Here is a 72,089-nt window from a genome sequence, read left to right on the forward strand (position 1 = left end):
CGATGAATCGGCCTATGCCTGATCAGGTGTCTACAGCACCCTAGTTCGGATTGAATACTAACTAGGGACTGCGCCTACATTTCTATTGTCAAACTCCTATGGCTAAGTGAGAGTGCTACAGCCACATAGTCCCATTGCCTGGTTCGTTGCGCTAAACACCTCCTTCAAGGACCAAACTATTGGACCAAGAGTGTTTAGATTTATCCCAAACACCTCTGTACTACCTACGTGGGGGCTGAAGCCGACGACTGGCCAACTCTCAGATTTAACAAAACGACCGCACAAGAGGTAAAATTTTCAAACAACAAACATTATATTACATAAAGACTTTGTTTTACAATATAGGAAGGGATAACATGAATGACTTCATTCCAAGAAAATGACTTTTGAACATTGGCCCTCTACAATGCGGGATCCCTTCAGGACATCCTCAAAATACCGCTCGGGCATGCGGTGCTCCTTGCCTGCGGGCGATCCCTCGGTGGCGAGCTTGACGGCGTCCATATTCGCCCAGTGCACCTTGACACAGGCGAATGCCATCCGCGCATCTTCAATGTAGACCGACCTCTTGATGGCATCAAGCCGAGGTCAGGCATTGACCGGCCGCTTCACGAGCCCAAAGTAGCTGCTGGGTATGGCTTCGGTAGGCCATAGATGGATTATCAAATCCTTCATGGCCAGTTCGGCCACCCTATGCAGTTCGGTCAGCTGTTTCAGCTGATCGCTAAGGGGCACCGGATGCTCTGGCGCAAGGTATTGCGACCAGAACAGCTTCTCCATCAAGCTCCCCTCTTCGGCTCAGAAGAATTCCGCAGCGTCGGTAGCACTGCATGGCAGATCCGCAAACGTCCCTAGAGAACTCCAAGTCCGAGTTAGTAAGAGGAACCTTTTCTTCACGTAGTTGCTCTGCATAATAATGGCCTTACCCGCCGTGATTTTTCTGGCCTCCTGGATTTCCTGGAGGGCGCCCTGGGCTTCAACCCGGGCATCGTGTGCACTTCAGCGGGCCTTGGCAAGTTCGGACTCTTGATCCGCAACATTGCGCTCCAAGGACTCGCATTTCTTCACGGCGTCCTAGTGCTCCTCCTGGACCTCACCAACCCTAGCCTCGTGTTTCTCGCAAGCGTCTTGTTCTTTTGCCGCTCTCTCCTGGGATTCGTCCAACGCCTTCTTGAGGGTCTCCAGCTCGGTCGTCGCTGCTCCAAGATATCATAGCACTATGGTCAACACAAATCATTCATAATTCCTGAACCTAAACAAGGTCATCGCATACCTTGATGGTCCTCCAGCTGTTTCTTCACACGGCCGAGCTCTTCCTCAGTCTGCTCCAAACTCTGCTTCAGTCTGGAGACCTCAGCAGCATGAGAGGTCGTAGCCAGCAAAGACGCCTGCTTATTCACATAGACACGTATGGTTAGTCTCCTACAAAAATTACTTGATCCTCTGTCCGGCTTTTCTTTTTGAACACCGAACAATGTATCAGGGGCTACTATCTATACTACGTCATTCCTTTTGCATAAATTGCGTTTCAGACCTCAAAGCCTGTCAGAAGGCTTGTGCAGGCTTCGGTCAGCCCGCTCTTCGTGGACTGAATCCTCTCAACCACCGTACCCATGAGGGTACGATATTCCTCAATAATAGAAGCGCTTCACAGCGCTTCTAGTAGAGTATCCGGTGCCCCTCGATGGATGGAGGTCACCGGTGGAATCGATGCACCTCCTTCTTTTGAAGGAGGCTACTTTCTGGATTCCGGAGCCGTATAGGTCTCCGAATTGTATTCGGCTGGGGGCCGGATTGGATATGACCCCCATCGCCAGTCTCCATGGGGATTTGCTCCCCCATGTGTCCGGCGACCAAGGGTTCACCTTCTGGCGCCGCCCTGATGGCTCCTGCGTCTCTCCCTGGCCTGGGGAGGTCCTTCGGCACAGTACCTCAGTGTTATCCATGGCCTTGGGAGAAGAGGCCGCCGGAAGGGACCCGTTGTCCATCACCTTCGGATCTAGCGAATTCCCCGAAGATGAGGATCGCTCGAGGTCGGAATGAGCCGGATTGTAGCACATGATACAACATGTTAAAACCATGAAGTAAAGGAGCCGGATATGTGCGCTCGTCTTTGAGTACTCACGATTCTGCCAGGGGCTTGTCCCTGGGGCGCCACTTGGAGCTGCTGTCGATGTCCCATGCGGAGTTGTCCACGAGGGAAATCTTCCCCTTCTTGGACGCCTCTTCCTCCAGATGTGTGGAGGCCGCCTTTTCTTCATTCCCCCCTCCAAGGGAGAATTGGTCTCCTCCTCCTCCTTGTCGTCCAAGGTGAGGGAGGAATGGGTCTCGGCGTCTTCGGACGTCACGTCCGAAGTGCCCTTACGGCGGAGACCACTACTGGTCTCCATGGCCTTCTTCTTGGCCTTCTTCTCCGGCGCTTGGTAGGGCGCCGGAACCAGCATCTTCGTCAGAAGAGGGATTGCTGGGTTTTCGGGCAGTGGAACCGGACACTGGATCCGCTCCGCCTTCTTTGTCCAACCCAGAAAAAATGAATGCGGAAGCATAGACGTCTTCCTTGAGTATGCAAGTAAAGGATACACCCTGAAAAACTTACCGCACTGGTGGGATGGGCTAGGTCGTGCCCGCAGTCCTCGGTCGTCGCCGGCCACGTCTCGTTGGCCTTAAAGAGCACCCTCCAGATGTCTTCATGCGTAGTGCCGAAGAACTGTTGCAAGGTCTGGTGCTTGGCCGGATCGAACTCGCACAAACGGAAATTCCGGCTTTGGCATGGAAGGATCCGGCGAGCAAGCATCACCTGGATCACATTGACAAGCTTGACGTTCTTGTCCACCATGCTCCTGATGCGTGTCTGAATCGATGTCAGCTCGTCCGACGAAGACCAGTCCAGCCCTTCTCTATCCAGGAGGTGAGCCGCATCAGGGAGCCGGAATGGAATTCAGGAGCCGCGGCCCAGGTGGCGTCGCGAGGATCTGTGACATAGAATCATTGCTGTTGCCACCCTTTGACGGTCTGCACGAAGGTACCTTTGGGCCATGTGACATTTGGCAGCTTGCTCACCATGGCGCCTCCGCACTCTGCGTGTTGACCGCCCATCACCTTCGGCTTCACCACAATCAGAAGTGGCATGGGATGCGGAGGAAGGTCTCGCACACGACAATGAATGTCGAGATGTTGAGGAAGGAACTGGGGGCCATATCGTGGAAATCCAGCCCGTAGTAGAACATGACTCCGCGGACGAATGGGTGGAGAGGCAATCCCAATCTGCGGACGAAGTGGGGGATGAATACCACCCTCTCATTGGGCTCCGGGTTGGTGATGAGCTGCCCCGTTGCTGGAAGCCGGTGGGCGATTTCCTTGGCCAAGTACCCGGCCTCTCGGAGCTTGGTGATGTCCTTCTCCTTGACGGAGCAAACCATCCACTTGCCTTGTGCTCCAGATCCGGACATGGCTGGAATGCTTTTTTGAGGTGGAAAGGATGGAAGCTTGGGCGCTGGAGCTCGAGAATGGATGGGCGGAGAGAAGGAAGGCATGGGTGAAAGAGGTGAATCCTTAACCCTTTATAGAGGCAGTGAATATCAAGCGTCTCCCCACTCGCCTTAAAACTCTCCTATTCTCCAAGGGTCGTGGAGGTGGCGTGGTTGGATTACCCACGCCCGTATTGATGAGAATCCTTCAATAAGGGGACACGATCTCTGCTTTGACAAGACGTGCCAATAAAACCGCATCTTGAAACATGGAGCGGGAGGCTAAAAATGGTTCGAAATAATGACTGGGCAGTGACGTGATGTCATGCTACAAAAGTTATCAGTGGATTGGATTCGTAAAATATTATACCCTCTGTGTGTGTGTGTGTGATACTCGTTTTGCAGAACCGGACACGTTTTCTGCGTTCTAAAGTTGTTTTGGAGTATTCGGAGGAGGAACCCGCCTTGCAATGCCGAAGACAATCTGCGCGCGGACACATCTTCTTTGAAGCCTGGTTCAGGGGCTAATGAGGGAGTCCTGGATTAAGGGGTCCTTGGGCATCCGGGCTATGTAACATGGGCCGGACTGATGGGCTATGAAGATACAAGACAGAAGAATTCCTCCCGTGTCCGGATGGAACTCTCCTTTGTGTGTATGGCAAGCTTCCCATTCGGATATGTAGATTCCTTCCTTTGTAAACCGACTCTGTATAACCCTAGTCCCCTCCGATGTCTATATAAACCGGAGGGTTTAGTCCATAGAAAAAAGATCATAATCATACAGGCTAGGCTTCTAAGGTTTAGCCACAACGATCTTGTGGTAGATGAACTCTTGTAATCCTCATATTCATCAATATCAATCAAGCAGGACGTAGGGTATTACCTCCATCCAGAGGGCCTGAACCTGGGTAAACACCGTGTCCCTTCTCTCCTGTTACCATCGACCCTAGTTGCACAGTTTGGGACCCCCTACTCGAGATCCACCGGTTTTGACACTGAAAGTGTGTGAGCCTCACTCCAGGTTGCAAACATTAAAAAATCTGCATGCATTCATACATAAAAAACCATGTGAAGTTCAACTAGTAATTGTGCTAGAGTTCTGGTTGGTATGTATCTAGTTGTGTGCAAAAAATAAAAAATACATGTGATCACATGAAGGTCAGGTTGGTATGCACTAGTGGTTGAACCATTCAAACTCATGCAGGTTAGGTTGTTTAACTATAGACAGTATTTCCCCTTGGCAAACAAGAAGTTCAATATGTGAAGAGTGCTCAGTTCAGGTATAAAAAAATCAAATAGTGTAGAATAAAGAATGTGAGATAAGTTCTGTGAAGAGTGCTATGTTCAGGTACATAAGTATGGGCAGATGCTCAGCTTAGTTTAGAGTGTGATACCTATCATAATGAACAACACTTGTATATGAGAAGTTCAGGCTGTGAACAATGCTTAGTTCAGGTACACGGGTATAGGCGGATGTAACTTGTGTGCTAACACATTATTTTTATTATGCTAACAAGATGAGAGGCGCAGAAAGAAGCTTAGAAGTTCCTAGCAGCAAGTGCACAATCCTAAGCCTGTACGCGTTCCACCGACACCTTAATGGGTCAAACCTCAAATGCACCAATAGCATTACCAACCTGCTCCACACAAAATTTGTATGACACCTGAAACACATGCAGACTTCCAAGATGCTGGGTCACAGCCCTATCCGTTGAGATGTTGAGGAAGGAACTGGGGGCCATATCATGGAAATCCAGCCCGTAGTAGAACATGACTTCGCGGACGAATGGGTGGAGAGGCAATCCTAATCTGCGGACGAAGTGGGGGATGAATACCACCCTCTCATGGGGCTCCAGGGTGGTGATGAGCTGCCCCGTTGCTGGAAGCCGGTGGGCGATTTCCTTGGCCAAGTACCCGGCCTCTCGGAGCTTGGTGATGTCCTTCTCCTTAACGGAGGAAACCATCCACTTGCCTTGTGCTCCAGATCTGGACATGGCTGGAATGCTATTTTGAGGTGGAAAGGATGGAAGCTTGGGCGCTGGAGCTCGAGAATGGATGGGCGGAGAGAAGGAAGGCGTGGGTGAAAGAGGTGAATCCTGAACCCTTTATAGAGGCAGTGAATATCAAGCGCCTCCCCACTCGCCTTAAAACTCGCCTATTCCCCAAGGGTCGTGGAGGCGACGTGGTTGGATTACCCACGCCCGTATTGATGAGAATCCCGCAATAAGGGGACACGATCTCTACTTTGACAAGACATGACAATCAAATCGCATCTTGAAACATGGAGCGGGAGGCTAAAAACGGTTTGAAATAATGACTGGGCAGTGACGTGATGTCACGCTACAAAAGTTATCAGTGGATTGGATTTGTAAAATACTATACTCTCTGCATGTGTGTGTGTGATACTCGTTTTGTAGAACCGGACACGTTTTCTGTGTTCTAAAGTTGTTTTGGAGTATTCGGAGGAGGAACCCGCCTTGCAATTCTGAAGACAATCTGCGCGCGGACACATCTTCATTGAAGCCTGGTTCAGGGGCTACTGAGGGAGTCCTGGATTATGGGGTCCTCGGGCATCTGGGCTATGTAACATGGACCGGACTGATGGGCTATGAAGATACAAGACAGAAGAATTCCTCCCGTGTCCAGATGGGACTCTCCTTTGTGTGTATGGCAAGCTTGCTGTTCAGATATGTAGATTCCTTCCTTTGTAAACCGACTCTGTATAACCCTAGTCCCCTCTGATGTCTATATAAACCGGAGGGTTTAGTCCATAGAAAAAAGATCATAATCATACAGGCTAGGCTTCTAGGGTTTAGCCACAACGATCTTGTGGTAGATGAACTCTTGTAATCCTCATATTCATCAATATCAATCAAGCAGGACGTAGGGTATTACCTCCATCCAGAGGGCCCGAAGCTGGGTAAACACCGTGTCCCTTGTCTCCTGTTACCATCGACCCTAGTTGCACAGTTCGGGACCCCCTACTCGAGATCTGCCAGTTTTGACACCGAAAGTGTGTGAGCCTCACTCCAGGCTGCAAACATTAAAAAATCTGCATGCATTCATACATAAAAAACCATGTGAAGTTCAACTAGTAATTGTGCTAGAGTTCTGGTTGGTATGTATCTAGTTGTGTGCAAAAAATAAAAATACATGTGATCACATGAAGGTCAGGTTGGTATGCACTAGTGGTTGAACCATTCAAACTCATGAAGGTTAGGTTTTTTAACTGTAGACAGTATTTCCCCTTGGCAAACAAGAAGTTCAATATGTGAAGAGTGCTCAGTTCAGGTATAAAAAAATCAAATAGTGTAGAATAAAGAATGTGAGATAAGTTCTATGAAGAGTGCTATGTTCAGGTACATAAGTATGGGCAGATGCTCAGCTTAGTTTAGAGTGTGATACCTATCATAATGAATAACACTTTTATATGAGAAGTTCAGGCTGTGAACAATGCTCAGTTCGGCTACACGGGTATAGGCAGATGTAACTTATGTGCTAACACATTATTTTTATCATGCTAACAAGATGAGAGACGCAGAAAGAAGCTTAGAAATTCCTAGCAGCAAGTGCGCAATCCTAAGCCTTTACGCGTTCCACCGCCACCTCAATGGGTCAAACCTCAAACGCACCAATAGCATTACCAACCTGCTCCACACAAAAATTGTATGACACCAGAAACACATGCAGACTTCCAAGATGCTGGGTCACAGCCCTATCCGTTGAGATGTTGAGGAAGGAACTGGGGGCCATATCGTGGAAATCCAGCCCGTAGTAGAACATGACTCCGCGGACGAATGGGTGGAGAGGCAATCCCAATCTGCGAACGAAGTGGGGGATGAATACCACCCTCTCATGGGGCTCCGGGGTGGTGATGAGCTGCCCTGTTGCTGGAAGCCGGTGGGCGATTTCCTTGGCCAAGTAGCCGGCCTCTCAGAGCTTGGTGATGTCCTTCTCCTTGACGGAGGAAACCATCCACTTGCCTTCTGCTCCAGATCCAGACATGGCTGGAATGATTTTTTTAGGTGGAAAGGATGGAAGCTTGGGCGCTGGAGCTCGAGAATGGACGGGCAGAGAGAAGGAAGGCGTGGGTGAAAGAGGTGAATCCTTAACCCTTTATAGAGGCAGTGAATATCAAGCGCCTCCCCACTCGCCTTAAAACTCGCCTATTCCCCAAGGGTCATGGAGGCGGCATGGTTGGACTACCCACGCCCGTATTGATGAGAATCCCGCAATAAGGGGACACGATCTCTGCTTTGACAAGACGTGCCAATAAAACCGCAACTTGAAACATGGAGCGGAGGCTAAAAATGGTTCGAAATAATGACTGGGCAGTGACGTGATGTCACGCTACAAAAGTTATCAGTGGACTGGATTCGTAAAATACTATACTCTCTGCGTGTGTGTGTGTGTGTGTGTGTGATACTCGTTTTGCAGAACCGGACACGTTTGCTGTGTTCTAAAGTTGTTTTGGAATATTCGGAGGAGGAACCCGCCTTGCAATGCCGAAGACAATCTGCGCGTGGACACATCTTAATTGAAGCCTTGTTCAGGGGCTATTGAGGGAGTCCTGGATTAAGGGGTCCTCGGGCATCCGGGCTATGTAACGTGGGCCGGACTGATGGGCTATGTAGATACAAGACAGAAGAATTCCTCCCGTGTCCGGATGGGACTCTCCTTTGTGTGTATGGCAAGCTTGCCGTTCGGATATGTAGATTCCTTCCTTTGTAAACCGACTCTGTATAACCCTAGTCCCCTCCGATGTATATATAAACCGGAGGGTTTAGTCCATAGAAAAAAGATCATAATCATACAGGCTAGGCTTCTAGGGTTTAGCCACAACGATCTTGTGGTAGATGAACTCTTGTAATCCTCATATTCATCAATATCAACCAAGCAGGACGTAGGGTATTACCGCCATCTAGAGGGCCCGAACCTGGGTAAACACCGTGTCCCTTGTCTCCTGTTAGCATCGACCCTAGTTGCACAATTCGGGACCCCCTACTCGAGATCCACCGGTTTTGACACCGAAAGTGTGTGAGCCTCACTCTAGGCTGCAAACATTAAAAAATCTGCATGCATTCATACATAAAAAACCATGTGAAGTTCAACTAGTAATTGTGCTAGAGTTCTGGTTGGTATGTATCTAGTTGTGTGCAAAAAATAAAAAATACATGTGATCACATGAAGGTCAGGTTGGTATGCACTAGTTGTTGAACCATTCAAACTCATGAAGGTTAGGTTTTTTAACTGTAGACAATATTTCCCCTTGGCAAACAAGAAGTTCATTATGTGAAGAGTGCTCAGTTCAGGTATAAAAAAATCAAATAGTGTAGAATAAAGAATGTGAGATAAGTTCTGTGAAGAGTGCTATGTTCAGGTACATAAGTATGGGCAGATGCTCAGCTTAGTTTAGAGTGTGATACCTATCATAATGAACAACTCTTTTATATGAGAAGTTCAGGCTGTGAACAATGCTCAGTTCAGCTACACAGGTATAGGCAGATGTAACTTGTGTGCTAACACATTATTTTTATTATGCTAACAAGATGAGAGACGCAGAAAGAAGCTTAGAAGTTCCTAGCAGCAAGTGCACAATCCTAAGCCTGTACGCATTCCACCGCCACCTCAATGGGTCAAGCCTCAAACGCACCAATAGCATTACCAACCTGCTCCACACAAAAATTGTATGACACCCGAAACACATGCAGACTTCCAAGATGCTGGGTCACAGCCCTATCCGCACCACTTTGTGCCTCCACCTAATTGGGTGACGCTGGAAACCCACGGATTCTTTGTATCCACCAGCATACTTCCAAGTACACCGATGGAGGACACGGTTCCAGATATGAACAAAATTTAGGTATTTATATATGCATCTTGTATGATCTACAATTTTTCTGCTACCTCCAGTATAATAAGTTTATAAACTGCATTTTAACGTGCCATTTGGATTATTTTTCCTTATTCTGCAGATGCCGGATCTCCTGGATTATATAATACCAAGACTAAAGATGCGATTCCAGAATGTAGAGAAATAAAGGGAATTTTACAATAGATACGCTAGACACGCTGGTTTTGGAATCAAGAAGACGGGAGGGAATGACAATCACATGTATTTTGTTTGCGCATTCCAAGGGAAACACATAACTTCTGTTTCAGAGGCTGACAGGAAGCGAAACAAAACATCACAGAGGACATGCTGCAATGCAAGAATGAGGGTGAAGGTGTAGGAGGATAACACATGTGTGGTAGTGGACATTGAGTACAATCATAATCACCACCTCATGCAAACTGATGACATGCTAGTATTCTTGCACTCACACAAGAATTATGACCCCACTATTTTGGAGTACGTAAAGCTCCTGCAGTACCATGATGTCAAGCATACAACAATCATGTCCATGCTATCCGAAAATGAAGATGGAAGCTACTTGCTAAGCATTACTGGACGAGACCTACTAAACCAGTAAGTATTCAAAAATGCACAAACTGCAATGTACATAGCATCCTAAGTCACCACCCTTTACTAGCAAAAAATAACAAATGCATGTTTGCATATAATTTGCAGGAAAGCCATGAATGCAAGGAAAGATGATTTGGATGTTGTATTGAAAGTTGTATCTTTCTTTAAAGACATGAAGGCAATCAATGATGAGTTAATCTATGATATACAAGTAGACACTGACAAATCAGTTAAAAAAATTCTGGTCCAATGCAAGCTGTCGAGGAGCGTATCAAGACTTTGGCGATTGCGTAACATTCGACACAACTTACAAGACCAACAAATTTCATATGCCTGTGGGAGTGTTTGTTGGAACAAACCAGCATTTGCAGTCAATGATATTTGTTGTTGCCCTGATCAGAGACAAAGATGCAAATTCACTCAAGTGGCTGTTTGATACATTTGTACGGTGCTTGAACAACAAACACCCAACTTGCATTCTAACAGGTAAATTCAAAAAAACTCTACAAGTTTCATCACCTTTTCAGTCTCTGTGTCTATACTGAGTACACTGGTTTTATCTGAAAATAATGTAAACCAAGCAGTTCAACCACTGTTAGCACATAAGTCCAACAGAATCAGTACAAGAAGCAAAATTATATGTCACATGTTTAGAAAAAATAGTTCTGGATGTGAAGTTGAAATACAGGAATCATAGAAGTTCAAGGACACTGTTGTAAGAAAAATATATGTAACATGTTCACAAAAATATAGTTATGTATGTGAAGTTCAAGCACTGGTACCACAGAAGTTCAACAATGCTGCTATAAGAAAAAATTGTGTTACATTATTAGATAGTCCTACTACTACCTGTGAAGTTCAAGTAGTTGTATCACATAAGTTCAACAACACTGCTGTCAGGAAAATATATGTGACATTATTAGACAATCCTACTACTACCTGTGAAGTTCAAGTACTTGTACAACATAAGTTCAACAACAGTGGAAGAAGCAAGTTTCATTTTTTTAATTCATGCAGACCAGTGCCCGTCGATAGCGAAAGCTATACCACAATCATTCCCAAACACCGTCGAGAAGCTATGCTATTGGCACATCGTGAAGAATTTAAAGGAATGACTCGCATTGTTGTACAAAAAGTATAAAACATTCAAAGAGTATTTCACAGCTATCTTAGACTGGCCACTAATGCCAACAGAGTTTGAAGCTGCCTGGGCTGCACTAGTGCACAAGTACAACCTACAGAACGACCAAATGATGATGCAGATGTGGAGTGATAGGAAAATGTGGATATCAACATATTACAAGAACATTTTCTATGCTACAATGACTTCTACACAACGAAGCGAGAGCATGAATCACGTGCTCAAGAGAGGGTTTGTCAAGGGGAACCAGAACCTACACAAGTTTGCTAGGCGGGTAAATGCTTGCATACAAACTCGGATGGAGAAGGAGAACGAGCAAACAATGACCAACATGGTATTAAGAAAAAAAACAACCCCATCATATTTTGACTTCCCTCAACATGTGCACTTTGTAATTAAAAAATGAAACCCATGACTCTGCTTCGTCTACTATCTTATTTTGTGACATGTGCAGAGCAATCCTGTGACAAAAACAACTTACGGCTACGAGGAAGACATGTCTATCAAGTACACAAGAGCCGTGTACAGCTATTTCGTGCAAAGCCTACAGCAGAGCCCACTAAGTACCTTGTGTACTACCACAACAAGGTTGGCCATGATGATGAAGAAAGAGTTTCCTGGTCAAAGCATGAATTCCAGGTTGTAGCTGACCCAGAGAATGAAATATATGAGTGCGAATGCAAGCTTTGGACACACATAGGTGAGCCGGAAAACAATTAAATAGCTAAACTTGTAGTATCATATCAAATATATGAAACTCATTGCAGGCTCACAGATTATGTATTCTGCATTCATCACAAAATGTAGGTCTATTCTGCCTTGACATCATGAACATACTAGGCTACCTGAAGCCTGACAAATTTCCAGGCAAGTATATCCTCAAACGATACACAAAGAATGCAAAATTACAACCAACATTTGATACAAGGGACTACAACACAACTGCATTGGATGGCTGCTCAAGACTATCCAAGCAAGACATCTTGGTGCAACTAAATTTTATGGTTAACAAGAAAGCAATAAGATGTGACCAGCAATATGATAGAGCCTTCTATGTTCTCAAGAGGCTTGTGGAAGAACTTGATGCAATACATTCAGCAAATCAAGAGGATGCTGACGAAAGGATGGCTGAAGAGGATGCTGAAATCAAAGATGACCTTCATTATTATGAAGCTGAAATGCTCCAGACCGCTGCTCAAACCAACCAATGCAAGCAGGATGTTGACCAATTAATGTAGCAGCGGCAGCAAGAGGTGATGAAACTGTCGCTGTACTCTGAAACAAAGGGTAGGAAGAAACTTTCTGCAGCAAAGAAAAGAGACCAGATGGCTCAAATAAGGGCACCATCTGCAGATAGAGTCATCGTGCTGGCTGAGAATGGACTGCCACTTGGACACATGCAATGTAGTGTGTGCAAAAAGGTTGCACGACACAAGAAAAATGAAAGGATGATGAGGCAAGAACAAGGACAAAACATACTTCAACATCACCAAAAGCTTCAACAAGCTCATCACCTCATATGTAGAGCAGAACTTCTTGGAGAGGAAACCACAATCACTATTCACTTGCTTTGGAACATCAATAAAAGTTGGCCTCTTTGCAATAGTCACACAGTTTGGCTACTTGCTCGCTTTGTACCCAGCCCTGTCGTACATCTCCTCCAGCAACATAACAAATCTCTTGATCTGCCAGAAATGACAAATAAGATGAAAATAAAAAACATCTTAAACAAAATAGTTAAGTTCACATACATAAAGCGACAATTGCATAAAATCTAGTGAAACGATGCAAGATGTTCAACTGTCAAATGATAGTGACTTCAAGCACACAAATTTCAAGCAGTATTACCAAACAGAGACAAAAAATATTTTGTCAACACAAGGTAGAATAAACTTCATGTCAAAAAGAGAATATGACGGAAGGTTCAGGCTAGAAACACTCACAATATTTTGGCAGTCTTCATGGAAACTTATTCACGAAAGTCCCTTATCAGAGTAAAGAAGTGAATCAAGGATGTCAATGCTCCCATGATATCTATTCAGCACATACACACTATAGTGCGCTATTTTGTCAATTGTCTTGAAAAGTATGAAAAAAACCTGCCAAGATTGAAGAAATGGTGAACACAAACTATAAAGCATAAGTATTGAACAACCGAGATGAACAAAAACTTCTTGACAAACTCAGCAAAAGGATGTACATAAAATTAAAAAAGCAAGAGTTATGAAAACCTAACCAGCTTTGCGTTAAGAAGGTCTACTTCCTTGAGAACAAACATTGGTAGGAGTTTTGTCGATTTTTTGCATCAAATTTTGGAACTGGTGCAGCGAAAAAATCATACTCTAGGCAGTACTGCATTCACAAAACAGAATTCAAACACCTCCCAATGTCACTACACCAAAACTAGAGCAAAAAAGGGAGATATGGTTACAAGAAGAAAAACCTGTATGAAGTTGGGACTCAGTACAACCCTGTCAGCACAAGAGAAGATCTTAGAGGTCTCCGGCTTATCCTTCCACAAGTTTATGAGATATCCATTACTCTCCTTCCATCTGCTGCCCTTCACCGAAAAGAGGATAAAGGACACGTCCTGTGAGGTCAATCACATTCCCACGGATGGTAAACATGCAGTAGCTTGTGCTGCAGATTTAAAGTATGGGAAAATATTAGAAGCGCAACTCCAAGACAAGGAGAACGAAAAGAAGTTCAGATACTATAACATCAGAAGCTCACCGAAAAGTAGCATGTCTGGTACCGACAAAAATAAGAAGAAATACTCACTCGGAATACTTCTTCAAACCATCTTCACTAAGCACATACTGTTTCAACCTCCGGGCCTCGGATAGATGAGGGTCACTACATTTATTTAGGGGAACGATAGTAGAACACCGCTTGATAGGCAATCTTGCTGCTCTCTTCGAGGAAGTTATGTTGCCAGACTCAACTGCCGGTTTCCTCCTGGTGATTACAACAATCTTCCCACCTCTCCCAACAACAGTACCAATAGCAGATTTACCCTTCTTCGGGTAAGCAAGCTTCCCAAAAACATCATCTGACGAAATCACCTCTGCTTCGACTGCACCAACCTTCCTAGAGCAAGGGGTATTTGGAGCAGCACAAATATCGATAGCATGCTTCCCCAACTTGGAAGGAATAAGGGTTCGAGAGCTATCATCTTCTTTGGGAGTTGTACTCATCGATTCCTCCCTAGGCAGGTATTCCTATGCCCCAAGGAATGGGTAGTGGTAATCGGTCAAGTCCAATTGCTCCACTGTCAAGAAAAGAAAAAAAGACCATTAAATATAACTGAAATTCAGGTACAACACAATGTACAACCCAACAAATATAGATGACATGGTTACTACTGAAGTTGACCTAAAAAATGTGTTGCATCTAAAAACTAATCAAGTTCAAGCACAACCCAAGGCACAATTCAAGATAAACGGATGAAATGGAAAACATTCGACTATAGCTAACAAAAGCATAAAAGGTATCTTCTCTGAAGTTCAAGTAGAAAAAATGATGTTGTCGAAGTAAGCATTGAACGGAAAAAATAGTGAAACAAAATACACAAGCAAAATAAATAGATAAAATGAAGTTCATGTAGAATAAAAGATGCAGTCCAAGCAAGCAATCCAAGTTTCAAGAGTTACATGTATAGTAGCTGAGCAGACCATGGAAGTCTGTGTCAAACAAGTTAGAAGATGCAATTGAGTACAACCATGTCTTCTTGATATCCATGATATCATCATGGGAATAGTTTGTAAGAACCCCTTCATGAAATGAATTAACATTCGTAAGGATGAAGAATCCGCAGTTGATACTGTCATGAAACAAAAAAAGAACAGTGTTAAAACAAAAAGAAAGCCAAAGAATAAAATACGTTGCAGCTTACGTACAATTACAATTAAACAGAAGTGATAGAGAGAAAAGTGAAACTCATATTTGTTAGTCTGCTGGGGGACATAAATCCAATCCAAAGGGAAATGGTCAATAGAAAGAGGGCTGAAGGGTGTCTCCTTGTCATTTTTTGCATTGTTCCAAAGCTTCTTGATGTTATCGGTCATCCGCCGAAACAAGCGTACCACACAGTGATCATTGGGTCCATAGTAGGATTCAAGAAGCTGGAACCTTGAATTCTTCAAGTCAAGAAATATCGAAACCCAATGACCAACACCATCCAAGTGAGCAGGCATTTCAGGTAGGTCAAAAGTGGGGAAAACAACCTGAAGCAAGATAAACACACAAATCATTAAAAACTAAAAATTAATATCAATGGTACAAGAAAAAGTAAAACAAATATAAATAGAGTGGATCACAGTGGAAACTAATACAGAGACAAAGAACAAGTTATTGCTTACAGAATCATGCGCATCCATGCTATCTGGACTAGTCGCCAAGAAGTACTTCCTCACACGGGAATCAAACTGACCTATGAAAATCTTGTCCTAAAATAATGCAGACAACAACAACATACGAAATACAATGAGACCAAGAAGCTTTAACTAATAAGGTAAAGAACAAAACACAAAAGAAATTATTATAGGGTTGACTTACACAAACCCAATACGGCAGGATGAGTTTATCTGATACCTGGTATTTGGCACGTAGACAATACAGTGCAACCTCAGCTACATTAGATCGAAGCATTCCGTGAGGAGAAAAAGATATTGCGATATCTTGAACAGTAGCTTCACACTCATTTTTTTGGAACATAATCTTTGATAAAAAACAAGCAATCGAAAGTAAAAGAAGTTCAGCATCAGGAACTCAAGAAGTTCATCACATATAAAAGCATAGATGTTCAGCTACATCACAACAGATAGTACAAAAATGTAGATGTTCAGCACCAGAGAAGTAAAAGAAGTTCCACAAGACAGAGTAAAGAAGTTCAGGTATAAAACCACAGGTAGTTCATAAGGTAGATGGGTATAAATTCTAACCAGCTGCACTCACCTCTTAGAACGATCATTCTTAAGCCTAGTTACACTAAAATAAAAGTCACCAACCTTCTTTCGGATGACAGCAGGTTCACTATCTGCTCAGCGAAAGAATAGAAATTAAGAGCAACATATAAACACATAGATCACGACAGGTGCAACAAACAAACACAAGAACATCTCAGCTACTACACCATAATGATAAAACCACAGGATTATAAACATCACAACCCATGTGTTACAAACCTTCCCCCACGTAAAGACAGGTTCACTTCACTTTATTTACAAACCACACAACAAAGCAGAAACCAGAAGTTCAAATTGCACCACACAAACAGTACACGGGGATATCATGGACTAAAACCAACAACAAAAGGGATGGGGATGGGGAAAGAAACTACAAAAAATACACTTCCGTGATGATACGTGTTTGTCACAGTAGGTCACGTTTTCTATCATGCATGTACATCCATGACAAATTTATGACAGAACCAAGATAGTCATACCTGTGCTGTCGTAGAAGTGTTCCATGACATTGCCAAAATTATAATCACGGAAGTGTCCACTTCCATGACGATAAATCGCGCGTCACAGAAGTTCTTTCGTTAGGAGTGACCGACACGTGGCATCCACTGTAACGGAATGCCGTTAAGCTATCGGGTCGGATTTTGGATCGATAACCCCTTAACAGCCACGAACAATGCCGATTTTCCACGTGTAAAATTCTCATTGCCTGACGGATTCACGCGTCAGCTCCGCGTTGGCACAGGTGTCACTCATCCAACGATCGAGATGGGCCTATGATATGTTGACACGTGGACCGGCCCAAAAGTGGCCCACAAAGTTTAAATGGGCCGTCCCAACCGAAGGCCCATAAGATTTAGTGAACCATAATGGACCGGCCCAGCTAAAGGCCCACAAAATTTAGCGGACCATAATGGGCCGGCCCAGCTAAAGGCCCACAAAATTTAGCGGACCATAATGGGCCGGCCCAGCTAAAGGCCCACTCGATTTTGTAGACCATAATGGGCCGGCCCAGCTAAAGGCCCACAAGATTTTGTGGACCACAATGGGCCGGCCCAGCTAAAGGCCCACAAGATTCTACAGACCATAATGGGCCGGCCCAGCTAAAGGCCCAACATTTTCTGTCAAATCGGCCCGTCAACGGCCTATCCTAAACATGTCATCAACACGGCCCATGGTCACTTCTGGCCCGTTAACAGTCCGCTAAGTAATTGGGCCGAATTACGGCCCAGTCTATTTCCGGCCTGTTAAAGGTACGGCTTCATTTGGGCCCATTTACAGACCATCAAAACTTTCGGCCCATAAACGACCGTGAAGGATTTGGGTCATATTCAGCGATGTCTGACATTCGACCTGTTAGAGGCCCACTATAGTTTTGGGCCACTTTCGGCCTGTTGTCATTTTCGTCCTGTTAACGCTGGACGTAAACCATGGGCCATATGTGGCCCAACGTCATATTGGGCCCATTAACGGCCCATATAAAAATGACGATAATCTAGCCCGACCGAAGTTCTGGCCTGTTAAAGGCCCGTGTATTAGGTCGGCGCTTTTACGGCCCGTCCGAATTTCGGCCTGTCAAAGATCCGCATCATAAATGGGCCACCATTTCGGCCTGCTAAGTCCAGTGGGTTATTTGGCACAATCAGGGACCAATCTCACTTTCGGTCAATTAAAGGCCCATGTTTTTTATGGGCTCGAGATATTTACACATGTAAACGGCCTATTTTTACTAAGGGCCCAAATTATGTTTAGGCCTGTTAAAGGCCCACTATGGGCACATGCCTACCAGAAAAATATGAAAGCTTACGCTGATTTAGGCCCAGATATTTTTAGTGGGCTACATGCCAATTCGGCCCGTAATCGTTTTTAGCCCAATTGGAATGGGCCCGACGAATGTTGGCATGTTGGGCTCCTATGAAGCTTTCGGCCGAATACATTACTAAGATAAACCTACACTATACAAAAATAGCATCATAATTACTGCAGCCTGAGGCAGCATCATAAATGTTCTATCACAAAAAAATAAATTCCAACCATACAACAAAAGGCCTGTTGGCATAAAGTTTACAGTCCTTCGAGATAAAAGCACCATTAGATGTATGGAAGCACAGATCATTTGACCTGAGTGCTAATGTTTCAGGCTGTAGAATCTGATGGAGCAACACGATCTCCGCCTTTTTCCGCCATTGCTCTTGAACAACGAAGCAAATGTCTGATAGTCTAGTTTCAAAACCATTCATATCTTGACGACATTTCTCAACCACTATTCTTGTTTCCGAAACAACGTCCATTAGGGATTGGACTGGTGTCTGGAGCACAGATATATCACTGTATCTAGCAGTAATATTTTGTTCAATAGGCGATTTGGACGAGGTTACCTTGACAACCAACCCAGAATTACACAGGAAGGTGCTTTTTACACTGTTAGTGGAGAGATACTGACGCACTGCAGCAAGAGGTGACATTGTGCCTGTAGTAGCCTCCTCACCTTCAGGTGGTTGTGGTTGTTCAATCATTTGTTCCATAGCTTCCTAAATGTTTGAACTTGTAGATTAGTGTACCAGATAAGTTACTAATGAGACAAAAACAAACAAGGTAGGTTAAACATTTATACATAACTTATTTTGGTGAACTACTGTAATACATTAGCATGTATTGTAGTGCCAACTACATAATAAAATCACTTTCGGAACATATGTCCATGTAGCATGCCTACTGTATTGTCTATTTCCTCACATTCGTTGACATCTAAGGATAAAGAGACATGGTTTAAAGTAGGATGAACATTGTATGACATCATTCATATCATGGGCAAACAGATATAAAACAAGCATGCTATTTTATCATTGTGTGCGCACGTGAACATAACAACTCGATTACAGATCAATACCAAAAGAATATCCTTCATCTCTTTTAAACCATGTAAGGTGAAATGATACATCAAAGGGTGCATGTTCAACTGTCAAATGATAGTGACTTCAAGCACACAAATTTCAAGCAGTATTACCAAACAGAGACAAAAAAATATTTTGTCAACACAAGGTAGAATAAACTTCATGTCAAAAAGAGAATATGACGGAAGGTTCAGGCTAGAAACACTCACAATATTTTGGCAGTCTTCATGGAAACTTATTCACGAAAGTCCCTTATCAGAGTAAAGAAGTGAATCAAGGATGTCAATGCTCCCATGATATCTATTCAGCACTTACACACTATAGTGCGCTATTTTGTCAATTGTCTTGAAAAGTATCAAAAAAACCTGCCAAGATTGAAGAAATGGTGAACACAAACTATAAAGCATAAGTATTGAACAACCGAGATGAACAAAAACTTCTTGACAAACTCAGAGTCAGGACCTACCCCGGTTTAGACCTTTGGACATCGGGCCGATAGGCTACACGGGCCAGAGTCAGGATAGTAATTTCCTACCACCAAAACATTAGTCTCACACGGTTTCGGGTGACCAGAGGCCTATTTGGCACTTCTTTCAATATTTGGGAGCAGAAGCATTAATGTTTTTGGTTCTCTTGAATTGAACTTTCAGGATTTGTCAAACTTCACAAATCTTTACTCTTGAATATCCTAAAGCTACGATTACTTTGGAATGGAGGGGGTACATTTGAATATACATTGTACATGAGTATATATTAAAAAATATGCAACTTACCTTAGTTCATGCATGGTTCCAGATATAATCTCCTTGGTTGCAAAAAAGTTAGATATGCGTATGAATATATATAGCATGTTCAAACTCACAACAAAGATTGAAGCCACCTTTTACATCTGATTTACAAATGCCATTATCTCGGGTTCAAATAGATGAATGCACTTCCTATGAATTCGAATCTTCGAAACCCCCTGTATGTTGAATTTGACATGTATTCTATTCCGTAGCTAGAAATTTGGAATGTATCCATGCAAGTGACAAATGTATAAAGTGCTTCACACTAACAACATGGAGTGCACTAATTAATGTTTATATATGAATTGCAAAAGCATCCATTGCCTGTATTTCAAACCGCTCTCACTCTATGGATCGATAATATGAAATAAACACATGCACATGCTAGAATTCAATAGAGTATGGGTGTCTGATAGACCGATTTTCGTCCATACGCAATTTGCAAAATTCATGATCTCATCCAAAAATAATAATGCCATTTATATTTTAATTTAATGTGTAGAACCGCCTTTTACACATAGATGCACTATGCCTCGCCCCGTTCTCACAAACGCGTTATATATCTCTCTATCTAACGCATAAGTGCACACACTTTATATGCATCGGCATTTCTCTTTCACACATGCTCACAATCTCTCTCAGGGTGTCGGGGTGTCTCACGCACATGCTCTCTTTGTTTCTCTCTCTCTCTTTCTGACTACTATGTACCACTCTTTTCACTAATCTCAGTTGGAAAACACTTTTTCTCTCACATGCATATATACACATGCACGGTCTCTACTAGCCCTCTATACGCACATATATGTGCCTACGTGTCTCCTGCACGCACATTATCTTTAGGCCTCTCTCGCACACATTGCCCCCCCCCGACACACCTCTCTCTTAGTAGTTGGCAGATATGATTTCATCATATCATTCGGTAGGATATCCCTGGCTGTTTGGCTGGATGGTAATACGAGGCAAAGTATTACCCTAGTTCAGATCGGACCCTTGCAGTTGAAGAAAAGAGCCTACTCCTGGTACTGTATATTAGTGATAGGGGGGTGTACAAAGTACACGTGAATACCAGGCATTGTGCGTGTGTGTATACTATCGACGAACTAGCCCCCAAGCTTGTATAACATACTAAGGGCCTAGGGATGGAACCGACCCATGAGTCTTCATGTTGACCCACCACAACTAGAAATGATGTGCCCACCACACCAACACGCAATCGGCCACTAAGAAAATAAGCATATACAATAGTACAACGGTATCTAGCTCACGATACGTCTCCATATTTTGTTGATAACACTGACGGACTTTGCATTTGATGCGTGATCCGTATTTTGTTGACGACACTTATGGTCATTGTATTTGAAGCGAGAGCACGGTATGGTCACTGGACTTCAGAATAAGCTCATCACGGTCACCACATACATTTTGTCGTGCTAACCAACATGTGGTTGGATGTTTAGAGGACACTGGTTTCTCGATCCCACCAAGGTTAAAGTCCCGGTGCTCGCATTTATATTGTGTTAATTTCAGTATTTTCCGGCGATGTACGTTCAATGGGAGGAGACGTTCCACTCGACTACGAGGCACCTATGGTAACTTCGTAAAATCTCAAGATCATATATGCTGGACAACTCTCTCGAAGGTGCTCCTAGGGGTAGGGTTCGCGTGTGTGTGCTTATAGCGATGAGTGCTTGCGCGTATATATGAGCCCTTGCGTCTGTATCGTGTTAAACAAATACATATCATGATTATACGGTCACTGGCTCACCCGTAAAACTCCGTATTTTGTTGATGACACAATCAATTGACCAGTCAAACATTCCACGCGGCGCAACTAGTGTTGCACCATCGGGGCACGTAACCGTGGGGCTCACCTATCAGCCCGTATATGAAAGAAAGAAATGGTAGTTTGAGTCTGTACTGTGTTAATAAAATAGGAGTACATTTTAGGGTGATCATATGGTCACTGGCTCACCATACAGCTCCGTCATTTGTTGATAACATGATCAATTGACCAGTCAAACGGTTCACATTCAGCAGCGCACATTACCATAGGGCCCACCCATCAGCGCGTATATGAAGCACAGAAATGGTAATAAACTAGTGGTCGGTGGGTAATCAAAGTCGTGAGACCTCTGGTTGGCAGTCACCGGCGGTTGGGGGGCGTTCATTGGGCGGTGGGGTGGGGATCCTCGGAGAAAAGGCTCGGCGGGGGGGGGGGGGGTAGAGGGATGGCCGGTGCAGCAGCGGACCGGCGGTGGGGAGTGGTTTCGGGGAGGGCGGGCCGGCCGCGGGCGGCGGGGGCTGGCGGTTCATCCGGTTGTGGCTGGCGGCTCAGGGGGGTGGAGTTTGATGATAAACTGGAGGCCATTGATTTTGTATCCAACTGCTGGAAAATCTAATGACCATAGATGAAAAAGTCAGTCGACTGACGTGTAGCCTCACCTCGCACGTACACATGCACGCACACAAGACACGCACGCATGTAGGCATGCAACACTGACATGTACACACGCACACATGCTGGAGTGCAACACTGACACGTACACATGCACTCACGAACACACGCACGTACGCACCCATGAATGCAACACTGAAACATACCCTTGCACGCACACAACACTCGCACGCCTGCATGCACACAGCACACGACGCAAGGCACACGCTCAACCTATACGTGCATGCACCCTTTGTTAAGGACATGGATTGTTACAGGTATTAATCAATCTTATCTGTGATAATCATAACATTGATGTTTGCAGCGGTCTTTAATCACAACGTATCGAATGGGCTATCAAAATAGTAGGCTTGTCTACATGAAAAAGATGATGTCACACTCAATGAACAATCATCGGTTTATGAAATGCCCGCTTCTGACCGCTCTGGCCCACCAAAGGTTCCTCTGTTGTGCGCTGCCTGCGTAGGGTCACTGACATGCAGGCCATGCACCCAAAGAGCCCACATGTCAGTGGAAGAACGGCGCGGTGTCCTAGGTCAGATTCGAGGGCGCCACTCGCGGCACGCCCAGCTGAACACGCCTTCGTGCTGCAATCAAACGCCTCCATGAAACCCGCCCGTGTGGAAGCCGAGAAACCCACTCTGGACACACGTCCGTTCATGACCCGGCCGGTGTTAAACGCAACGCCGGCCGAGCTCCTCCCATCCGCCGTCTATTTAATCTCCTATTTAAACGAGGCCAAACGCCGGCCAAGAATCGCACACCTCCGCCACTCCCCTATCTCCTCCACCATTTTGTCCACTCTTACAACGGCTTATGAAGAGTAGTTATTCCGCATCCAAGCCGGCTGAGTAGCCCGGCGGATATGAGCTATGCAGCTCGCTGATCCACCTCCCTCCCCTCGCCCGACGGAGCCAGTTGCCGCCCTTAGCCGGCGCACAGTTCAGCAACTCGCCGCTCCAGGCCAGCTCGACGAGGAGCGGCGCACGGGCGTCGTTGCTGCCGTCCACGCCGCCGCCTCGTACCACGTCTCCCGTTTCTGTGGCCGAGACTCCCATGCCGGCGGCCGCGCCATGCAAGCAGCGACAGAAGCCAGGTGCACGGAGAGCGACGAGTCGGTGGCCACCGCCTCCATGTCCGCCGCCATCATCGAGGAGAAGTAGAACACGGGAGGCCGCCGGCGCTTGGGTCCCATGAAGGCCACCACAGAGGCGACGCCGGTGTACAGAGCAGGTGTCTTGCCGGATCCTTTTGTTACGAGGACCTTCGTCGACCCCGCATGGGCTCCACGGAAGAGGGGAATGTTAGGATGAACTCGAGTCAGTGACGGCCATGGCGAAGTAGTGGCCGGTGATGAACTGGAACCGGTGCCAGCCACCATCATCTTCGGCACCAGCCAATGATATCAGTTGGGCAGTGGGGAAGTGAGCCGTGCTTTGTGCTGAAGCATATACCTATGGGGCTCCCGGCAGTCCGGTGATCATGCTGCCGGACATGAGGAACACAAATCGATTGGCGGGCAACCATTTAGGCCAGGTATTATATACATGTGTTGTCCAGAACCAGCACCACGTAGTTCATTTCAATGTAATGAAATCCGTCATGTTTGTATGAAAATCCGGTATTTTATATGATTTCTGTCGTTGTTTATATGAAATATCAGTTTGTCTACGTGTTTGCGTGAATTTTGTCCGGTTGGTTGAGTTGTTGTCATAATTTGTGCGGCTACAGTTGGATGGCGTAATTTGCGGGTCGCCGGTCGGTCTGCGGGCGGCTCGGGCGGCGTCATGGGACAAAAAAACAAAGCTTGTGCGAGCTCATCTCCAACGTGCGCGCTGGAGGATGCATGACAGCATGAGCACCCGAGCCATTCCTCGTTCATCGGTGGAAAAGGCACCGGTGGACAACAGGGTCACCAATATTTTGGCTACCCCAGGCAAGATCCAAACAGCCCCTCCCAACAGATTCAAATCCCTCGTTCGCCGTGGAATTTTGCCATGTGTTGTTTTCATGGACTAGCAAGATGCCCGTGCATTGCACGGAACATCAAGATGAATTTTTTTACAAACTCTTGCATGCATGCAAGGGATAATTAATGTCCTCCTTTGCTAGTACCACGAGGCAAATACCATTAATATTGCTTCGATTAGTGTTAGTGGCCTTGTATATCTGCAAATTGTAGTTTTGATAGTAGCCCCTTGTATATAAAAATGGAGGGAGAAAGATGAGAGATAAGGTGAGGAGGAGTGGGGCGTGGTGGTGACTGGTGGTCGGACTGGGCGGAGGCATGGGGATGAACGCGTGCATTATGTCTAGGTTTGTATCTCTCTCACACACACCCACGTAGGTGGGGGACGTGCACGAAGAGAAGAGGTGCACGCACGGCGCACGTACTCCCGTCTCTTTCCCACCACACCCGCGTCAGTACACGGTGGAGCTCATTTCTGTACAAAAAAGGCAGCCCACGTGGTAATTTGGCACGTGTACTGGTTGTCCACTTGGTGGAGGGAGGATCATCTACCACGGATGAACAAACAAATTGCGACTTGACGCATTATGTTAAATTAAAAAAAGAGGCAAACCATGTGGGGCCTACCTTAGAGGCAAGGCTCTCGAAATGATATATACATGGTATTCTACATGTGAAATTTGGTACACGAAAACTCGGTGAAAGTTTGCGAGGTTCGAATTTTCAATAAAGCTATATGCACTGCAATTTGGAATGAAGGGAGCATACGGCAGTTTCTAACACTCATGTGGAAGATTCGTGTGTAGGAGGAGTGGCTGGTCTGTTAAATGACATGGCAAAATTGACACTGTCGGATGCCGATCTAACGGTTCTTACGGCGTTCGTCAGGAAAAGGCTTTTGGCGAACGTTTGTCGGATAATGATTTATGGACACATGCATTGCATTGATATGTGCTCCCCTCTCTCTCACACACACGCACCCTCACGAGTCACGACTCTCCCGAGTCCTCTCGCAGACTCGCATGTCGCACCCACCGTCTATCTGCAGGTAGACGTCACGCACACATGTGCTCTTCACACCCTACTCTCAGAACTTCTAAAAAACAAAAGACGGCGCCCACATTTTATTTTAGCTCACACGTCACACACATATACTATTACTCTTGCGGCAAACGTTCTTTGGGCATAGTATATTGTACTCTCACGAAGAGAAGCGGTGCACGCACGCACTAGTTCTCTCACACCCACTCGCGAGTACACGTAGGAGCGCATTTTTTTGAAGCTGGTACAACAAAATCACTCCACTATATATAAAAGCAGGACCATAGCGCTTGCTTTACTAATGTTCCTCTCGTTCACTCTCTCGTGCTCTCCAGATCTAAGCAACACATAGGTGGCCACACTCTCTCTCAGCTCACGACTGGTCACAAATCTGGCCGGACAACCTCGACCGGGGCAGGGTTGTAGGTGCATCGTTCACGCTGTCGTTGGCGGCGAGGGAGGAGACCAACGGCTGCCCGCGTGTCCCAATCGGCGGCCGTGCCGTTCTCTCCGAGAGATCGCCGGCTCGGGAGGGCCTCTGACCCCTTCTTCCTCCCTGCGGTATTGTGTCCAAGATGCGGCCTCCCGACGCCGTCTTTGCCACATGCCGACGACCCTCAGGTATATATTCCTTCGAAACCTGCCTTGCTCTACTGCCCGAGCTCCCTTCATGTGGATCCTTTTCTACTTCCGTCCGCTGTTCCAAAGCCACCTAGACTTCGACTATTATTAGAAGTAAAGCTAGTTCATACAGTCGACTCAAAGCGTTGGTTCAAACAGGGAAGAAAGTGGGAAAGCTGTAGCATGAATCTAGGACTTGGTTCTAGGAGGAAACGGGGAAAAGTAGTAATATCTGTCACTATTTAAATAACCGTATTTCGTATTTGCGAAAACAGGGATGTCTATCTCCACATCGTTTCGGGATATCTATCTTTGTATCGTTTCTATCCGGGCAATCAAAAGCAGACACCTCAGTTTTAGTACAACTGCGCAAAATGACATGGCTATCCCTCGTTGCCGTTGTCTAACCTCCCGTACTTAAGGTATCCCTACATTGGTAGTAACTAAGGTAGAATGACCAACGCAATCTAAAAGAAGCTGATTCGTACATTTTACTTCCTGATTGCAGTGTAGGGACGAGCGAAAACAACTGCATCCTAGTCCGGAATGCACTTTCTACCAGTTCATCCATGGATCGAGGACTAGCTGGCACGGCTGCACGGCGGTTTTTTGGATAGGTGCGTGGACAAGAGGCATTGTGGTCTGCTTATTTCTGCAAATAGCGGTGCTTAAGTTTAGTAGAATGCACAAGCATTTCAGCTGGTCAGTACACTGCATGGTTCAGTTCAACATTCCAGCTGAGACCACAATTATAATTGATTATTCTGGAATGAGAGAACCTAACCCTTAATGGTGGCAACAAGAAAAAACCAGAGTTAACTCCAGGAAATTTAAGCCTGCCGGGAAGCCCTTTGCTCAGAGAAGCCTTGCTTGTTTTTTCCTGATTTGTAAACCTTCTCACAACTTTGTCTTTTGATGTGAACTAGTATATGTTTGTTATGTTCTATGAATCATTGAGATGTATAAAATTGCCTAACTTATGGTTTTCAAGTTTTTTATGAAGACGAGTTTAATGTGAGTGTTCCACATGAGCGCTGGACTAGCGTGTGAACGTTTGGAATTTCTTACATTGTGGCCTCAATTAACTGCATGAACCACTGTAACAAGATACATAGTTGCTTATATGTCAGACAACAAATTGTTGATTGTTAGCTGGTCGATAGCCTAGTGTTGAAGCAAGCCGAGCCAATGTGTCGTGTTTTGCACAACTGCTTACAAGTGGGGTAGCACCAACAGTGTTTACAAGTACTTATGTATACGTCGGCGCACGGTTCTCGAACGAGTGCTCTATTTCATCAAAACACACACTGCTCATATGAAAAACCGTGAAAACTTATGTTTTACCATGCCATATTCATGAAAAAACTAGTGAGGACGCATCTATTTTGGCAACAATTACGATGGTTCTCACATGATTCACGGGCACACAAAAGTAGTAGCAGTTCCCATAGACGGATTCAAACAGAGTACTAGCCCCAGAGGGGTCGATAACAGGCAAGGTTCGGATAATTAGACACAATCCAAACTACTATTAAACACTAGCTGGGGCAACTATTTCATGCCTCGATCTAATTTGGGATGGACACAAGACGGACCTTGCCATGAACATCATCGAGGACGTCCCACAGCAGCTCAATCCTGTGAACCTTCATGAAGACAACCTTGTGGCCTTGCCACTGATAAACTTGTTTGTGGAGGCATGCCACGTCATCTTCCTACGTAAGCTTAACAAGAACAGTATGCCTCACAAACGAAGGAGTAGGTTTGAACTTCTTGTGCTTCAGTACACCCTGGACAACACGCCTGGCAACAGTGAGGTTGGAATACAACTCTTCATTGGTACAACCACAAATGGCTTCCAGGATCCCACAGCCTAAGAACTCTGTTTTCCCAATGCATATATTCAGGTCGTCGGCCTCATAGCGAGTGACATGTACAACCACACAATCCTTGTCTCCATCAGGGCTCTAATTGAAACAGAAACAAATTCTGAATTACTTTTCAGTATAAGAAACACAAGTTATTTAAACCACTATGTATAGCATGGCATCGAAGCTAATAAAATTTTGCATTATTAATCACCACATACTTCCTTTTCTAAAAAAATCACCACATACTTAGATGAAAAACCACAATCGAGATCGGCAAAGAAGGAAATCACCTTGGGCAGCTCAGCGGGGGGGGGGGGGACAAATCCTCGAAGGGGGAAAACTTCTCCAGCAGTGCCACGGGGGCTGCAACCTCAAATGGGGCGTTGACCATCTCCGTAGTGGCCGTGAGCGTATCTGGGGTCGGCTCGGTGGTTGCCTCGATCTTATTGGAGCTCTCTGTCTCGTGGGGATCAGCCTCCCGCGTCTGCTCCAATATCGGCAGATCTTTGCATGGTTCTCCTTGTTCCATCATGAAACTGACTAATACTAGGAGACCACTGAAAGGAAAACAAAATCGCAATGACAATGAAACAAAAAAGAGAGTGAGGATCGGTTACTGCTTTGCAAAAGTTCTATTTTTTCTCTGAACGAAAATATACCAATATCATGGATCCGCTTACCTTCCCTTCGTTCGGAGAGAAGAACAGTGGTAGATGCGAGTGTTGCCTTTCTTGAAGATAGTGAGGGAGAAGGGGATTCAGCGAAGAGTGAAATGATGGTTGCTTCGTCCGTCCAACTTAGACTGCGGGGAGGTGGGGTTTTGTGATAAAGACGGCTCGTTACTGCCGCGATACGACCGGGGTGACTCTTCGCCTGCATACTGCCTTCTAATTTGGTGGATGGCATTTGGGCCCGCGTGCTGCATGGCCTGCATGTCAGTGAAAAAAAGTATAACGACATTCAGTAGAGGGAGATGTTTCAATGATCTAGGAGGAGCTAGAAGCGGTAGAGTGTCTCCACTGTACTAGTAGTAATTGTTTTTCTGGGTAGCTGTAGAGTGTCTCCAATGTACTAGTAGTAATTGTTTCTCTGGGCCCAAGAGAAAACAGCCCATCCACACTAGTAAATAGTAAAATCAATTCAAAAGCCCATATATTTACTGAATTGACGGATGGGTATGTCGAAGAGCAAAAAAAGGAGTTTCAGGTGGGCAAAAGAGCTTCTGAACATGCTAGGCTTCTATTTACAACATATTGTGGTCATAATCCAGCAAATTTACGACCCAGGATGTTCAATCTATGGACCTGACCGATCCATTTGACTGTGACTGCCGAAAACAGTGCTGGAGTTAGATGTTGTTTCCCTTTTTAATCTGGTTTTTTTGTAAACCTGATGAACAATTAACCCTCGTGCTTTTGTACAGTTTGTAAGCTGGAGTTAGATGTTCCTGCCCTTTTCAACTTGGCTGTGACTGTCATATTTTCTTTGAAACAAGGCAAATGGCTTACCATTCATTTAATTTAGAGTGAAATATTGTAACAAATCCCAACCAAGGGAAATAACATCACTCTCATCGGCTGCTTGAGCTCATTGTGCATTACAGAAGCCAAGTGAATAGCCCCCACCAGCACCCACAAACTTATTTCGAACTAGCACATCAAATGGGATGTAAATTTTCATAGGAAAGGCTGCATGACCGTGACAGATTTGGATTCTGACATTTGGGACCCACGAGGAAATAGCCTATCCAAGGTGGTGTCGACTTACTAACCAGTCAACAAACGATTCTGCCTACCAGCCGTTGGATTGACATCCAACATCTGTCATGTATCTTCTATCTCTTGTCTTCTTCTTCCTCCAATCGCCCAAACCAAACCACCCCATCGGCTCCGCCTGCTCCCGCCTCCCATGGCTGGCTGCGCCTCCGCCGCCCTACCGTACGTACCCTCCAACGTTGGCCAGTCCCTCCATCTATTCCCCCACATGTCCTGTTATTCTCTGGCGACGTCAGCCCCAACACGCACCCGCGCCCGAACCAGTCAACCCTCGTACTCCCCTCCGCCTGCGACTGGACCGGCGCATCTTCAACGACTCCTGTTCGTTCCGTCCGAGGCCTCGCCGTCGTCCTCCGCATTGCGGCCTTGGTTCGCTCGCCGTGCGCGGTGCGCTGCCCTCTTGCGTTGTCAACGTCGTCAGCAACCGAGAGGAACAAGGAGATGACTGTACGTGGAGAGGATGACAGTAGGGACCCACCAGCGTCATGGTAGTACGCAAGAAAGTGCCTCTATAGTACAAGCCCAAAAATATGGTTCCTCCTAATGGATGGACATCTGGGGCTCACATCATTGTCAATGTAGTCAATAAATGAGAGAATTACACTACGAGCGGCTGACACCATAGACCCAGCAAGTCGCGCATTTTTTTTGAGGAACAAGCAGTTGTTATTTATACTAGTTTTAGCGGCGGATCAGGGTAACAACGGGGCTGCGCGGGGGCTGTGGCCCGTCTAGCCAGGGTTTTATTTATGTTTACCACATCATGAGCCCAGTTGTGTTTTTTCTAGCTGAAAATGGCTAGCCCAGTTCTATTTTTTTAAAAGAAATACCCAAACAAGGCCTACTTGCTTTATCGGCCCTGCTGGGCTGCAAATCTTTCAAGACGAGGAGAGTTTCATTCGGTTTGCCCAGAAATGGGCTGTACATTTTTAAAACACATCAAACCGGGAATTAGTTTCAATTTTTTTCATTACAAGATCTTAAATTCCATTGATTTTTATGCATGGACAATTATTTGGATTTTATATTTATATAAATTATTTTTCAAAATAGTTTGAATGTGAATCGACATTTCTGTATTAAAAACAGTTGACCGCACCGAAATATGCAAAATTTCATATACTTTTTAACCGTGGCCACAATATGGGGTGTAATGCTAACAAAAAGAAGATGGGCTCCATAAAAATTCTTAAGAATTAGCAAATGGGCTGTACATTATTGGAAATAATGGCAGATGGTATGTATGCTATTTTCTATAGATTTGAGGCTGACTTGTGCGCTTACCATAGGTTGACGCGTATGCTTTCATAAAAAAAAGGTTGACGCACACGCAACGCCCTGTCAACTTAGTCAACACACGAGAGCAGTGACTGTTGGAATACAGTCGGAGTCCTCCCGATGCTTTGTTCCCCAATCATCAACAACGTGGTGGTCACCGAGACCCTCATCGATGGCGGAGCAGGGCTCAACGTCCTGTCCGTGGAAACGTTCAACAACCTCCCAGTGCCCTACAGCCAGCTTCAGGCAACCAGGCCCTTCTCCGGTATCACCGATGGCTCAACAGTCCCAATCGGGCAGGTCCGCCTCCCCGTCACCTTCGACTTCGACGTCGCTCACATCCGCCTGCCGTACAACGCCATCCTCGGGTACCCGGCGTTGGCCAAGTTCATGGCCGTGACTCACCACGGCTATAACGTCCTCAAGATGCCAGGGAGCGGCGGAGTCATCACGGTGCCCTGTGAAGAGAAGGACGCAGTGTGTTCCCTGGGGCGAGCCTTTCAGGCCGCATCACCGGAGGACCCAGATCGCGGAAGCAGGAGGCTTCCCGAGGCCGCCCCCAAGAAGAAGAAGACATCGTCCGGCCTGGCCCCTCAGAAGGTAGGCCCCTCTGGGCCCGTGCCTGCCCAGGGGGAACCTCCTTTCGTCGCATAGGAAAGCGCGCCCGGCGCCCTCCTCAGGCAGGGCTCGGGGGCTCTCCCCTGGAGGGCCACCGACCTAGCAAGGGTCATGAGGGAGGCGCTGGGGCACCACATGGAGGCGTGTTTCAGAGCACGTTTCCCTTAAGAAGGAGCAAGGCAAGGAGATCCAGACCCACAGGAGTTCGTCAGCAAGGCCATTTAGGAGCTACAGGAGTCCAGAGTCATGAGAGGCGCCCGCCGCCTACCAGCAGTGGCTCCGCATCCAGGCGAGGATGGCGGGCTGCGCGTCTGCGTCGACGTACCAGGGATCAACCAAGTCGCCTCCCTAGAGTGCCTCGGGCCCTCGCGAGTGGGGCGCTGCGGAGGTCCACCCCACAGCTACGTTCGCATGCCTTACGGCTTGCCGAGTGCGGCTAACGCGTACCAGAGCCTCATGAAGGACGTCGCGGAGGCGCAAGAGGCCAGGTGCTCCGCAACCCTAGCGGAGATGAAGATGGCCCGCGAGGAACCGCCAGCGCCTCCGGAGCCTCCCGAGGCCCCTGGGCCTGGGGGCTCATGAGGATCGGCACCCGCAGCCCACCGAGCCGGCTACACCAACACCCCTTTGTCTTCCGCGTCATCAGGTGACATCTTTCAAGTTTCACTTCCAGCTGGGAGTGCCCCCAGGGCTGCATTATTCCCAGGCCGCATGGGTCTGTCCCTCCGGCGTATATCCCTTTTTATTTCGCGTCGTTAGCTTACCTTGTTGGGGGCGCCCCTCGGGCTGCATGATCCCCAAGCCGCTCGGGCCAGGCTCAGCGGCATGTACCCCATTTGCGCTCATTTCCGGTTATGCGTTAGAACTGCCATGCTTGATTATTTGATGCCGGCCAACGGCGCCTCTTTTTCTCCATGCTGACCACTTGCACGTTAAAGGGGGGGTACCTGAGCATCGTGACTCAGGGCTCTTACTGGCTCTCCAGCCCTCACCCTCTGGCCTTGACCACAGCATCACGACCTGGCATACTAGCGACGGCTAAGACCAGCTCGAGGGCCAGGACCCGAGGACGTAGAGTGCAGGCATCTAACCGAACTTGCAGGGACACAACACAAGATAAGGCCCAGTGCCAGGCGCAACCCGCCTAGAGGTAGGGCCCGTGAGTCCCGCGCTGGCTCACGGGTGCCCAGATACACCTCACTAGGCCCTACCGTGCCAGCCACGTGTCAGGGCGGGGCTGTACACGCCCCGGGGGCTCCTCCCGGAGGGGGGCCCCCTCCCACGCACCAGTGGAAGCACCATGCTCCACGCTGGCTGACGACACTACCGAGGAGCGGCTATGCCCGTACTCATACGGAAGCGCTATGCTCCACGCTGGTGATAAACAACTGAGGGTGGCCTCCGGGCCACATCAACCTCAGGGAGCCCAGTGCTCAGTGTCTAGCCTCATCGCAACGCCTCCCCTCAGGAGTGCCGCGCGAGGGGGGCTGGGCACGGGGGCTGCGCCAGGGTCACACCCAGACGCACGCCGCCCAGCCACGTCCCCACGGGCCTGGTTCGTCATGCGCCTCTCCCCGTGCGGAGCCAAGGTATAAAGGCTGTTTGAGCGTCAAGGGGGACTCCTGAGCATCGCGACTCAGGAGCCTAACTTGTCACGTAGCCCCTCACTACTTGGTCCCATCCTGGTTTCCGGTCGGGGCTATTGCTGGATGAGGTACGCGCGGGGCCGGGCTCTGCCGGCGTAGAACGTAAGAAAGTAGGAAGGAAAAGCACAAATTGCAAAGGAATTTGAAAGCAAATATTACAGTCCACACTGTTATCCCAGTATCAGGCGCAAGTTTAAACGCCTCCCCGAGGCATGATATGTGTGCAGGAATCAAAAGTAGGGCAGGAGCCATGATGGAGTCACTTGACGGCGGGGGAGCGGCGCGGCGTGGGCTCGCCTCACGAAGCAGTGGGGTCGACGACGCCTTGCTCCGGCTTGGTACTGAAGGCCCGGAACTTCCCCAGCAGAGCCTCTGCGCGACCCTTCACGGCCTCGGCAGCAGCTGCCGCGCGCTGGCCGCTCACGGGCTCCAGCAGGCTGTCAAGGTCGAACACAGGATCGCGAAGGTGGATGTGGGTGAGAACCCGCGTCAGTGATGCAGAAGACAGAACGCGCGCCTCGGCCTCGGCCATGGGGCCGAGGCCAAGGGCGACATCTTCAAGAGCGTGGACCAAGAAGGGAAGCAGCTTGGCGGGGCCGTCCTCGGCACCGGCCAGCGGGCTCTCCAGGCCACTGTCGTAAAGCGTCCTCAGCGAGGAGCGAGCCTTCGCCTCCAGCTCCATGAAGGCCGCGCGGTCTTCGGCGAGGACCAGGGCCTTGCCGTCCAGCTCAGCCTTCCTCGCCCCCAATTCCTGCTCCAGCGCGCCTAGGCGGTCGCGGCGTTTCTTGAGCTTGGCCTGCCGGCCCTCGACGACTACCTCGCGAGCCTTCACGTCCCCTTCCTGCTCTTGGTGAAGGCGAACCTCTTTCACAAGCTGATCCCGCAGGCCCTGCAGCTCGTCCTCCAGCACCTTGCAGCGACCACGAGCGTCGACCACCTCTCCCAGCGTTGCATCGCGGGCAGCCTTTGCCTCAAGGACGGCCTGCTTCTCCTCGTCGCATGCCGTCGAGGCCTGGACTAGCGCCGCCCGAATCGAAGCATCGGAGCGAACCCATCCAGAAACCAGCTCCAAGCGCCCGGCCACCAGGCGGGGGTCGGCGCCGAGAAGATCCTGCCGCAGCCGGTCCAGCTCAGCAACAGCGCGGTCCAGGACGGCGGAAGGAGTCGGGTAGATAGCAGCCGGTGGAGTAGGAGGAGAAGGCGGTAGCACGGCCGCAGCATCCTGAGGCGGAGTCTGCCGCGCCCCGACAGCTGTAGCAGTGGCGGCAGACGGGAGCACCTCTGGAGCCACTTGGGCCATGGGGGCTGAGCTCGCCCCAGCCGGCTCAGTCAGGCCCCGCAAGGATGACCGGGCGGGAGAAGCTTGTGTGTCGCAGTCACCTTCCTTGAGGGGCGCTATCACGAACGAAACCTCAGGAGCCCCTTTGACTTCTTCGCTGCGGGCGCCAACCTATCCAAAGATGCGGACGTCAAGCCTCAGAAGCAGAGCAAGAGATAAAGACAAGAATCGAACACTTACGGGTTGCCGCCAGTGAGCTCAAGCGGCCTCCGGCCAAATTTGAAGCCTGAAAGCCGGCTGGAAGGGTCAACCTCGGGAAGCTTGGAGGCGGAAGGTGCGCCTGCGGTTCGCCCCGGGGCCGGGGGAGACCCGCGGGAGATCAGCCCAGTCCTGTCCTTCTTCGGGATCGGGGGCGAGCTCCTGCCATCCTGCTCGTCGTCGTCTTCGTCATCATCCTCGTCATCATCATTCGGAGAGAGGTGGAGAACGCGGGACCTGCGCCGGGGGAGGGGAGCCCTCGACTCTCCGTCAGTCGCCTCGGAGTCAGGCCCTTTTCCACGCTCCCCTCCTTCCTCTTCTTTGCTAGAGTCGCCGGAGGGCACGTCCACCGGTCCCTCGGGAGTCTCCAGGGGCACGGGCCCTTCCCCGTCGAAGACGGGCATGGACCGCACTACCCGCTCCCAGTCGTCGCGAAGGAACAAGGGCGTAGGAGCGCCCTCCAACCTCGCAACATGGCCCCGACCAGAGATTGGAGAACTGCGGCCAAGTCTCCGTCGGCCCAGGCTGCGGGGCTCGAACGGGGCCTCCACATTGGAAGCGAGTACTGCCGAAGCGGAGCCAGCTGGTGCTCCAGGAACTCCCTCAGCAACGATGCGCCGGTCAGCTTCGCCGCCGCCATGTCGGCCGGCCTCAGATCCGCGTCCATCTTCTTCAACACCATCTTCGCGCGGGGATCCGTGAGCTCCGCTCGACCCCAGTCGTTGGAGCTCGTAGGCTGCTTGATGGGCAAGATCAGCCGAGGGTGGATGCGCTCAGCGTCCACCAAGACCCACTTGCTCCTGAAGCCCTCGATCCTCTTCCCAGAGTTCGAGATGGCAATGGCGCCACCGTACGCGATGAAGCTCGCGCACGCGGAAGCAGGACCGCAAGAAGTCTGGAGGGAGAAGTAGTGGCGCAGCAAGGCCACTGAGGGCTGCACCCCAATGTGGGCCTCGCAATAATAGGCAAAGATCGCGAGGAGAAGGACGGAGTTGGGATGGAGATGCAGAGCCAGCAGCTTGTAATGGCGGAGAACAGAGAAGAAGAACTCGGAGAAGGGAGGCACCAGGCCAGCGACAATGGCGCTTACGAAGAGTGGATAGAAGGTGCTCCTCTGACCCTCAGAGGTGGCAGAGCCGGCCTTGAACACCTTCTCCCCGTCGACGCCTCGCGTCGTCCCTATCCGGCGCAACCGGGCAAGGCCCGTCTCCGACACGTTCGGCGGGTCCAGGGCAGACGAGTACCAAGCCATGGCCCGGGGCTGGCGAGGCGCCATGGCTTCCTGGGTCGCACGGTCAGAGCAGATCTAGAGATTTCGGAGGAAGGGAGGAGAAGCGTAGGAAAGGGGATCTGAACGGCAACCGGGGGAAGCAAGAAGAAGGGCCTAGGCGGACGCCACTCTCTTATCAACTCACGTGGCTGCTAAGGCGCCCGTGTCCAATCAACCGCCACGCGGCGCCCAAGGCCGCAGGCTGTTAGGGCCCGCGGTGCTTCGCTCTTGCCCTTCCGCCTCCCTGCACGGCCAAGTCCGGGCGCGCCTTGGGCCCGGGGGCTACTGTCGGCGTTCTGGGAATGGGGGTCCCCAGACTTGCCTGCCTGTGGCGTGGCTCAAAGGGGGGCCCAGCACGGCCCATCTTCACCAGCACAAACCCAAGACCCTCGCGAGGGGTCAAGCCTCGCGGGGTGGACAACACGGAGCTTCCTCAGGAACGGCCTCGTCAGGCTGGCTCGCGAGGAGGCAGAGAGATCATGGCGGGGTACCTCGCGAGGTGCCCGTGACGCAAGCCATGACGACTCAGGGCGCCAGGCGGGTGCCAGCCCGCGCAGCGTCCTCTTTTCCTCTTTAGTGCAAAGGGGGCAAGCGCAGCCGCGGAGTATCGAGGCATCAGGCAAAGGTTGCCGTTTCGGTGCAACGAGACCAAGACCTGGAGGACTACGAGACGGAGGTCACCGTGGAGCCCAAGACGGCGTCATCACGAGAGCTTTGCGTAGGCGAAGACTACTTTTGTCAGGATAGTTGATACTTGCTGTCCCCCTTCAAATTAGCCCGCCATTGTTGGCTCCCTTCCCTCTCAATATTTGGGGAGAGGACCAGGGCCACTATAAATAGGACCAGCCACCCGCGTAGCAAGGGGGTTCGGCTTAGTCTCCTCCAAGGGCTCGTCAAGTAGAGAGGTGGTAAAGAGAGAGAGAGAGATAGAGAAAGGTGGATGAACTTCTCCCAGCAGTTCATCGCCCCAGCCAAGAACAGACCCTCGCGAGGCTGTTCTTCCTTGTACTGTCCACAATCATCAGCCCAAGAGGCAATCGACCACACCACACACTGGAGTAGGGTATTACACCACAACGGTGGCCCGAACCAGTATAAACCCTGTGTCCCTCGTGTTGTTCTTTTCGTAGATTTGATCCTAGCATGGCGGAGGGGTGCAGGGAGGTAGGAGGCGAAATCTCCGCGCGCACCCCAGTGTTCGAACCTCAAGGGTCTGCCGGAACCCGAAATCCGACACCGTTGGTAACTCGTGCTTGTGGTATGTGATTAATATGGGACGAGGCTCCACAATTTAAAGATGTGAAATGTTGTGCAAGGGAGATACTACCAATCGAGTGGACTCTATGTTAGTGTCGTCTAGGGAAAGATAGTGATTGGGTACTTACTCTGGGTACTTGAGGTACCGCGGGATGTGGATGACACAGAAGTTCCCCGGTTTTTGTGGGTAAAGTGTGCAACCTCTATAGAGTGTAAAACTATTCGAATAGCCATGTCTACGGTCAAGGACAGTTGGGCGGTGCTGCTTAAACAATGTCTAGAGTTTTTACAAACTACGTGTGTGTGTGGATGGAACTATTTGGGTTAAGTCAGATGACTTGACATGATGATCAAGTTGGATTGGTGTCCAAGTATGCTTTTGTTGATATCTGTAACTTGTTCATGCAGATATCTGTACTCTCATGATGCATACTTTACAAGTTGATAGATCATGTCATTGCACTCAAAGCTAGCTTTCTACAAACTACCTACTTAGTGCTATATCATTGCATTATTATGCCTTGTTCCAATTATGGGTTGCTTGCGAGTACATTCAAAGTACTCATTGGCTTGCCACTAGTTATTTAATTGGCCAGGCACGGAAGAGAAGGAGTTCGAGGAAGAGTTCTTTGGCGACGAACGTGCGAACTAGGGCGTTTCCTAGTCAGAATGCCTATAGGGTTAAGGCAGATGGCATGGGTTCTACTTATCGATGTAGATTTTCGCTGCTTAAGTTTATGTATTCAGCCCTTGTGGCTTTATCTATGTATAAGACTTGACCATAATGGTCATAATTTGTGTAAGACAATATGTATGGATGTAAGACTCTTGTTATTCAGCTTCTGTGTGTTCAGTGAGCATTGATCTCTGGGATCACTGTACACGTGCATTCGATGATCACGACTTATGAGTCGGGGTCCCCATAGTGAGCTCAGCAACATCACTAGATTCATAAACACCAGAAGCTTTCTGAAGGCGGGCCGCCATCTTCTGGTCAAAATCTTCTTGCTTCTTCCTCTTGCGTTGATCCTCTAGAAGAAGCTAAAGGGGCACATCCTCAGCTTGCGTGAAAGGTTCAGCGCCATCAACAGACGGGGACTGCGTCTCTGGCATCTGAAGAGAGCACAAAGGCTCCGGAACGGAATCACAACCTTCAACTGATGGAGTCCCCTGCTCGGCCGCAGCAGTGTTTTCCGCCACACCCAACTCCAATATAACATTGTTGATGGTGTTCACAGCTTCCTCCTCTTTGGATAAATCTGCAAGAACACATAAAACATAGGAAAAAGGAAAATAGTCAGGAACAAGTTCAAAAACCATGGCTCGAGAATTTAAAATAAAAAGAAAAGGAGTTGCACATACTAGGTGAAGCAAGAGTTACAGAAGCAAGATCCTTGAGGCTTATATTTTTCTCAAGGCTCGAAGCAACCTTAGCAATCACATTCAAAGGAATAATAGGTGTTTTAGCCGCATCAGATCTTGGAGCATCATTATTAACTTCTGAAGCTCCATCTTGATCGCAGGCATTTTTTCAGAACTATCCAATTCATCACCAACTACAAAAAATGGAAGTAAAAAGGCAGCTGAGCTCTAATCCGCAAACCTAAACCAAAGGAAGTTCTACTTTTATATGAATGTCCAATATCCAGAAGTTCAACAATACCTAACAAAGTAGTAAAACAATGAACAATCTACAATTTAAATACTAAATATATAACAATCTACACCGAAGGGAGTACTACATATTGATGAATGTCTAGAAGTTCAACAATATATAACAAAGCAGGAAAACAAATGCATAGAACGGAAGTTCAACCAAATTTCATTATAAACAACAATAATTAAAACTATAAGTTCAACTATGTGACCCAAGCAAGTAGCACATAAAAAAGATGTAGCATGAGTAGAAATACTATTTCATAGCGAAACTAATTATCAATGCCATGAGAATGTCACAAAAAACAAAGATATACACTATAAATATGAAACATTTGGGAAGTCCAAAAACACTTGGCGACATTGTTCACCAGCAATTCATCAAATAAAAATTAAGCAACACTCTACTAACTTAAAATAAGGGTAAAATGCATACACATCACCTTTGATATAAGTTCACACTTTTAAGAATGGGCTGTCCAACAAGACAACCAAGTGAAGATATGGCCAGACATATAAAAGAAAACTTCTATTTAAAATACAAGATGCATATACATTAAAATACCTAGAGAAGGTTTTCAAGGCATGACAACACAACCCCCTTCATGAATGGAACTCCAAACCCTAGAACAGCATAGAAAAAACATGGGAGAAATTGCATATAATTAGCAAGTAGAAAATCATACAACAAATACAAAAACCAACTAAATCAAACCCTAGGATGAAACAACTAAAACACATCAACAATCATGAAAGATGTACAGTAGCACATATAGGCGAGCACAACAAAAACAGTACTCATAAACTAACTAGCATGTGACAGAAACAATCTAGAATATGAAATCAATAACAATAATGCATTTAGATACAACAGATCCAACAACAACCACCACACCACACCCTTCTTACATGCATCTCACTCGTGAAATTACAAAAAGGGGAACCAAATCCACACAAGTACGACGGGTGAAATAGCACACGCAAGCATCCCAGAGATAAAAAATTACCACAGGGGAATCGAATCCACCCACGACATGCACAAATAACCCTACCTAATCTCACATCCAACCATCAAAAGAAAAGGGAGGAGGCAGATGCAAGAGCACAAAGAGTAAACATAGAGAGCTCGTCAAATCTGGCGAGTACTAAGAGCAAGCATTGGGGGGAGGCAGCATTTGTACCTCTCCAAATGACCCCGATGCATGAATCCGCGACGGTTCTTCCACCCCCATGACGCCACGCACACCTGGGAACTGCGCAGCCAGTTGCGGCTTCGTTTCGAAGGAGAAGAGAGCGGGCTGGGCGATGGAGAGAGGGGCATGGGGCAGAAATAGGAGCGGGGCGAGCATCAGTTACTCCACTCAGGAGCGCAGGAGACAGCGACGGAGAAGTCAGGGGAGGTTGGAGGCGATGAAGGCAGCGTCAGAGAGGGAGAAGAGATCGAGCGACAGGGGGGGAGGATTTCTGACAGGTGGTCGCGAGGGAGATAGACAGTTAATGCCTCTCTATAGTGGGTGTTGGAGCACCAGGGTAATTACAGTTTTACTCCCCAAGAACTAAAAAAGTAAATGCATCTATTTGTAAATGGATGCACCATTTCAATGAATCTATCTTAAAACGATATGATCAAATAACAAATCTTCTGGAATCCCTTAAAACCAAAAATGGATGGCAAACAGAAGGTCAAGTACACTACCAAGGGAAGAAAAATACATACACAAATAAGCACTTACAAACAAAGAACAGGTTCAAAAATTAAAGAATAGAAGTTCGAGTACTGTAATTAGTGAAGTAAGGCATATGAGTAAATAAACACTAAAAAACAAGAAGAAGAAGTTCAAATACAAAAACATATGAAGTACATATCTAAATAAAATACACAACTTAGAAACAATATAGAAGTTCAAAATTCACCTATACGCAAAGTACACATGCGGCTCGGCCTCGGTGCCTCGCGCTACCACATTGCTGCGCGCTAGGTTTTGACAGGACGCAATGCGGTTATCCTATTTCCACACCCACCGCACACACCCCAAAGCCACGCACCTAAGATAGATAGTGGGGTCACGGATGTGACGGACTCGTCGTCACCTGCACCGGCTCGTTCCTGCCTCGACCTCGTACGGGGAGGGCACACTACCTGATAACCCACAAGTATAGGGGATCACACCAGTTATCGAGGGTAGAGTATTCAACCCAAATTTATTGATTTGACACAAGGGGAGCCAAAGAATATTCTCAAGTATTAACAGTTGAGTTGTCAATTCAACCGCACTTGAAAGACTTAATATCTGCAGCAAAGTATTTAGTACCTAAGTAATATGTAAGTAACGGTAACAGTGGCAAAAGTAATAGTATTGGTTTTGTAGTGATTGTAACAGTGGCAACGGAAAAGTAACTAAGAAAAGATCAATATGTGAAAAGCTCATAGGCATTGGATTGGTGATGCATAATTATGTCGGATGTGATTCCTCATGCAATAGTTATAACCTAGGGTGACACAGAACTAGCTCCAGTTCATCAATATAATGTAGGCATGTATTCCGAATATAGTCATACGTGCTTGTGGAAAAGAACTTGCATGACATCTTTTGTCCTACCCTCCCGTGGCAGCGAGGTCCTATTCGAAACTAAGGGATATTAAGGCCTCCTTTTAATAGAGTACCGGAACAAAGAATTAAAACTTAGTGAATACTCGAACTCCTCGAACAAAGCATTGTCACTTCGGGGTTAACGGATCATAACACATAATAGGTGACTATAGACTTGCAAGGTAGGATCAAGATCTCACTTATATTCATGAAAACATAATAGGTTCAGATCTGAAATCATGGCACTCGGGCCCTAGTGACAAGCATTAAGCATAGCAAAGTCATAGCAATATCGATCTCAGAACATAATGGATACTAGGGATCAAACCCTAACAAAACTAACTCGATTACATGATAAATCTCATCCAACCCAACACCGTCCAGCAAGCCTAGGATGGAATTACTCACGCGCGGCGGTGAGCTTCATGAAATTGGTGATGGAGGAAGGTTGATGATGACGATGGCGACAGATTCCCCTCTCCAGAGCCCCGAACGGACTCCCGATCAGCCCTCCCGAGAGATATTAGGGCTTGGCGGCGGCTACATATCATAAAACATGATGAATCATTTTATTTTATTTTTTTCTCCCCAAACGTGAATATACAGAGTTGGAGTTGAGGTCGGTGGAGCACCAGGGGGCCCACGAGGCTGGGGGGTGTGCCCCCCACCCTCGTGGAAAGGGTGTGGGCCCCCTGGGCTTGATTCTTTTGCCAGTATTTTGTATATATTCCAAAAATATTCTACGTTGATTTTCATGTCATTCCAAGAATTTTTATTTCTGCACAAAAATAACACCATGGCAATTCTGCTGAAGACAACGTCAGTCCGGGTTAGTTCCATTCAAATCATGCAAGTTAGAGTCCAAATCAAGGACAAAAGTGTTTGGAAAAGTAGATACGTTGGAGACGTATCAACTCCCCCAAGCTTAAACCTTTGCTTGTCCTCAAGCAATTCAGTTGACAAACTGAAAGTGATAAAGAAAAACTTTTGCAAACTCTGTTTCCTCTTGTTGTTGTAAATATGTATGGCCAGCATTCAAGTTTTCAGCAAAGATTATGAATGAACCATATTCACAATAACACTTAGGTCTCATGTTTACTCATATCAATGGCATAATCAACTAGCGAGTAATAATAGTAAATCTCGGATGACAACACTTTCTCAAAACAATCATAATATGATATAACAAGATGGTATCTCACTAGCCCTTTCTAAGACCGTAAAACATAAATGCAGAGCATCTCTAAAGGTCAAGGACTGACTGGAAATTGTAATTCATGGTAAAAGAGATCCAATCACAGTCATACTCAATGTAAACTAATAGTAATGCATACAAATGATAGCGGTGCTCTCCAGCTGGTGCTTTTTAATAAGAGGATGATGACTCAACATAAAAGTAAATAGATAGGCCCTTCGCAGAGGGAAGCAGGGATTTGTAGAGGTGCCAGAGCTCGGTTTTGAAATAGAGATGAATAATATTTTGAGCGTTATACTTTCATTGTCAACATAACAACCGAGAGATCTCGATATCTTTCATGCTACACACATTATAGGCGGTTCCCAAGGAGAATGGTAAATTTATACTCCCCCACCACCAACAAGCATTAATCAATGGCTTGCCCTAAACCTCAGGTGCCTCCATATAACAACAATCCTGGGGGAGTTTTGTTTGCAATTAGTTTGATTTGATTAGAGCATGGGACTGGGCATCTCGGTGACCAGCCATTTTCTCGTGAGTGAGGAGCAGAGTCCACTCCTCTTGAGAATAACCCGCCTAGCATGGAAGATACAAACTTCCCTAGTTGATACATGAGCTATTCGAGCATACAAAACATAATGTTTATTTGAAGGTTTAGAGTTTCGCACATACAGATTTACTTGGAACGGTAGGTAGAAACCGTATATAGGAAGGTATGGTGGACTCATATGGAATAACTTTTGGGGTTTATGGAATTGGATGCACAAGCAGTATTCCCGCTTAGTACAAGTGAAGGATAGAAAGATACTTGGAAGCGACCAGCTAGAGAGCGACAATAGTCATGAACATGCATTAAAATTAATCAACACTGAATGCAAGCATGAGTAGGATATAATTCACCATGAACATAAATATCATGAAGGCTATGTTGATTTTTTTCAACTACATGCGTGAACATGTGCCAAGTCAAGCCACTCGAATCGTTCAAAGGAGGATACCACCCTATCATACCACATCACAACCATTTTAATAGCATGTTGGCACGCAAGGTAACCCATTATAAACTCCTAGCTACTTAAGCATGGCATGAGAAACTATAATCTCTAATTGTCATTGCAAACATGATTCATTCATAATAGGCTGAATCAGGAAAGATGAACTAATCATATTTACAAAAACAAGAGAGATCGAGTTCATACCAGCTTTTTTCATATCAATCAGTTCATCATATATCGTCATTATTGCATCTCACTTGCATGATTGACTGGTGTCGATAATAATAATAGTGCACGTGCATTGGACTAAGCTGGAATCTGCAAGCATTCAATATAAATGAGAAGACAAGGTAATATGGGCTCTTGGTCAGATCAACAATAATGCATATGAGAGTCACTCAACAGTTTCATCACGGTCTTCTCCTCTCGACCCCAAAGAACAAGAAAAGAAATAAAACTATTTACACGGGAAATGTAACATCCCAAATTTTCAATTTGGAATGTTATACATTAGATCATCATTGCATATCATGTTTTATTGAATTTTGGCTTGATACTAGAAATTCTACGCAACTCAAGGACCTACGGAGAGAGTTGGGGATTTCATTATTTTCATATTCGCGTTTTCGCGGATTTTGAAAAGAGCATCGTTTGATTTTAATTATTTTCTCTTTGAACATTTATTTTATATAAATAAAAGAGAGAGGATAAAATGACTTTCTAAAAATAGAGAAATATCGAAGATTTAATATTAAAATCAAATAAGATTTTTATTCGGAGTTTTATTGCTATTTTATTTGAATTAGGAAAAATATGCGTTTCTCAAAATTGCATTTTGGTCCCAGATAAATGTTCACCTTGTCCGGCTTATTTTTAGAGGACGGGGAAAATTTATTTTGGGATTTTTGGAGTCCGTTAAGTATTCTTTTCTTTCTTTTTCTGCACGTCGGAATTATTTAAAAAAAAGTGAACCGACTCCGGGCCATGCCCGAGCGGGACTCCGTCCTGGTGGCCTTTATAAGTCGCGCCGCCCGAGCCACCGAAGCCCAGCCCGAGCCGCCGCAGCCCACTACCGCCTAACCCTAACCGTACCTCGCCGCCGCAGCCGCCGCCGCCGCACCGCCCTCATCGGAGCCACCCACCGCCGCCGCCGCCCTCGCCGGACTTGCCGGAGGTAGCCGCCGCCGCCGGTTTTCTTCGAAAAACCGTACGGTTTTTTTGATCCGTGATTTTTTTATTTTGATCAGTTTATTTTTTTCTTCGGTTTAGTTAACTAGTGAACGCCCGTTTTTACGTTCGTTTTAACAAACGGTTTTCACCGTTTAGCTACACACAGCGAACGTTCGTTCGTTAGCCTGTTCGTCTGTTTTTCTTTTTCTTGGATTTTCCGCGATTATTTTCGATCGTGATTTTTGATCCGATTTTCGTTTTAGTATAACTTTTCGCTCGTTTATCGGAATCAGGCGATTCAAGCGCCTAGAGTTTCGTCTCGAAACCCTCTTTCCGTTTAATCAACTTAAACAAGTTTTTGCTACAGTAAAATTTGACTTTAGTTCAGATTAGTAATCGGAGCTTGTTTCTTTCGCCGTTTGAGTTTTGTCGCTTTGTTTGATTTGATTCTTTTTGCAAACCGAAGTTCTTAAGTTGAACTTTCTGGTTAGATCTTTTATTTGAGTTTTACCCGTGCCTTTGTTTGATTGCTTATTTGTATGCTTGTTTGATTGTGATAGAGTACCCGGACTGCAAAGCGTGCTACATCGAGTCTCTAGGTTTCACGGATCATCAGCAAGGCAAGTAACACTTTGATCATACCTCTTTACTACCCAGTTTTATTGCATTAGATCAATCCTCAAACACTTGCATGGTTAGGATCTGAATAAATTGTGGGTCGGGAAGTAGTTGATGAGGTAGAACCTACTGCCCCGTTATTAACAAACCCATGGGAGTTACTTCTACGTTATGCTTATATTGCCATGCTATGCTCGTAGACGTGGATTGGGTTTGAGTGTATTCCATGACAGATTGTGAGATTGTTTACTTAATGGTTCAACTTAAGGTGGTAGCTTTAATACACATCAGGGTGGATTGAGGCACATCGGGAACCCAGTGATTGCCTGTATTTTTTTGGAAATCCCGGGGTACCGTGTGATTTTCCTATGGACCGCCACCCAGACTCAAAGGGATCATAAGATTATTCATGCTGGAAACTTCCGTGTGCAGCCACATGCCATGATGGGCTCTGGCATAGTTGATTAAGTCATGTGAACTCTTACAATAGTAGACTAGCAGATGTAGGGGATGTAGGTTTACCGGTCTACCCATCGTAAGGTGCTACCGCTTCTGAAAGACTGTGCCTCGGTCATCCGTTTCTCAAGAATTATGTAGTGTGGGAAATCCAACGGAGGAGATCGAGTCTTGTGGGGAAAAGTGCACAAACCTCTGCAGAGTGTACAAACTAATCATGGTTAGCCGTGTCCCCTGTTATGGACATTTTGAGTATCTAGTTCATGGATTATCATGTGGATCTCATCACTCTTCAATATAAATTTCGATTTGGCTAATGATTACTTTTAATTGGGATTGAGAGGGGGTTTACCTTCTCAATATTTTCAACCAACTTGGTAGCTAAATAAAATATATTCCTTTGCAGTAGGGAAAAATTGGCTTTTGCCAAACCTATTAACCATACAGCCTCCACCAGCCATATATGCATGTAGTGATAGCTTTACATTGTTCATTACTCGCTTGTGTTACATTACCAGCATATTCCTTGTGCTGACCCATTTCCGGCTGCAACGTATTATATTGCAGACTTTTCAGACGTCGAGTAAGGAGCCTTAGGTTGTGGTCTTTCACTCAGTGATGCCGTTGGAGTTGATGGACTCACTTTATCTTCCAAGCCTTCCGTTGTTATCGTATTAGATGGCCTTAAGCCATATTTATTGTAATAAGTTCTCTTTTGAGACATTCGATGTAATAAGTGTGTTATTGCTGCTCTGTTATAAATCCTCAAGTACTGTGCGTGTCAGCACTACCGATCCAGGGATGGCACTGATGCACAGAGATCAGACTATTTGTGGTCTGGTTGCTACAAGATGGTATTAGAGCACACGCTGACTGTAGGACACGATCACTAGCTAAAGCCCTAGATCACTACTCTCTTCTCATTTCTGACTTCTCTCCATTTTCTACTCTTTAGGATGGCAGACGCAATGAACAAGTTTGCACAACCGGATGAAGAAACACCCTTTGGACGACACTTGAAGGAAGTGACTAGGTACCTGAACATTGGAATACCAAGCTTCACCCGAACTTACAATGCCACTTTACCAGAAGAGGAGCGATGGATGATTCAAGTTCAAGTTCCAGGGAGGACTTTCACGCCAGTCACCAAACCCATAGAGTTTTCCTTTGATACACCAACCTGGAGTCTAGGAAGCTCACATCACCATGGGACGCATTGGAGAAGTTTACCACAAGGATCTCAAGGATGCTATCCACCAAATTTGTGGGCGTCGAGACGAGCAATGGGAGATGATCAGCACCAGGAAGGATAGATCAATTGCAGCTTTCATCCAGGAGTTAAACCAGCACATTCTTCGTCAGGAGAACCAGATGTGCGCAGGCATGATAGATCTGAAGAAGGCGATGACAAGGATCACGGAGCTTGAGGAAGAACTCAAGGCAACTCGCGAAGATTATGAGGAGGAAATCGTTGTACTAGTTGAAAGGAATGATGATTTGGAAAAGGAGCTAGGAGTATTCGTGGGAGACCCCACGCCAGGAGGAGAAGACGATGAACCAAAGGAGATTCGTTCTGAGGACTACATCATCATCGACGACACTGACTCGGACCCTGACGATAGTGATGATGATTATGAAGACGAAGCTGGAGTAGATATCATGGAGTCTTCGACCGAACAATATTTCTAGTTGACCACCAAAACAGTAGTAGTAGTCTACCATGTAAATAGTATAGTCCAAGCACTTTGTAACGAATAGTTCTAGACCGATTGTATGCCTTTGCTTGATTGATTGAGTGATATGATTGTGTTTGCCTCATGTGCATATGGGTAGTGTTTTCTCACTAGACCTCATTCTATTCTATTCTCTTCCCTCTAAACCCTCAGATGCCTCCGAGACGTGACCCCGGATTTACCTTTCCACCGGAGCTCACTCAGTTGATCAAGCAGCAGAATGCCCTGATGCAGTTGTTAGTTCAGAACCAAGGAAACAACAACAACAACCCACCACCACCACCACCAGTTGACAACTTAGCCCATTTTCTGAGGTTGCAGCCGCCGTTGTTTTCCAGTAGCACCATGCCGATAGTGGTAGATGATTTGCTCTGCGGGATTGGAAGGGAGTTAACCACTGCAGGACGCACTGATGCTGAGAGGTTGCGTTTTTCCATGCACCAATTGGATGGACCAGTAGCCTCATGGTGGGAGAATTACACTGTCACCTATCCTATAGCCACTGTTACATGGGACCAGTTCCAGCAGGCTTTTTGCACTACCCATGTATCAGCAGGATCTATGGCCATAAAGAAGCATGAGTTTTGCAACTTACGCCAAGGAGGACGCATAGTTAGCCAATATGTGGATGACTTTAGCAAGCTAGCCCGTTATGCCCCAGATGATGTTGCTACGGATGCGGCTAAGCAGGAGAAGTTTTTGGAGGGATTGAGTGATGAGCTGAGCATGCCGTTGATGGTAGCAACCTTTAATAACTACCAACATTTGGTAGCTAGAGCTCTCATGGTTGAAGGGAAGCAGCAACAGATTGATAACCGCAAGAGGATGTATGGACAAGGGAAGCATAATTCAGGAGCTCAGCAGAGACCCTGTTTCACCCCTAACTCGGGAGGACTTGTGCATAACCACGGAGGCCACACTCACAATGGAGGAAGTTCACACAACCATAGTGGCTCCAAGAATGGTAATGGAGGAAGCAACGGACAGAACCGTTCCAACCCATCAACGCTCGCCAAGAAAGATCTAAGTCACATTACTTGCTACAAGTGCCAGAAGACCGGACATTACGCCAGTGAATGTCCTGAAGTTAAGAACGGAAACGGCAATGGAAGCTCTGGGAAGAAGCCCAACCCTTTCAATAGGGGACAAGTGAACCACGTTAACGTGGAGGAGATTGAAGCCCAGCCAGATGCAGTAATAGGTAAGTTTTTGATTAAGTCTTTTACTGCAGTCGTACTTTTCGATACTGGTGCATCGCATTCATACATATCAAGGGGATTTGTGGATAAGTATAAACTGCCCACCAAAGTTCTTAGTACACCTATGTTAGTAAGCTTGCCAGGAGCAGAGTATATGGCAAGCCAAGGATGTTTCAGATACCATTGGCCATAGGTAGGCACATTTTCCCTTCAGACCTGATAATTTTGGAGTCACAAGGTTTGGATGTGATTCTATGTATGGATTGGCTATCGATGTATGGAGGAAACATCGAATGCGCTAGTAAGTCAATTTTGCTCATCACCCCAGAAGGAAGAAGGATCAAGTATGTATCCCGGCATTTGCCGATTAGGACTCAAGTAAATTCCTTAACAGGAGTGGTACAGGAGGAAGTAACAGTGGTAAAGGATTTTCCAGATGTATTTCCAAAAGAGTTGCCAGGCATGCCACCGCATAGAGACATAGAGTTTTTGATTGAGCTTTTGCCAGGCACAGGGCCAATATCTAAAAGACCATACAGGATGCCCGCACAGGATTTAGATGAAATTAAGAAACAGATTAAGGAGTTACTGGATAAAGGATATATTCGCCCAAGTTCGTCACCTTAGGGATCACCAGTACTTCTAGTGGAGAAGAAGGATGGATCGTTAAGGATGGTCGTTGATTATCGTGGATTGAATGAAGTAACGATCAAGAACAAGTACCCACTACCGATGATCAATGATTTTTTTGATCAGCTACAAGGAGCTAAGGTGTTTTCCAAGATCGATCTGCGATTAGGTTACCACCAGTTGAAGATTCGAGAGCAGGATATACCTAAGACAGCTTTTACCACAAGGTACAGGCTATATGAGTATACCGTTTTGTCATTTGGCTTGACTAACACATCTGCTTATTTTATGAACATGATGAACAAGGTGTTTATGGAGTTTTTGGATAAGTTCGTCGTAGTGTTCATAGATGATATTTTGGTCTACTCGAAAAATGAAGAGGAACATAAAGAACACTTGCGTTTGGTACTTGGGAAGCTCAGATAACATCAGCTATACACCAAGTTCAGCAAGTGTGAGTTTTGGTTGAAGGAAGTTGGATTCCTTGGACATGTTATATCCGGAGAAGGAATAGCAGTGAACCCCAACAAAGTCGTCATTGTGAAAAATTGGGAGGCACCCACATCCGTTGGAGAGATCCGGAGTTTTCTTGGACTCGTAGGATACTACCGGAGGTTCATTGAGAGTTTCTCAAAGATTGCAAAGCCTATGACGGAGTTGTTAAAAAAGGACACCAAATTCAAATGGACAGAGGAATGTGAGGCCAGTTTTCAGGAGTTGAAGAAACGTTTGGTTAGTTCACCAGTGTTGATTCTGCCAGATCAACGCAAGGATTGTGAAGTGTATTGCGACGCCTCTCGTCGAGGACTTGGAGAAGTGCTTATGCAGGAAGGAAGAGTTGTTTCATATTCCTCATGACAGCTCAAAACCCATGAGTTAAATTATGCTACGCATGATTTCGAGTTAGCAGACGTAGTGCATGAATTGAAGACTTGGAGACATTTTCTCATCGAAAATCATTGTGAGGTATACACGGATCACAAGAGTTTGAAGTATATCTTCACACAGAAGGAGTTGAATCTCAGGCAGAGGAGATGGTTGGAACTCATTAAGGATTATGACATGAAGTTGCACTATCATCTCGGAAAGGCTAATGTAGTAGCTGATGCGTTAAGCCGCAAGAGTCATGTCAATATACTCATGACCGGAGAGTTACCAAGGGAGTTAGCAGAAGACCTTCGTGAGCTAGGTTTGGAGATAGTTCCGAGAGGTTATGTAGCAGCTTTGGAGATTCAATCTACTTTGATGGATAAAGTCAGAGAAGCACAGAAGACGGACAAGGAGATCGCTAAGATAAAGGAAAGGATGAGCAAACGAAAAGCCAAGGGATTTCGGGAGGATGAACACGATACCTTATGGTTTGAGGACCATGTATATGTACCAAATGATCAGGAGATCATGAAGCTAATTTCGCAGGAGGCCCATGACTCACCATACTCGATTCACCCAGGAAATACCAAGATGTACCTGGATCTGAAAGATAGATTCTGGTGGACCGGAATGAAGGAGGATATTGCGGAGTATGTAGCAGTTTGTGATGTATGTCAGAGAGTGAAGGCAGAGCATCAGAAGCCAGCAGGATTGCTGCAACCATTGTCGATACACGAATGGAAGTGGGATAAGCTAGGCATGGATTTTATCACGAGATTACCCAGGACTCGTTTAGGCTATGACTCGATATGGGTTGTAGTCGAACCGTTGACGAAAGTAGCTCATTTCATCCTAGTGAAGACCACTTACACTAGTGCTAAGTTGGCAAAGATATACATGACCAGGATCGTATGTTTGCACGGAGTTCTGAGAACAATATTATAAGATAGAGGAGCCCAGTTTACCTCCATGTTTTGGAATCAGTTGCATGAAACTTTGGGAACCAGACTAGAGTTCAGTACAATTTTTCACCCGCAAACAGATGGACAAACCGAGAGAGTCAACCAGATTCTGGAGGATATGCTGAGAGCCTGTGCGCTAGATTATGGATCTAGTTGGGATGAAAACATTCCCTACACAGAGTTCTCATACAACAACAGTTACCAAGCCAGTTTGAAGATGGCCCCTTTTGAAGCATTGTACGGAAGGAGGTGCAGAGCACCGTTGTTATGGGATGAAGTTGGGGACCGACAGTTGTTTGGACCAGATTTGATTAAAGAATCACAAGAGAAAGTTAAACTGATTCGCGATAGATTCAAGGTAGCCCAGTCCAGACAGAAGAGCTATGTGAATTCTAAACGCAAGGAGACAGCTTACGAAGTTGGAGACAGAGTGTATCTTCGGGTATCACCACTCCGAGGAGTTAAGAGCTTTGGAGTTAAGGGAAAGTTAGCACCACGATTTGTGGGACCATACAGAATTTTGGAACGTATGGGATAAGTTGCTTACAAGTTGGAATTTCCCGAAGGATTGATAGGAGTTCACGATGTGTTCCACGTTTCCCAGATGAGGAAGTGCCACGCGGAGATGGTTGATATTCCTCTGAGAGATACAGTGCCACTGGAAGCAATACAGTTAGATAGGGATTTGACCTATGAGGAGAAGCCAGTCAAGATTCTCGAGTTTGCCAGCCGAGTTACACGCAGCAAAGTTATCAAGTTCTGTAAGTTTAGTGGAGCCACCATACTAAAGATGAAACCACCTGGGAACGAGAAGAAGACCTACGCAAGGACCATCCATACCTCTTTTCTAGCCAACCCGAATCTCGAGGGCGAGATTCATCTTAAGGGGGTAGGTTTGTAACATCCCACATTTTCAATTTGGAATGTTATACATTAGATCATCATTGCATATCATGTTTTATTGCATTTTGGCTTGATCCTAGAAATTCTACGCAACTCAAGGACCTATGGAGAGAGTTCGGGATTTCATTACTTTCATATTTGCGTTTTCGTGAATTTTGAAAAGAGGATCGTTTCATTTTAATCATTTTCTCTTCGAATATTTCTTTTATATAAATAAACGAGAGAGGATAAAATGACTTCCTCAAAATAGAGAAATAACGAAGATTTAATATTAAAATCAAATAAGATTTTTATTCAGAGTTTTATTGCTATTTTATTTGAATTAGGAAAAATATGTGTTTTCCAAAATTGCATTTTAGGCCCAAATAAATGCTCACCTTGTCCGGCTTATTTTTAGAGGACGGGGAAAATTTATTTCGGGATTTTTGGAGTCCGTTTAGTATTTCTTTTCTTTCTTTTCCTGCACGTCGAAATTATTTAAAAAAAAGTGAACCGACTCCGGGCCGTACCCGAACGGGACTCTGCCCGGGGGGCCTTTATAAGTCGCGCCGCCCGAGCCGCCGAAGCCTAGCCCGAGCCGCTGCGGCCTACCGCTGCCTAACCCTAACCCTAGCTGGCCGCCGCCGCTGCCGCCACCGCACCGACGCCGCGCCGCCCTTACCGGAGCCGCCCACCGCCGCCGCCGCCCTCGCCGGACTTGCCGGAGGTAGCCGCCGCCGCTGGTTCTCTTCGGAAAACCGAACGGTTTTTTCTTTGATCCACGGTTTTTTATTTAGATCAGTTTATTTTTTTCTTCGGTTTAGTTAATTAGCGAACGCCCGTTTTTACGTTCATTTTAACGAACGGTTTTCACCGTTTAGCCGCAGACAGCGAACGTTCGTTCGTTAGCCTGTTCGTCAGTTTTTCTTTTTCTCAGATTTTCCACGATTATTTTCGATCGCGATTTCTGATCCGATTTTCGTTTTAGTATAACTTTTCGCTCGTTTATCGGAATCAGGCGATTCAAGAGCCTAGAGTTTGTTCTCAAAACCCTCTTTCCATTTAATCGACTTAAACATGTTTTTGCTACAGTAAAATTTTACTTTAGTTCAGATTAGTAATCGAAGCTTGTTTCTTTCGCCGTTTGAGTTTTGTCGCTTCGTTTGATTTGATTCTTTTTGCAAACCGGAGTTCTTAAGTTGAACTTTCTGGTTAGATCTTTTATTTGAGTTTTACCCATGCCTTTGTTTGAGTGCTTATTTGTATGCTTGTTTGATTGCGATAGAGTACCCAGAGTGCGAAGCGTGCTACATCGAGTCTCTAGGTTTCACAGATCATTAGCAAGGCAAGTAACACTTTGATCATACGTCTTTACTACCCGGTTTTATTGCATTAGATCAATCGTCAAACACTTGCATGGTTAGCATCTGAATAAATTGTGGGTCCGGAAATAGTTGATGAGGTAGAACCAATTGCCTCGTTATTAACAAACCCATGGGAGTTACTTCTACGTTATGCTTATATTGCCATGCTCTGCTCGTAGACGTGGATTCCATGACAGATTGTGAGATTGTTTACTTGATGGTTCAACTTAAGGTGGCAACTTTAATACACATCTGGCTGGATTGAGGCACCTGGGGAACCCAGTGATTGCCTGTATTTTTTTGGAAATCCCGGGGTACCGTGTGATTTTCCTATGGACTGCCACCCAGGCTCAAAGGGATCATAAGATTATTCATGCTGGAAACTTCCGTGTGCAGCCACATGCCATAATGGGCTCTGGCATAGTTGATTAAGTCGTGTGAACTATTACAGTGGTAGACTAGCAGATGTAGGGGATGTTGGTGTACTAGTCTACCCATTGTAAGGTGCTAACACTTCTAAAAGACTGTGTCTCAGTCACCAGTTTCTCAAACATTATGTAGTACGGGAAATCCAACGGAGGAGATGGAGTCTTGTGGGGAAAAGTGCACAAACCTCTGCAGAGTGTACAAAGTAATCATGATTAGCCGTGTCCCCGGTTATGGACATTTTGAGTATCTAGTTCTTGGATTATCGTGTGGATCTCATCACTCATCAATATAAATTTCGTTTGGGTTAATGATTACTTTTAATTGGGATTGAGAGGGGGTTTACCTTCTCAATGTTTTCAAGCAACTTGGTAACTAAATAAAATATATTCCTCTACAGTAGGGAAAAATTGGCTTTTCGCAAAACCTATTAACCATACAGCCTCCACCAGCCATATATGCATGTAGTGATAGCTTTACATTGTCCATTACTCGCTTGTGTTACATTGCCAGCATATTCCATGCGCTGACCCGTTTCGGGCTGCAACGTATTATGTTGCAGACTTTTCAGACGTCGAGTAAGGAGCCTTAGGTCGTGGTCTTTCACGCAGTGATGCTGTTGGATTTGATGGACTCACTTTATCTTCCAAGCCTTCCGTTGTTATCGTATTAGATGTCCTTAAGCCATATTTATTGTAATAATTTCTCTTTTGAGACATTCGATGTAATAAGTGTGTGATTGCTATTCTGTTATAAATCCTCAAGTACTATGCATGTCAGCATTACCGACCGAGGACACTGATGCACAGAGATCAGACTCTTTGAGGTCTGGTCGCTACAGGAAAGCTCCCAACAAACAAAAGAAGAACGAGAAATCTTTTTGGGTTTTCTTTTAATTACTACTACTACAAGCATGGAAAGTAAACTAGCAAAACACTGCAACGAATTTTTTTGGTTTTTATTAAGGTTTTTCAAACACACAAGAAGAAATCTTGAAAAGAAAATAAACTAGCATGGATGATACAATGAAAAAGTATGAGCACCAACAACTGGCATGAGTTTGTGAACATGAATGTAATGTCAGTGAGAAATACGTACTCCCCCAAGCTTATGCTTTTGGCCTAAGTTGGTCTATGCCCATGGATCAAAGTGATCCTCTCCAGTGTACTGAGGAGGATCCTCAGGATGCCACAGGTTGGCGATCTCCTCTGGATCCCACGGATAAACAAACTGCCGATAAGGGTCCGAAGATGGCTCTGGCTCGGGCTCTAGGGATTGATTTTGCTCCCAATATTCATAAATGTCATCGGGCAGGATGATGTATGTGCCTGAATAAATGTTAAACAAAGAAGGTGCAGGCAGGGTAATAATCTGACAAGTCTTTTCACTGAATACCAGGTTATAAATGAGTCTATTCTCCTTATCATCGCGAATAAAATCATGTGCTACCATACTCTTATAATCTAAGAAAATAGGGGGCAGCTACTTTTCCTCTTCTCATCGTGTCTAATAGGTATCTCAAAATATTTAGCAAGACGCGAAGCAAAGATACCTCCAAAGATGGGGCCCTTTGTACGGTTCAGACTCAACCGTTTAGCAACCATAGGACCTAAACTGAAAGTTTTGTCATGGAATAAAGCATGGCGCAAAATGGCAAGGTCAGGAGCACTGAGGCCCCCACTGTTCCCAGGACCAATTAAGCATCTACTAGCGAATATTGCATAGTAACATAAAACAAGGAAATGTATGCTAGTAGTTCTTGCTTCTGACACTTTTCTCGTTTCCCCTACAGCAATCATATCAATAAATCCTGCCACATCCCTAGGATGTGGTTCCTCGACGCTGCCCTCAAAGGGCAACTTTCAAACTGCACAAAAGTCACAAAGTGACATCTCCTTATACTCATCATACAAATAAAAATCCACAGAAGGTGGCGACCTCCTAGCATGGAAATGAAAATTTTGCACAAAAATATTAGTGAGTAGGAGATACAATTTGAGTTGGTCGTGGGAAGTCGGTGAGGCCTACATTCTTAGCGAAATAATAAAAATCTTCATAAATCTCGGCTTCTCTCAAGAACTCATCACAAAGCCATTCACATGGCCGAATTTCCGCAGTGCGAGGGAGATTATATCTGGGTTCCTTATTTTCTTCACTTTGCTTATCCTTTGACCTTCGACTCGAAGAGCCCCTCAAAAATCTCTTCATCATTTTCTGAAAATTTCTGAAAAGTTTTAGTGAATCAAACTCAACAAGATTGATAGCAACTACTCCTACAAGTGCCTAGAGGCCATGTCATGCATTAAAACTACTTGGGACCATATAAATTTCACATGCAAGTTCAAGAACAGGGTCACCTAAGCAGCAAAAATTTGCAGTAAATAAAGCACTAGAATAAAAACTAATTGGACCATTGCACGAGTCACATACCAAAGAACAATCCCCCAAAGCAGATTTGTGAATGGAGCTTTGAGCAAGGAGATCGAAAATGGCAGCAAGATGAGCTAGAACTCGGGTTTGAGCTGGTGGATGATTCTTTTTGGAGGAAGACGAAGTGTGTGGGTGCAAGAATAAGTGGAGGGGGGCCACGGGGGCCCACGAGGCAGGGGCGCTCCCAGGAGGTAGGGTGCGCCCTGCACCCTCGTGGCCAGGTGGTTGCCCCCTCTAGTGTGTTCTTAGTGCCAATAATTCTTAAATATTCTAGAAAAAACATATTTCATTTTTAGGACATTTGGAGAACTTTTATTTTCGGGATATTTTTTATTGCAAGGATAATTCAGAAAACAGATAGAAAATACTATTTTTACTTTATTTAATCTAAATAACAGGAAGTAAAAAGAGGGTACACAGAGTTGTGCTTTCTAACTTCATCAATCTCATGCTCATCAAAAGGAATCCACTAACAAGGTTGATCATGTCTTGTTAACAAACTCATTCCGAATCGCATGAAACCATAGAAATTTCGAATAACACTTGGTTACCTCAACGGGGATATGCACATCCCCAACAATAAGAATATCATATTTCTTCCTAATAGTAGGAAGAGCAAATTCAAAACCTCGAATAGTAATCATTGGAATTTTTCCAACAGAATTGATACTGTGGACTTGAGGTTGTTTCCTCGGAAAGTGTACCATATGCTCATTACCATTAACATGAAAAGTGACATTGCCTTTGTTGCAATCAATAACAGCCCCTACAGTATTCAAAAAGGGTCTACCAAGAATAATAGACATACTATCGTCCTCGGGAATATCAAGAATAACAAAGTCCATTAAAATAGTAATGTTTGCAACCACAACAGGCACATCCTCACAAATACCTACTGGTATAGAAGTTGATTTATCGGCCATTTGCAAAGATATTTCAGTAGGTGTCAACTTATTCAAATAAAGTCTATGATATAAAGAGAGAGGCATAAGGCTGATTGTAATGGGGAGTATCATATACTAGTACCATGCATAATATACTACCTCCCTAATGCATAGTATCATATATTAGTATCATGTAGTACTCTATTTATTGCCATGCATGACACATAGTAGCATATCATTTATTATGATACGGTATCATGATATGATACTCAACACTATCTTTCTTCATTTGATACAATGACACTTCATCAAAATTACCTAGTTGTCATGCATGATACTAGCTATGATACTACCATTACAACCATCCTAACACTAACACCGGCTCTGAGATCACATAAAGCAGTTTTAACATAGTTTCTCTTAATGGAGCATGGTATAGTTGGTACTCCTAGATCTCCTAGTTTCTTTGGTATTCCACCTTTAAAAGTGTAATAAGCAAGCATGGTGGAAATTTCAGCTTCCAGTATCTTTCTTTTATTAGTAACAATATCATTCATGTACTTAGCATAAGGGTTCATTTTAAGCATATTAGTCAAACGCATACGCAAAAAGATAGGTCTAATAATTTTAGCAAAGCGCTCAAAATCCTCATCATCCTTTTTCTTGGATGGTGTAGGAGGAAAGGGCATGGGTTTATGAACCTATGGTTTCTCTTTCTTTATCGTGTTTCCTAGCAACAAAGTCTCTCTTATCATAACATTGATTCTTTGATTGTGGGTTATCAAGCATCATTGTCATTGCTAGGTTGAGCATCAACATGTACACCATCATTAACATTATCACTAGGTTCATGTTCATTACCAGATTGTGTTTCAGCATCAGAAATAGAAATATAATTGGAATTCTCAGGTGTGTCAACAACAGGTTCAATAGAAGCATGCAAAGTTCTATCATATTTAGTTTTCTTTTTCTTAGAAGAACTAGGTGCATCAACATTAGTTCTTTGAGAATCTTGCTCAATTCTCTTAGGGTGGCCCTCAGGATACAAAGCTTCCTGAGTCATTTTACCCCCTCTAGTCATAACTCTAACAGCATTATAATTTTTCTTATTATTTCATGAGCAAATCATTCTGAGCTTTAAGTACTTGTTCTACTTGAGTGGTAACCATAGAAGAATGTTTACTAATAAGTTTAAGTTCACCTTTAACTCTAGACATATAATCACTCAAGTGCTCAATCATATAAGCATTTCTCTTCAAATGTCTACTAACATAAGCATTGAAGTTTTCCTTCTTAACAATAAAATTACAAACTCATCTAAGCATTGGCTGGCAGACTTATAACGAGGGATATCACCTTCATCAAATCTATAGAGAGAATTTACCTTTAGTACCTGTGTCAGGTTATCAAGACCATGTATTTCTTCAATAGGTGGTAAATTCTTAACATCTTCAGCTTTAATACCTTTTTCTTTCATAGATTTCTTTGCCTCTTGCATATCTTCACGACTAAGAAATAGAATACCCCTTTTCTTCGGAGCTGTCTTAGGAGTTGGTTCAGGAAGTGTCCAATCATTATCATTACTCAACATATTATTCAATAGCAATTCAGCTTGATCAACAGTTCTTTCCCTGAAAACACAACCAGCACAACTATCCAGGTGGTCTGTAGAAGCATCGGCTAGTCCATTGTAAAAGATATCAAGTATTTCATTTTTCTTGAGAGGATGATCAGGAAAAGCATTAAGTAATTAGAGAAGCCTCCCCCAAGCTTGTGGGAGACTCTGTTCTTCAATTTGCACAAAATTATATATTTCCCTTAAGGCAGCTTGTTTCTTATGAGCGAGGAAATACTTAGCAGAAAAGTAATAAATAATATCCTGGGGACTACGCACACAATCTGGATCAAGAGAGTTAAACCATGTTTTAACATCACCCTTTAATGAGAACGGAAACAACTTAAGGATAAAGTAATAGCGAGTTTTCTCATCCTTAGTGAATAGGGTTACTATATCATTTAATTTAGTAAGATGTGCCACAACAGTTTCATATTCATAGACATAAAAAGGATCAGATTCAACCAAAGTAATTAACTCAGGATCGACAGAGAAATCATAATCCTTATCGGAAATACAGATAGTGAAGTAGCAAAAGCAGGGTCATATTTCATTCTAGGATTCAAAGATTTTTTTTCTTTAAGATTAGCTAGTAATTTCTTAAGATCATATCTATCATTGCAAGATAAGAAGTATCTAGCAGTTTCTTCATCCATAACACAACCCTCAGGCACAACAGGCAATTCATATGTAGGGGGAGAATCTTCATCGTCACTTTCATCAATATTATCAGTTTCAATAATTTTATTCTCTCTAACCCTAGCAAGTTGTTCATCAAGAAATTCACCTAGCGGCACAGCATTATCAATCATAGAAGTAGTTTCATCATAAGTATCATGCAAAGCAGAAGTGGCATCATATATAACATGTGACATATCAGAATGAATAGCAGGAGTAGGTGTCGCAAGTTTACTCAAAACAGAAGGTGAATTAAGAGCAGAGCTAGATGGCAGTTCCTTACCTCCCCTCGTAGTTGAGGGAAAAATCTTGGTTCTTTTATCTTTCAAGTTCTTCATAGTGATCAGTAGATATAAATCCCAAGTGACTCAATGAATAGAGCTATGCTCCCGGCAACGGCGCCAAAAAAAATTCCTGATAACCCGCAAGTATAGGGGATCGCAATAGTTTTCGAGGGTAGAGTATCCAACCCAAATTTATTGACTCGACACAAGGGGAGCCAAAGAATATTCTCAAGTATTAACAGTTAAGTTTTCAATTCAACCGCACCTGAAAGACTTAATATCTATAGGAAAGTATTTAGTAGAAAAGTAATATGGAAGTAACGGTAACGGTGGCAAAAGTAATAGTATTGGTTTTGTAGTGATTGTAACATTGGCAACGGAAAAGTAACTAAGCAAAGATCAATATGTGAAAAGCTCGTAGGCATTGGATCGGTGATGGATAATTATGTCGGATGCGATTCCTCATTCAATAGTTATAATCCAGGGTGACACAGAACTAGCTCTAGTTCATCAATATAATGTAGTCATGTATTCCGAATATAGTCATACGTGCTTATGGAAAAGAACTTGCATGACATCTTTTGTCCTACCATCCCGTGGCAGCAGGGTCCTATTGGAAACTAAGGGATATTAAGTCCTCCTTCTAATAGAGTACCGAAACAAAGCATTAACACTTAGTGAATACATGAACTCCTCAAACTACAGTCATCACCGGTAAGTATCCCGATTATTGTCACTTCGGGGTTAATGGATCATAACACTTAATAGGTGACTATAGACTTGCAAGGTAGGATCAAGAACTCACATATATTCATCAAAACATAATAGGTTCAGATCTGAAATCATGGCACTCGCGGCCTAGTGACTAGCATTAAGCATAGCAAAGTCATAGCAACATCAATCTCCGAACATAATGGATACTAGGGATCAAACCCTAACAAAACTAACTCAATTACATTATAACTCTCATCCAAGCCATCACCATCTAGCAAGCCTACGATGAATTTAATCACGCACGGTGGTGAGCATCATAAAATTGGTAATGAAGGAAGGTTGATGATGATGATGGCGATGGATTCCCCTCTCTGGAGCCCTGAACGGACTCCAGATCAGCCATCCTGGGAGAGATTAGGGGTTGGCGGCGCCTCCGTATTGTAAAGCGAGATGAATCCTTTTCTCTGAATTTTTTTCTCCCCGAACGTGAATATATAGAGTTGGAATTGAGGTCGGTGGAGCACCAGGGGGCCCACGAGGCAGGGGGCCGTGCCCAGGGTGTAGGCGCGCCCCCACCCTCGTGGATAGGGTATGGCCCCCCTGGCCTTGATTCTTTCGCCAGTATTTTTATATATTCCAAGAATATTATTCGTTGATTTTTAGGTCATTCCGAAAACTTTTATTTCTGCACAAAAATAACACCATGGCAATTCTACTGAAAACAGCGTCAGTCCGGGTTAGTTCCATTCAAATCATGCAAGTTAGAGTCCAAAACAAGGGAAAAAGTGTTTGGAAAAGTTTATACGTTGGAGACGTATCACTACCGCATTGCAGCGCGCTAGGTTTTGACAGGATGCAATGCGGTTATTCTGTTTCCGCCCCCGCCGCACGCACCCTAGAGCCACACCCCTAAGATAGATAGCGGGGTCACGGATGTGACAGATTCGCCTCCGCATGCGATGATGCGGCACGCCGCATCGTCGCCTGCTCCGGCTTGTCCTGTCTCGGCCTCGCAGGGGGAGGTGAGGGGGTCAGTCCCCCTCCCCCGGCTCAGCCTTGCGCTACCGCATTACTGCGCGCTAGGTTTTGACAGGACGCAATGCAGTTTTCAATGATTAAATATTTAAAATCAAAAAAATTTATCAAAATTTATTGATGAATTTCAAATTGTAAAGACACAGAAGTTCCGGGGTTTGAAAAAACATGACATGAACAGGTCAAAAAAAGAAAATTATACAGGAGCAAAAAACTAGTAAGTTCAGGTTAAAATATGTACTGAAGTGCTACCACTGTTCAAAGTATGCAAACATATTACAAATAAAATAAAAAAGTATGTGTGCATACTTGGGACAAATCCCATGGTTGCCCACGGGACAAACTCAAAAACCAATTCAGAAAATTCAAAATAAAAAAAACAAAGAAATATAGAGCACAATGCTGCACCGCCTTGCAATGTGGAAAGCCAGAAGTTCAATCACTCGTACCATAGAAGTCCAACTTCCACTACAGACCGTGGATAATCCAAAAAACCATCCCCGAAGATAGATTAAAAAAGAAATTAAAATAACAAACATAATGAAAATAAGAAGTTCAAATAGTGATGATATAGAAGTTCGGGGTTTTGTAAAACCTCAAATTGACATGTTAAAAACAATTAGCATACGAAAGTTCAGGATAGTTATCCAGTGAAGTCGAACAACTATTGGAAGTACGAAAACATACTAGAAAAAATAAAAAATATATGCATATCCATTGGCCAATTAATTCCATGGTTGCTCATGGGACTGAGTCAAAAAATTCAAAACCAATGCAAGAATGAAAAATGACAGAAAAAAGAAAGAAATACAGAGGACTTGCCGCATTACCTTGCAAAGAAGAGAAAGCAGAAGTTTAGGAATGAATAACACAGAAGTCTAGCTTGTACAAACGACCATTAGATGATCTAGAAAATATGAACGAACGAATTCCTCCGGAGAATAAAATCTTTTGCGCCAGATTAGAACACATTTGCAACACCTTGGAAATGATCCAACAACTCCCTTTACACAACAAAAATGACCAGAGAGCAAATCTCAAAATCGTAAAAACAACCCGTGCAATAGACACGGGAGTGCCAACATCAAACCGCCAGAAATCATACCATATGGACACTCCCGATTGAAATTGACGACTTAGTAACCCTTGAATTTCACTAAAGTATGCAAATCAGCCAGCAAACTTTACGAAATAACGAGTAATTGTCAGAAATGGAGGATGCATCTCGGGCGAATGAAGAACATGGTCAATTTCAAATTTGTTTGAAATAACAAAAATTTGTGCACCAAACTCGTACCAAAACATAATTCCCATCGTGCCACAGCTTCAACAACATCCACAACAAGCAGTAAACATGTAACAGACACACGTTCATCACGACCCGAGAGAAAATCCGCCAATCACCGAGATTCCTATTTAAAACGGGCATTTAGTTGCTAAAAACCATTTCCAGATTACACTCACATCACAAATGGTACGACTGACTAGAAAAAATCACGGGGGAAGGCACAGTTGCGAAGATAGCCCAAAGGTCGGGTTCCTATAAAGAGGTATGTTCAGGTTCTGTAACTTAGGAAGTTCTTGTTGTGATCAGAATATTATTCTCATCCCGTGATCAGAATAGTGTTTATATATATATATGTGTGTGTGTGTGTGTGTTATTCTATAGACATAGCAAATCACACAGATTTTTAGCAGCAATTGTCTGTGTTATTATTGGTCTTCGCACACGTTTCTGATTACACACCTGTTTGCCACGTATCACACACATCTTGTTCAGTTGAAATGTTACTGTTGTGTTGGCTCATTGCAAACAGTTCATCCGAGTCAATTGTATGCCCTCCATTGCACACACCTTGATCTAGCTAACTATTTCTATTGTGTTGGCTAATCACACACAGTTCATCCTAGTGAAATGTATGCCGTATATCGCACACACCCTCATCTGGCTGCCCATTTCTGTTGTTCTGCCTCATCGCTAACAGTTCTTCTGGATCAACTGTTTGCCACGTGTCACACACGCATCTAAAATCTGAACCGTGTTTGATGTATCCACCATCATAAATGTTTTGCATCTTTTTTGATAGTTTTTTACATCACTGTTTACGATTAATGCATCACACACAGTTTCATCGAAGGGTCTCTGATTGGACTGTCGCGTTTGGACCAACCTGCAGTAGTGGTATGTTCCTTGTAGTGAAGAGGAGCAGGGACATTCACGGTTTACAGGTCTATTTGGCCGCTTGTCATGGACGGTTTCAACTCTTCGTATTGGTCTTCATGTCGCTTGTCATGGACGCTTTCAACTCTTCATATTCGGTCATATGTGCCGCATTTGGGAGTTAGACTGATAGTAACAGTATTGCACCTTCAGTTGTAGAGAGCTGGTATCTGAAGCCTTTCTAGCCATACTGGCAATACTAGCACATATTTTCCAGCAAGTTCCACTTCCCTAATTTTAATCATGATGCTTAGGGTTTTCCCATTATATCTACACTATGATCTGCGTAGGTTCTTTGTGTCCTACTAGCAGCAGTCCACCCATTAAAGATAAACAACGCACCAATCATAATTCCAAAGCTTAGTTGTTCCAATACGAATGTGACATGATATTCATATTAGTTAATAGACATACGTTTAATTGGTCAGCTAATGCTCCCACTTGAGTTTCCAAATGCCTATGGCCACATAGAGAGATACAACATGGAATTGCATTTCTTTGGATGCTTTGATTCATCATGGGTGGGCAACCAGGATTGCATTGAAAGAAACAAAATCTTGATAATATGCTTCCTTTTCTATTCTTAAAATGTTCCTCTCCTGTTCTTCTTTAATAATTAAAGTATGTTTCTCGTGAAGAAAGCAGGCATGGACATCTGCAATCGACATCTCTATTTGGCCGCTTCCGCAAGTTGCTTTTAGCAATTCAAGTTGGTCTGATCCAGAAAATGCTAGGAGCTGTATGGCCTTTGAGAGACTAGACTTATAGTAACAGTAGCGCGCCTTCAGGTGAATAGAGCTGGCATATAGGTGATCGATAGGCTTTCGATTAGTAGAGGAAATACAACCCCATATTTTCCAGCCAGTTCCACTTCCCTGATTTATTTATGATGCTTATGGTGTCCCCCTTTTATCGACATTACAATCTGCATAGTGGCTTTGTGTCATATTAGCAACACTCCATCCTTCAAGCGAAACTACATGCCACTCATATTTCCAAAGCTTACATTTAGTTGGTCAGCTAATGTTACTATGTGAGTTTTAAAATGCATGTGTGCCACATATAGATACATGTTGGAGTACTATTTCTCTATGCACTCTCGCTGTGATGGTTTCGCAATAAACTTTCAATACAACATACTATGAACCTATCCTCTACCAACTATCCTTACTTCTGGAGCTCCCAACTGGGAGCCTATTTTTATGTGTAGTTGTGCACGATTATATTATTGTATGCACCAAATTACAACACACAAGGGCTCTCTCATCAAAGTCTAGTAATAGAACACAAGGGTTTGCAAGGACCTCCTATTATATTACAATATCCTCTGCATTACAAAGTGTCGGGGAAAACAGACAGGGTTATATATTTTCCCCTGACTAGTGCACGGACAATACAAGGCCTTGCCAAGGTACAAGGAACCAAGAGCATAGAAAGACCAACATGCAGATCAAGAAGACCAAGATCAAGCTAGAGAAACAAGACACCCGCAGGAGAAAAGCCTCCCTTGCCAGGCAGGCGAGCTCGACAAGGACGGGGCCACCCCCAGAAGAAGACGTCCAAGGCACCCCGGCAGGACCTGCAGGGACTCGTGGAGGCAGAACCACCTCACCCAACCACTCTGCCACAACCCACATTGTCAATCAATGCGGTGTTAAGCCGGAAAGTGACTAAGTGGTAGCCATTCGCCACATGGTGGCCTCTTTCTACAGGAGATGCCTACATATGACAACCATCCTGCGACGTGTCAAACGAGCAGGCGTGGAGCTGGCGAGTAGCCCGACAAGGCTTGTCGGGCACCCAGTGATGTGACATTGAGCGGTGCATTTAATGCACCCTGTCAGCCTGTAGAGTTAGGTATGATAGCACTGTTTTCTATCTTATCAGTGCATAATGACTACTTTGCCATTGTGGTAATCCCTTAATCGATAAAAGGAGGCCCATGGATACCGTAGAAAGGGTTAGAAGGTTCGACAACTCACACCCCCATACGCGCGTAGCCACTGCCGCCCCTACAGGGCAAGGTTACTATGGTCCACCACCTCTCTTCCACCATCAATCCACCAAAGAAGGAGTAGGGTTTTACATCTCACGGCTGCCTGAACCTGGGTAAAATTGCATGTGTTATCTCTGTCGCGCTACCCCATGCCGGTCTGCTCTTTGTGCAACGCGACCTCCCCCTGCAGAACCAGCAAGGGGCCCTTCTGGCCCCATAGGTGGCCGTGGTTTCCCGTGACACAAAGATAATTTCACTACTATTTATGTTGTCATGCTTCTCAGATATTGAAGAAAATCACAATGAATATGAGAATGTGCACATCAGAAGAGTATCGCGGAACAGTGCAATGACTAACAAACATGGCATTGAGTTCTATTCTGGATGGAATGAAGCCCACATGCTCTGCACCTACAGATTCGTGTTCAGAATATGATCCTAATGACTATTCTTAGCTCAAGGAGTCAAAGGCAGATGGCCAATCCTGTTCACCCTACAAGGTGCCTATTCTAATTTGGAAGGTTTTATTGGTTGCACATAACTTGCGTAAGCTGTCTTGTGTTTCTTATGCTTCCTTGCACCGCCATGTGCTTAGTTTACTCATCATATATGTGAAGTTGCCATGCCCACCCATTATCAGTATGCATTTCATTTGTCATCATACCATGTTTTTCCATTCAAATGCTGCTCTTGTGTATTAGACATCCAAAAGGAAGAGAGTGATTGCAGAACCTGAAGGAGTAGTAGAAAAGTCCTTGAAAAAGGTAGTGGTACCATAGAAATCAGACTTCACCCCACTTATATTGGCGACAGAACCAGTGCCACAAAACCTAGGATATTGCAACTATGTTACTCGCTGGTTTGCTCTTGTTAGTACCTGTTGTCTTGTATCGCTATACTTACATTCATACCTGGTTGATTATGTGACATCACTGTGCATGATAACCTGTATATCCACTGTTCTCTCCTAATTATCAGATCTATATTAATGCTTAAATTAATGGAGAATAAACCCAATGCTTATGAAGAAGTTAAGTTCTACATTGTTCTTGTAAGTATGTGTTGTCCTTTATCATTGTACTTATCCTGTCAGCTAGTTGTTCTTGTACCATCACTTTGTAGCTTATTTTCCCTTGGAATCCATTTTGTACACATATTATCTATGTTTATTCTTACCGAAATGTTGAATAAAACCAATGCTACTAAATATGGTTAGCTCTGCATTACTCTTGTTAGTACCTTTTGGCTATATGTTGTACCTACATTTATAGCTAGATGATTATGTAGCATCACTCCGCATCTTAGCTTAAATAATCTCCATTTGTTCCTATATTATTACTTACATATTTACGCTTAGAAAATATAGAATAAAGGCAATGCTTATGAATAAGACTCTGTGGTAACTTCCTGAATTGCTCGTCCATCAACATGGAAAATGCTTTATAGAGCCGGTCTTCATTACTAACATATGTTTGTCCTTCTCGAGCCTTCAAACTTTGTTGTGTATATTTAGATAGCAATGACAGCTGATGCTATTTATTTTTGTCATTTGCATCAAATTGTATGTTTAAAGTTTATTATGAAGAAGTTCATAAACTTAAGTTTCTCCTCAATTTCATTTTGAGTTGTACAACCTAGTTCAAGTGATTTTCCTTAGCACTGCATGTATGCTTGTTTATCTATAATCTAGTGGCGTGGTCAAATTACCAACCTGAGGACAATGTCTATCCTGCTATGTCTTAACTATGAACAATGCATATTATGTTCATGTTATTTAAATCGTGTCTCTTTATTTACCAATCTAAAATGGGATAAATTGACAGTACACTCAACATCGATCCTTATACATTCTTCAGCATTGCATGTATGCTTGTGTTCTTGATCTGTAATCTAGTGGTGTGGTGAAACTAGCCACTCCTGCACTATGCCATTTCCTGGCATGTCTTAAGTGCGATTTTTTATTCTATTGTAATCTTGGTCTCTTTATTTGCCACTAAGAAATGGGATGAATCGACAACACTGTTGCTTTGTGCAAAGCATGTTATCTATCTGATTTTTTCTCTATCAGGGTGATATCACTGATACCAAGAACTGCCATTGATGCTATGCAACTAGAGTTGGATATAAACGTCAAACAAGTGCAGTCATCAGCTTGCTCAACTCCTTGCACACCTTTCTTTAACTGTGTTGAAGTGCTATCGGTTCTGTATATTATTTTAGGTGGTGTGTTTATTTGCACTGGTGGTGTCCTTGGATGCCTAGTGTATGTAATCTGCTGTCTGGTTGCGCTTTCTTACCGCCGGCAGCGAACTTTTATGGCCAATGCACGTAATATGCAGGAATTTCTTTGTTGTATAGTCTAGGTATATTCTTCGTCATGATGCTATAGTTTAATTTATGTATATGCTGTCGTCGCTCCCTGAAAAGGCCATAAGCTTTGACGGAGTGCAATGGGCCTAAACGTTTGGTTTATTATATAAAAAATTTACAGTACTAAAACTGTTCGGTCCGCCAATCGCTGTAAATGGGTCGAAACATGGGCCTACAATCATGTCCGGCCAATAGCAAGCCTAGAGTAAACTCACCAGCTATTAGTTTTGGGCCTTCAACAGGCCGAGTAAACCAGTTGCCTAAGTTGGGCCAGAAAAAAGAATGGGCTTTAACATTTCAAAAAGTAGATTGGGCCTGAACAATGTTGAAGGCCCATGATTGTATCAATAACAAGACGGACGGTTAACACGCCAAAATATTTGTAGGGCCACAGTTGGCCGAATAACATAATGGGTCATAAGCAAGCCATCATTAGGCCCAGTTATCTCACAGGCCTTAAATGGGCCGAAAGTCACCTGGGCCTAGAAATAGGCTCACATGCAGCATAGGCCGTTAAATGGCTGAAAGTGAAATCGGGCCGACAACGGTCCATATGTACCAATGGCCATTAACAGGCCGAAAGTAATATTGGGTTGAGCTATTACAATGGCCTTTAAGAGGTCGTACTTCCAATGGGACCCCAATGGGGCCGAAAGCACAATGTCTGTTAACGGGCCATATCATATATGGGCTATAATTTTGCCCAAAGAATGTCAGGCAGTTAATGGGCCGGATCCTATATGGGTAGTCATTTGGCCCAAAACTTGGTAGACATTAACGGCCCGGATCTGATGTGGGCTGTCATTTGGCCCATAATGTGTTAGACATCTAATGGGCCGAATCTTATGTGGGCAGTAATTTGGCCCCAACCGTGCTAGGCTGTTAACGGGCCGACCTAGTAGAGTATGACAAAATCTTGTGGGCCCTTAGCTGGGCCAGCCTTTTTATCTTAAATGGGCTATTGTTGGGCCCTACCACGTGTCGAGGTAACATAGGCGTGTTCCCTCCAATGTACGGATGACATCTATCCCAACGCTCAGCCAACACGTGGATTCTCCAGTGAATGAGAATTTTACATGTGGAAAATCCCCATTGGTCCCGGCTGTTAATGGGTTATTGGATCCAAACAGGAACCCGATAGCTTAACGATGACCCATTACGGTGGATGCCACATGTTGGTTACCCTTGACGAAAGCATTTCATCGACGCGCCATTTATCTTCATTGAAGTAGACACTTCCGTGATGATAATTTTGGTATTGTCATGGAACACTTCTATGACAGCACGGGTATGACTATCTTGATTCAGTCATAAAATCATGGATGTACATGCATGACAGAAAGCGTGACCTACTGTGAGAAACACGTATCATCACAGAAGTGGTTTTTTGTAGCGGTATCTCTCTGTGTGTTCATGGATCTAGCACATGTGTGACCGTTTCTCATTGATTTTAAGTGTTTCCCTTGTGTTTTCCCTCGTGTGTAAGTCATGTTCTTTGGGAATCCACCTCCAAATCATGAAAGATCGACGCCTAGGGTTCCACCATACATCACAGGTGCAGAGCAGTGTCTTCACTATAAGCAGTACATAGTTCACAGTTGTATGATGGTAGATGAAAGGGTCTTCTATGAAGCAGATTCCGTGTATTGGCTCTATCATGCAGGAGCAACCAGAAAAAAATCTTATATCTTAGCATAGTGGAATTCTTCCAAATTTGGGAGAAGAGGGGGGTGCCAGCTCCCCTTCACAGGTACAGCGAGCTGCTATAAAAACAGTTTTTAACCCCTTTCCGTGATGGCATTTTAAACTGTCTCCTTGCTAGTGTGGGCAATAGGGGGGTCCTTCCCACACGACCCAGAAACCATCGAGGATATGCCCTCCGGTCACACACGCTGCCCAAAATGAGCTCGTGTGCGATCGGGCTAGCCATCGCATGCAATTATACAGGACCAAATATTTCCGTTCGTAAGTACATCCCACACGTTGAATGCTAGAGAAACATTTCCCTTCGTATGTCCATCCCACACAGTCCATCCAAGGAATATGTTTCAGTTTGTATACACATCCCACATAGTCAATCCAAGAAGAACGTTTCCGTTCGTAAGTACATCCCACATGATGAATCCTAGAAAAACATTTCCGTTCACACGTACATCACGTACAATTTTCTGCAGCGAATCATCTATGATAGCATTTCCATTGCAGATGATATTCAAAATTTAATCATTTCCGTCATTGATTGCATCACGCACGGTGCATAGAAGAAACTGTGTGGCATAGGATGTCCATCACACACACTTTTTATGTTGAAAACGTTTGCGCAAGGTGGCCTAGCGCAAACAGTTTTCAAGAGGAAGTCGTTTGTGATTGTTCATTGATCCAACACATTTTCTTCCTAGAAACTATGTGGGTTGTCTGAGGTCATCGCCCACGGTGGTTTCTCAATAACCGTTTAGAATAAAAAACCGAATAAGCATGCTAATTGGCCTATTACTAATAATCCATTTGTTAATCAAATTGACATTTCATATTAAGCACACAATATATTTCATTTTCGTATTACGGAACCAGGATTTGATAATTGAAATACATTAGAGTACAACATCATATAGCTTCAACACTCAGTTACACCATACAGGCATATAACTAGCTACCCTATTACACAACTGCACTAGCACCAAGTTTCACATGCAACATCTATAACCTTTGAAATTAGCATCATAGACGGTAGATAGGTAGATGAATGTCGTCTAGAAAACTACTAAAGCGGAAGGAGAATATTGACCCTTCATTGATGTTGAAGGTCTTTGCAAGTTTAGGCCAGTGCCTGTGGATGATTGACCGTCCATCCTTCATCCTCTTCTGGAAGACTTCAATATTGTATCGTGGGTGTTGTATGAATACCTTCCTCGCCTCCTGACCATATAGTTGGTTTGAGAGGTAATCATTAGTGAAATGCTCTGGAAAGGCTTGAAAACAAGGATATGAATAAATATCTTCTATAAATTTGAAATGGCGCAAAGGGATAAAAAGACAAGGTATAATAGTTAGTACCATCCTGTAGTGCACTGATGTCTTCGTCATTATGCAGACAAAGATCTTGTTGTTTTTGTCGCTAGTTTCTTTATCCTAACAATCTTTCCGAGTTTATTGAATTGACTCATATTCATGGACCCCCCATATGCAAAAAGGGTCGAACAGTGGGTCAAAACCTCTGACAGCAGAACCTACATGTCCAAGACCAAATTGTTAAAAAACCTAAATATTAGAATGGTTCCTGCAATTGCACAATAATGTGCTATTTGACAAAGGACCATGCATGTGCAAACCTCGATTATAAACCTCAGTGCTTCCCATTGTTTCGCTGCAACACAAATAAGGTAGTTATTGACCAGGTTAAGTGAGGGTTGGCATGCTATCAGTAAAATATGTTGATGAAAAATAAACACATTGCAGATTTAGGAGATTAATTCTAGCCACATGGAAAAAATCATTTATCCAAACCAAGGATGATCAAGAACTAGGAAATATAGCAACTGTATATGATTATCATCTATTTAGTACAACCAAATTCGATTTATTCCTCACATGCATAACAATAGAAAATTGTACCCACAACAATTGGACATCGCATTGAAGAATTGAACCAAGCAGTTAAATAAACACCACAACAAATGACCAAACGTTAACTGAGCACCGCATTGCACATTATAACATTCTCCTAATAGAAGACCAGACAGTTAACCAAACCAAGTATGCTTAATAACTTGGAAATACAACAATTGTATTTGTTTCTCATGTATTTAGTACAACCAAATTCGATTTATTTCTCACATGGTAGACAATAAAAAAAATGCACCCACGACAATTGAACATCATTGCAGAATTTAACCAAACAGTTATATAACATACTAGAAGATCAGACAATTAACTAAACCAAGCATGCTTGATAACTTGGAAATATAGCAATTGTATTTGTTTCTCATGTATTTTGCACCTAGAAGAATTGAACATCACATTGCAGAATTGAACCAAACAGTTAACTGAACATGAC

This window comes from Triticum urartu, chromosome 5, assembly GCF_003073215.2.
Source record: "Triticum urartu cultivar G1812 chromosome 5, Tu2.1, whole genome shotgun sequence".
Classification (NCBI taxonomy): Eukaryota; Viridiplantae; Streptophyta; class Magnoliopsida; order Poales; family Poaceae; genus Triticum; species Triticum urartu.